The sequence below is a fragment of the Tachysurus vachellii genome, chromosome 16 (assembly GCF_030014155.1).
Source record: "Tachysurus vachellii isolate PV-2020 chromosome 16, HZAU_Pvac_v1, whole genome shotgun sequence".
In the NCBI taxonomy this organism is placed as follows: domain Eukaryota; kingdom Metazoa; phylum Chordata; class Actinopteri; order Siluriformes; family Bagridae; genus Tachysurus; species Tachysurus vachellii.
Window position 1 is genome coordinate 2,196,913 of NC_083475.1, and position 72,089 is coordinate 2,269,001.

The 72,089-nt window shown below is 39.4% G+C and overlaps 1 protein-coding gene and 1 pseudogene across 2 annotated transcripts; both read left to right on the forward strand.

The window, feature by feature from the left end:
• The first annotated feature begins 5,074 nt into the window (after positions 1-5,074).
• LOC132858836 (NACHT, LRR and PYD domains-containing protein 3-like) lies at positions 5,075-31,959 on the forward strand (annotated as a pseudogene).
• A 32,404-nt stretch (positions 31,960-64,363) lies between these two features.
• On the forward strand, positions 64,364-70,205 carry LOC132858889 (uncharacterized). Of its 2 annotated transcripts, XR_009649660.1 has the most exons (6): positions 64,364-64,737; positions 65,752-65,851; positions 66,439-67,007; positions 67,236-67,416; positions 68,477-68,636; positions 69,908-70,205. XR_009649660.1 is itself a non-coding variant. In XM_060889433.1 (5 exons), exons 1-5 carry the CDS (start codon positions 64,554-64,556, stop codon positions 70,063-70,065), a joined length of 783 nt encoding a protein of 260 aa, XP_060745416.1. In that variant the 5' UTR covers positions 64,364-64,553; the 3' UTR covers positions 70,066-70,205. The 2 variants fall into 2 exon arrangements, 1 of the variants encoding a protein (XP_060745416.1); XM_060889433.1 differs by lacking the exon at positions 66,439-67,007.
• Positions 70,206-72,089: the final 1,884 nt, after the last annotated feature.

A 72,089-nucleotide genomic window follows, 5' to 3' on the forward strand; every position in this document is an offset into this window, starting at 1 on the left:
GCTGTATACCTACCTCTTACTATTAGAGAAGTTGGGACCAATTCCGCAGTGCTGGTAGATCTGAGGGACCGTGGTGCAATGTGAGGAGTAACAAAAGCTTTGAGGTAAATAGAGCTGGTCCATTTTTGGCTTTGTAGGCAAGCATCAGAGTTTTGAATCTGATGTACATAAGCAGCTACCGAAAGCCAGTAGAGGGAGTGCAGCAATGAGATGGAGGGTGGAGAAGTTTCCACAGTCTGTGATGATTTGGCGTGCAATGTCATTTGCTGGTGTTAATTGGTTTTTTTGAAACCCAAAGTCACTGCACCCGTTTACCAATATATTTTAGAGCTCTTCATGCTTCCTTCTGCTGACCAGCTTTTTAAAGATGCTGATTTCATTTTCCAGCAGGATTTGGTACCTGCCCACACTGCCAAAAGCACCAAAAGTTGGTTAAATGACCATGGTATTGGTGTGCTTGACTGGCCAGCAAACTCACCAGATTGTCAAGAGGAAAATGAGAAATAAGAGACCAAAAAATGCAGATGAGCTGAAGACCACTGCCAAGAAACCTCGGCATCCATACAACCTCAGCAGTGCCACAGATTGATCACCTCCACCTCTGTCTTATGGTATTTTGTGTAAACATTTAAACAAGTGATCCACAAGAACATGAAACTTTATTGAGGTTTGTAATTGAACTCTAGCTTTTTGTTTGAGTGTGCTGTTCTGTTTCTAAATATGGCGCTTACTTTAACTCTTATTTTTGTATTTTTGTGTCTAGTCTTGTTTAGTTTTGTTTCTTTTTAAGTTTGTATTAGAATTGTTTTTCCTTTGAGGTTTTATATTATTTACATTGTGGGTTTATCCTGTAACAGTTTTGTTTGGTTAACTGAGACTGTTAAGATCAGTCAAAATGTATCCCATTGTTCTATTCCCTGATGTGTATCTTTGTTGTCTTGGCAGGGCCTGAGCACCGGGGGAGAAAGTCTGTTTCTTCCTGGGTGGTGATGTCTTCCTCACAGTGTGTTGTGCTCTTCACCTTCACAAGTGTGTGTGTGTGTGTGTTTGTAAGGAAGGTATGCTAGGAGACAGTTTAGCCTGACCCTTTGGCTCTGTTTCTAGGTTACTTTTAAATACATTTTTATAATATGTGTCAAATAACCGATTGGAAACATTAATATTTCTAGATAATTGCCCTCTCTAGAAGGGTACTCCCAAACTCTCACCACCACAATGACAGTTGGGCTATATCATGGGAAATGGTATGGGATCAGGAGTAACACAGGCCAGGGATCAAAATCAACATGGTTAAAGTCCTGGAACATTCAACTCTCTATAACATTACATAATGGCTACATAATATTAGACACAATGTCAAAAACAGCATAAGATTTTGGTATGTATTCCATTTGTAGTTCACTCACAGAAAAAGGAAGCCTTTGTGTTTATTACACAAATGACTGTGGATCATCTAAACGCTGGATTTTCCAAATGATGTGAAATTCATAGTATAGACTTTTGTAACAACTTTTTTCTCCTATTCTCTTTATTATGAACTTTTTATAATTGAAAAAAAAATTCAAAAAAATCAACAATAATATACATGTAAACAGGTAAAGGAAGAAAGATAAAATCATACCTCTTATTTCCATTTCAAACAAATATATGATGCAGTACATAGTGAAAAGAAACATTTTTCCAGAACCAAGCAACCTTGTGCAAACAGTGCAGAACAGACAGTACAATATTAGTATTACAGGACAGAAACATAAATTATAGCACCGACACACAGATTGTAAATGAAAAACATAAAAACAATTTATGAGATGTGTTATGACATTAATTGGCTATATTTCAAAGCTGTGGTGAATGAGGTTTGAAGCAAAACATATCCACATTTAAGCAACAAAGCTAAATATTATGCAATTTCAGAAACACTTCAGAAACTTTTGCTCCTAATCATCAGGATGGAGCTCACACTTTGAACTGTTCCTAGTGCTTTCCCAGCTATGATTTCATCTTTGGACAAGGATGACAAATTGCTTGACAAACTAAAGACATCATTTTAAGACTTTCACTTAGATCAGTGTAAGTGATATATAAGTGACTAATAATATCAGCTTCTTGAGACAACATACAGGTCAGGGTGTATTCTGCCTTTAAAAACAGCTGCAATTTGTGGAAGATTATGTGTATAATCTGTGACAGAGCATGTGCACTTATGTTACTGACAGTTTTAAGGGTAAAATATTTGATGAAGACCTTTTTCCTTAATGTCAGCAAAACAAAAGATTTTGACATAGCAAAGCTGCCTGGTGACTTTGACTCCCAAACACAAAATTTGTTTTAAATATTTTTTAAATATATGGAATGAATTATGAATTATTTTGTTGAGGTGAGCAGAACACTGTTATAGGACACTGCATGAACTATAGATATGTGTGTTACGGTTACATATTTAACATTTGAACATATTTTTAAGTTAATAATAAATATATTTGTTTGTAATTAAACCTGCTGGTATGTTGGATGTTTTTTTATAAAAAAATATGTTTTATAATGTATGATGAATGAGTGCTTGTTTAACAAGTTTAATATGTATAATGTACTTGTCTAACAGTTTTATTGTCAGCGTACTGTAATTTCAAAATAGTTGAGAGAAAATATATAATTAAAATTAATTGTATTATATTTATAATTAATTAATTCCACGTTATATATCTGGAATTGAATGATTCTTTGTGGGGTTTTTTCATAATAAAATTGTACAAAATGTATACTAATAAATAATCTCTATATTAAAATTTAAACAGTTATACCCCATTGTTGGACATATCTAAAAAAAACAAATAACGATAATAAATTTAGTAATCAGTAGATATTTTGTATTGAATTCATATGAGCATTTTTGTGAAAGAACTATTTTACTCATCGCTAGTTTTTCAGTTCCCTCCGAATCACCAAAAGAGCCGACTCAAAGAGTCGACTCATCCCGAAACGACACATGACTCAATATATATTTATTTCGAAAGTAAAAGTGTCTCTCTCTGTCTTGACTCCATTTTAAGAAGCCTTCAGACATCTTTAATGCGGCAGAAACGGTGACATTAGCGTCTCAGAACAAGGACTTTACTAAAGGTGAGTTATAATATCGTGTAAAATCATCTTTATTTGTGTCTGGTTTCAAATTCCAGGAAGGAGAAACAACAACAAATATCATAAGGAATCATAAATAATACATACATACATACATACATACATACATACATAAACAAATAAATAAATAAAACCATTTTTGTAAAGAAAATTAAAGCATAAATGAAGTAAAACTACAACAGTCATTGTTTTTTCTGAAACCTGTTGCTGATACAATGAGTGTTATAAATAAAAGAACTGAACAAAGCAACTGAACACAGGCACATGCAGCTTCCTTCACTTGTTAGTTTTTGGGGGTTTTCTCCTTCAGTCTCCTCTTTACCAGGTGAAATCAGCTGGCTTAAGGCCTCTAAAGAGATTAACTAAGAGCTAATTTGCTCTAGCTAACATTTAATAGAGTTATTGAGCTTTGCTTAGTTAATTAGATTGTTTGTTCTTAGATTAGTTTATAAATAACTGTTTGGACACAAATTGAAGTCAGTATGACATGCAATGACATGCTTTTTAAGACTGACTGCATTATAAAATAGTGTCAGATAAAAAAGTCCAAAATGCAAAAAAATAAATAAATGAATAAAATAAAAATGACTATAGTATTGCACTGTTAATGCTGAATTCCTGTATAAAAAATACTAATAGTTAAAAAATCTAAATATAACCACTAGATATCATTATGTGTAGTGTCTCTTTAGGTTGTTACTCCCTTCTGGGAGTTTTTTTTTGGTTATAAAATAAAACAAAAATATTTAGAAGAAAAATCTTAACACCTAAATGGTGATATTAGGGTAAACGTACCTATTAAGCTCACCAAATCTCCTTCAAGATATTCTGTTGAGTTCAAGTCACATATTTCATTAGGAAATGTTATGGTAAAATAAAACATTAATCTCTCAGACAATAATATGTAACTTTATTTCAAAAGAATAAAGTATCTCAAGTAAGATGCAATTCATTGAATTAAAAAAAGACTGAATATGCTTAATGGGTACATTTCTGTTCCCTTTAAGCACACACCTACTGTATTAAAATTAAGATCACAACACAATTTAATAAAAAAAAAATCTTGCTTATTTTAAACCTTTTGAGGTTTGTTAAAGTTTTATTTGGCGGTGCAAAGAGTCAATAGTAAAAACTAAATCACTGCAGTCAAGCCACACGCTGATAAAATTGATCAATTATTCAGTCAATCAATTATGCAGTCATAGTGAAGTGCCAAACATATTGCAACACAAATTAATAATAAACTAACCCTATTAAAGTAATAAAACATTTCATTTATTTGGTTTGCCCAATAACCATAAAAAAAAGCTTAATTATAAAGGCCTATAAGTAACCTATTATGTACATTTATTTATATTCTATTAGTAACTTTTTGTAGAGATTCTCAATCACTTGGTAGTTCTTCATGTAGAAGGATCCTGCACCTTCTAGTTCTGCCTCACACAGGCAGGGTATCTTCAGTTTTCTCTCTCACAGGCAGGGTTGCTGCCCTCTGAAGCCCATGCCTGCATGGGAATTATGTCTTTTATGTTGAGAAAATTGTATCCACGGATTGTTTACACATTCAACACAATCTGGGACATAGAAGCTAAATGTAAAATACACAGTCACTGTGAGTATGTGCGTGTGTGTGGGAGTCTCACTCTTTACCTCATGTGAGACTTCACATGAACGTGTTCACATGATCCACTGGTTATACAACAGAATTAATGTTATCATCAACTCCTGTTTACAACACTTATTCACTGGATAATACAAGGTGCACATTGAGTTCAACCATTTTAACTCTGCGACATTTCTAGTGCAATAACCAACCACTCACTGTGCTACATAAACAAAGAATTTCTTTTAATTAAGGATAAGCATTTTTAAGGATAAAGATATAAAAAATCATGTAATAATTTAATTGCACATTTGTTTGTGTGTCTCTAGGAGTGTGATCCATTCCATCAGAAGAGATCAGACTCTTCAGGACTCAGCTGTGTGTTTGTGTAAACTTTACTAATATTTAAAGATGGAGACTCCTGATCTGGACACAGATAATGTTTCTACACCTTGAAACATCTGGTAATCTACAACATCCTTGTGTTCTAGTCATTAAATATGTCCATCCATCAATTTTCAAACCGTCCCAGTGCACGCTGAAGGTCCTGATTTGATGAAGCCAACAGGACAACATCATCTGCAAAAAGCAGAGACTCCCTCCGGCCCCTGACTGCGCCTAGAAATCCTGTCCATATAGATTACGAACAGGACCGGTGACAACGGGCAGCCCTGCCGGAGTCCAACATGCACCGGGAACAAGTCTGACTTACTGCCAGCAATGCGAACCAAACTCCTGCTCCGATCATATAGGGACCTGACAGCCCTTAGCAGAGGGCCCTGGACCCCATACTCCCAGAGCACCCCCCACAGGTCACCACGAGGGACACAGTCGAATGCCTTCTCCAGATCCACAAAGCACATGTGGACTGGTTGGGCAAACTCCCATGAACCCTCCAGCAACCTGGCGAGGGTATAGAGATGGTCCAGTGTTCCATGACCGGGACGAAACCCGCATTGTTCCTCCTGAATCCGAGGTTCGACTATCGGCCGAATTCTCCTCTCCAGTACCTGGCATAGACTCTTCCGGGGAGGCTGAGGAGTGTGATCCCCCTGTAGTTGAAACATACCCTCCAGTCCCCCTTCTTAAACAGAGGGACCACCACCCCCGTCTGCCAGTCCAGAGGCACTGTCCCCAGCCGCCACGCGACGTTGCAGAGGCGTGTCAACCAAGAGATCCCCACAACATCCAGAGACTTGAGGTACTCAGGGTGGATCTCATCCACCCCCGGTGCCTTGCCACTGAGGAGCTTCTCAACTACCTCAGGACCTCAGCTTGGGCGTTCGACGAGTCCACAACTGAGCCCTCGGCCTCTGCTTCCTCAATGGAAGACGTTGGTGGGGTTGAGGAGAACCTCGAAAGTTGCGCAGGGCACTGCTTCCCCCTCCTGAGGCGCCAGACAGTTTGCCAGAATTTCTTAGAGGCCAACCTTCTCCATGGCCTCACCGAACTCCTCCCAGCCCAGAGTTTTTGCCTCGCAACCACCTGGGCTGAAGCTCGCTTGGCCCTCCAGTACCTATCAGCTGCCTCCGGAGTCCCCCGAGCCAACCAGGCTCGATAGGACTCCTTCTTCAGCTTGACGGCATCCCTTACTTCCGGGGTCCACCACCGGGTTCGGGGATTGCCGCCATGACAGGCACCGGAGACCTTACGGCCACAGCTCCGAGCGGCCGCATCGACAATGGAGGTGGAGAACATGGTCCACTCAGACTCAATGTCTCCAACCTCCCTCGGGATCTGGTTGAAGCTCTGCCGGAGTTGGGAGTTGAAGATCTCTCTGACCGGAGGCTCTGTCAAACGTTCCCAGCAGACCCTCACAGTACGTTTGGGTCTGCCAAGTCTGTCCAACTTCCTCCCCGGCCATCGGATCCAACTCACCACCAGGTGGTGATCAGTTGACAGCTCCGCCCCTCTCTTTACCCGAGTGTCCAAGACATACGGCTGGAGGTCAGATGAAACAACCACAAAGTCGATCATCGACCTCCGACCTAGGGTGTCCTGGTGCCATGTGTACTGATGGACACCCTTATGCTTGAACATGGTGTTTGTTATGGACAAACTGTGACTAGCACAGAAGTCCAATAACAGAACACCACTCGGGTTCAGGTCGGGGGGGCGTTCCTCCCAATTACGCCCCTCCAGGTGTCACTGTTGCTGCCCACGTGAGCGTTGAAGTCCCCCACTAGAACGATAGAGTCCCCGGTAGGAGCACTTTCTAGCACCCCTTCCAGAGACGCCAAGAAGGTCGGGTACTCTATACTGCCATTTGGCCCGTAAGCACAAATAGCAGTGAGAGACCTATCCCCGACCCGAAGGTGCAGGGAAACCACCCTCTCGTTCACCAGGATGAACTCCAACACATGGTTGCTGAGCTGGGGGGCTATGAGCAAGCCCACACCAGCCTGCCGCCTCTCACCGCGGGCAACTCCAGAGTAGTAGAGAGTCCAGCCTCTCTCAAGGAGTTGGGTTCCAGAGCCCAAGCTGTGCGTGGAGGCAAGCCCAACTATCTCTAGTCGGTATCTCTCAACCTCCCGCACCAGCTCAGGCTCCTTACCCACCAGCGAGGTGACATTCCATGTCCCTAGAGCCAGATTCCGTGTCCAGGGATTGGGTCGCCGAGGCCCCCGCCTTCGACTGCCACCCAATCCACATTGCACCAGCCCCTTACGGTTCCTCCTGCAGGTGGTGGGCCCACAGGAGATCAGCCCCACGTCGCTCCTTCGAGCTGAGCCCGGCCGGGCCCCATGGGGTAAGACCCGGCCACCAGGCGGTCGCATGCGAGCCCCAACCCCGGGCCTGGCTCCAGGGTGGGGCCCTGGTTGCGCCATACCGGGCGACGTCACGGACCTTGCTATTAAATTCCTCATAAGGGGTATTTGAACCGCTCTTTGTCTGGCCCGTCACCCAGGACCTGTTTGCCTTGGGAGACCCTACCAGGGGCAGAAAGCCCCAGACAACATAGCTCCTAGGATCATTCAGGCACGCAAACCCCTCCACCACAATAAGGTGGCGGTTCGAGGAGGGGGTCATTAAATATTCACATCTAAATTATTATTAGTAAATATGAAATGATTTAACCAAATGTTTTACTATTACAGTATATAACTATACCAGTGTTGTATAAAGTACTAGAAAGCAATACTTGAGTAAGTATCATACTAGAAAAAGACTTTGGTAGAAGTGAAAGTTACCTTTTAGAATATTACACAAGTAAAAGTCTTAAAGTATCTGATATATACTGTACTTCAGTATCAAAAGTAATTTTCTGATATTTAATATACTTAAGTATTTGAAGTAAAAGTAAAAAGTAAAATTCTAGTGATTTTCGGTAGGCATAAGAGCAGGGGCGGTTCTAGGGTGTCATCTTTAGAGGGTTTTAGCCCTCAGTGAGAATTTAAAACAAGAAGAGTTGTATATTATATATTATATGACTATATAGTAAGCCAAAGCCAGTTATGGTATTATTTAAAATAGCAAAAGTGGACACCAAAATTTTATGCATGATGTAATGATTCCAGTCTTGAATCAGATCAGTTCATGTATGTGTGCATTCTCTACAAACAGTGTGTCCAATGAATGCAGTCATTAATAAACTAATATTCACAAAGACCAAATCAATAAATGTTATTTTTATTTAGTATTAATTGGATTGTTTGCATTAATATTTTGTTTGTGCTACAACACTGGTAATAAGAATAGTGTCATTTCACTGCTTTTGGTTGCCGTCTTTGCGGCTTTCCGGCGATTAACGTTATAGATAAACGCCTCCAGCTCTGACTGCGCATGCACGCTGCGCGTCCCTGTCCATCTCCGTAGAGCGTGCGGAGCGTAATGCAATCTAGGAGCAGTGATTCGCCAAACCTCCCTTATTGCAGTCACACACATTTATTCTGAATATAGGGGGGCACGGTGGCTTAGTGGTTAGCACGTTCGCCTCACACCTCCAGGGTTGGGGGTTCGATTCCCGCCTCCACCTTGTGTGTGTGGAGCTTGCATGTTTTCCCCGTGCCTCGGGGGTTTCCTCCGGGTACTCCGGTTTCCTCCCCCGGTCCAAAGACATGCATGGTAGGTTGATTGGCATCTCTGGAAAATTGTCCTTAGTGTATGATTGCGTGAGTGAATGAGAGTGTGTGTGCCCTGCGATGGGTTGGCACTCCATCCAGGGTGTATCCTGCCTTGATGCCCGATGACGCCTGAGAGAGGCACAGGCTCCCCGTGACCCAAGGTAGTTCGGATAAGCGGTAGAATATGAGTGAGAGAATGAGAGAGTAACGAATATGCTTAGTGGAAATATAGCGGAGTAAAAGTATACATTTTATCTAGGAAATATAGTGGAGTAAAAGTGAAAGTTGACATAAATTTAAATAGCAAAGTACAGTACAGATACGTGAAATTTCTACTTAAGTACAGTAACGAAGTATTTGTACTCCGTTACATTACAACACTGAACTATACACATCTAACAGTCACTAATTCACAGTAAAAATGTATTGTGTAATTTAAGTAAAATAAAGTGTGTACATAAATGACTAAAGGACTGTGTATAATGTTGTACAGTAAACTCCAGAGAAAGAGATCAGAATCACCAACACTCAGCTGTATCTCCATGAAGAGTGATGGGTCTATGGCGGTTCCTCTGAAGTTTAAAGATGGAAATTCATCACTTCTACACAAGTAACGTCTCCTCAATGTTAATCTCACTGCTAAAGTCACAATTAAAGGGAAATTTAACTAGATAAACAGGACGACAAACTAAATACTAAAACACTGATTATGACCTATAATGAAGCCTGTGTCTAAATTCAGTAATTAAATTCTTAATATTGTAGTCTATTTTTTGGGAAACTATTCATTTTTTTCTTGAAATGCGAGCTAGTGGTACCTTTTAAAATAAATGACACTTAGTTTGATGTGCTGTGTTTTAATGCAGTGAAATTCATGTTTGTAAGTATACCTTAAATGTCCAAATACTTTTTTTGGTCCACTGTATGTTTGGTCATTGCAGACTAGACCACCACTTAGCATCATTTATTCAGTGCCATTATACCCAGCCATAAGAATCTTCTAGAGTTACACCAGAATTCAATCAGGAAATTTACAGAGCCATTGTGTGATTACTGTAATTCAGTTTTATTTACACAGTCATTAGCTGCAGTTTTGATAGTTATGATATATTATATTATAAAGTTTTAGTGATAATACAATACTTTCAGTTACACACAGAAATGCATGTAGTGTTAATTTAAGTATGGTTGTAAATCTGGCTGTAAATGTAGTGTAAATATTCAACACTGATTTTAAAATTTATATCAAGGATAAATTAAGGATATGTTTTTGTTTTATACTCTAGGGAAATAGATCACCACTATTGGTTGGTGATTGAGTGTTGTGTTTATGGTGATTACATATACCAATATATGGACACAGACATTGACTGTTTTTTTCTTAAATCATGTACTGGGCATTAAAGCACAGACTTAATCCTTTAAACTGAGACTTAATTCTGAGACAGAGCAAAGCACTGAATTAAGTTATACAGAAAGATCATGAAAGTATCTGCAGATTGACAGAAATGTTTACAGTATATTTATGCCTGTATCCAGAGTGTCTAACATTTAGATCTCATTTTATACAGCTCCCTGCCTTGCTCAGTAGCCCTGCAGTGGCAGACCTGGGATTCAAACTCACAACTTTCTGATCAATAGTCCAGGACCTAGACCACTAGGCTACAAATGTGTTTTTATTATTGAATAAATCATGTTTTGATGAAACACAAGTTGCTGCCTCACAGTTCCAGGGTCCCCAGTGTCTTTCTGTGTGGAGTTTCACATGTTCTCTCCTTCTGCATGTAGGTTTCCTTCAGGTTCTCTAGTTTCCTCCCACCTCCCAAACACATACCAGTAGGTGGACTATTGAAGATTAATTGCCCCTACAGTATGTGTGATGGACTGGTGTCACATCCAAGCTGTGGTGTTATACTGGTTATAGTTAGGGATTTTATACATGTGAACCTTTCTGACATGATTTCTTATGAACTGTATCAGTATTTGTATCTGTTTAGAACACATTACCTGTTCATTCAGAGTTATGGATTCAGTCACATCCCTAACAGACACACAGAAAAACCCTAGAATAACTACAGTTAAAATGGGAACAGAGATTTTTCTGCAGTTCCATAATGTTCCATAGTCATGTGGTATTAAGTACAGAGAAAACTACCACTACTGTAGTGTGAACTGATGAAATGATCAGCTACAATTTTCATTCACAGTGATCTACAGAAGACAGGAAACAGAACAGAAAAGAAGATCACAGATACAGGGTAAGATCAAAACCAACATGACTGTAACACTGACACACTGATATTATAAACCTCTCTGCTGTTATTAACTACATAGTGATTAGATTATAGAAAATATACAGTAGATGAAGGAAAACACATAGTGAGAGCATCAAAAAGATCTATCTGTGGTGACCAGTCAGAAAATAGTGATCTTAAAGTCTAATCATTGAAGTCTTTGTCTCAACTCATCTTCCTGCTTCTTCATATCACAGGCACGACCCAGAATCTCCTGCTGTAAAAGAATTCCAGAAAAAGTTGAAATTAAATCTGATGAAGAAGTTTCAGTGTTTGAATGGAGTGATAATAAACCTGGGAACTCAAACACTCCTGAATGAGATCTACACAGAGCTCTACATCACAGAGGGGAACAGTGGAGAAGTCAATAATGAACATGAGGTGAGACAGATCGAGGCAGCATCCAGGAGAAGAACAACAGAGGAAACACCAATCAAATGCAATGACATCTTTAAGCTTTTATGTGAACAAGACAAACCCATCAGAACTGTGCTGACAAAGGGAGTCACTGGCATCGGAAAAACAGTCTCTGTGCAGAAGTTCATTCTGGACTGGGCTGAAGGGAAAGTAAATCAGGACGTCCACCTCATATTTCCACTTCCTTTCAGAGTGCAGAACTTGATGAAGGACCAGAAACTGAGCCTGATGGAGCTCCTTCATGTCTTTTTTAAGGAAACAAAAGAAACAGAAATGTCCAGTTTGGAAAAGGTTCTGTTCATTTTTGACGGATTGGATGAGTGTCGTTTTCCTGTAGATTTCCAGAACACAGTGAGAGTGTGTGATATAACTGAATCAGCATCAGTGCCTGTGCTGCTGATAAACCTGATCAAAGGGAATCTGCTTCCCTCTGCTCTCATCTGGATCACCTCCAGACCTGCAGCAGCTGATCAAATCCCCTCTGAGTGTGTGGATCGAGTCACAGAGATATGAGGGTTCAATGACCAACAGAAGGAGGAGTACTTCAGGAAGAGGATCAGTGATCAGAGCCTGGCCAATAATATCATCACACACCTGAATTCATTAAGAAGCCTCTACATCATGTGTCACATCCCAGGCTTCTGCTGGATTTCAGCCACTGTTCTAGAGAGAATGTTGGGTGAAGCAGAGAGTGGAGAGATCCCCAAGACTCTGACTCAAATGTACACACACTTCCTCATCATTCAGACAAACATCATAAGAGAAAAATAATCAAAGATGCAGGAGAGTTATGAAGAAATGCTTCTTAAACTGGGACAACTGGCTTTTCAGCAGCTGAAGAAAGGGAACCTGATCTTCTATGAGGAAGACCTGAGAGAGTGTGGTATTGATGTGAGAGAAGCAGCAGTGTACTCAGGTGTGTGTACTCAGATCTTCAGAGAGGAGTTTGGGCTTCACCAGAGTAAAGTGTACTGCTTTGTTCATCAGAGCATTCAGGAGCATCTCGCAGCTCTGTATGTGCACCAGACCTTCATGAATGAGAAGATAAATGTTCTGATACAGAATCAAAATTCTAAATGTTGGATAAAAGAAAATACAATCTCAGATGTACACAAGAGTGCTGTACTTCAGGCTTTAAAAAGTCAGACTGGACATCTGGATCTTTTCCTGCGCTTTCTTCTGGGTCTCTCACTGGACTCCAATCAGAAACTCTTACATGTTTTACTAACACAGACAGGAAGTAGCTCCCAAAGCATACAGGAAACAGTTAAGTACATCAAAAGGAGGATCCGTGAATATCTTCCTACAGAGAAATCCATCAATCTTTTCCACTGTCTGAATGAACTGGGTGATAATTCTCTAGTGGAGGAAATCCAACACTAGCTGATATCTGGAAAACAAAGTGAACTTTCTTCTTCACAGTGGTCTGCTCTGGTGTTTGTGTTACTGACATCAGCACAGGAGCTGGATGAGTTTGACCTGAGTAAATATTTCAGTACAGATAAGATAACAGAAGATGTTGTTCTGAAGATGATGCCTGTGATTACAGCATCCAGTAAAGCAATGTAAGTAAATCTGAATATAACTGTTCTACTGTTACAGTGTTAGAGAGAAACTGAACACACTCTAATATGGACTTTGGGATGTTCTAACCTGAAGGTGATACAGAGTGGAGTTAATGTAAATAGATAAATTAAATCACTAGTTCACTAGTTTTCATTACATACAACATACACCTTTGGTCATTTGGTCATTTTCCTCTTCTATGATGTTGAATTATTGTTTGAATGTCAGTGTTACATTCTGTAATGTTTAATGTGAGATCTTTGACTTTTTCAATACAAGACAATCCCATATTATACAGGACAGGGGAAACTCTACTCTAGATACTAGTTAGTTAGCTGTAGTTAAACACTAACTTTACCCATTTTAATGACCTCAACATGTAGATGTCGACTGCAGTGTCACTTTAACCATATTGTCTAACTGGTGTTTGTACTTTCAGTATTTATAAAAATGAGAAGGTTCAGTGAAAGCTTTGAGGATGTGTTTGATCATTTACACTAGTGTGAGTTCATTATGTTTTATTTTATTTCCTTTAGTATCAGCTGTGATTCACTTGGATTAAAAAGTTGGTCATCTCTGGTCTCAGCGCTCAGATCAGAAACCTCCAATCAGAGAGAGCTTCATCTGACTGTGAAAACACTGCATCTGTCATCATAATAATCTAGGAGACTCAGGAGTGAAGATTCTCTCTGCTGGACTGGAGAATCCTCACTGTAAAGTGGAGACACTGAGGTAAGATCATCTCTCTGAGACTCACAATAACTCACTAAAAGCAGCAGTTATATATGGTGTTGTTTTTCACCTGAAATGTTCTGTAACACTACTAACACTAACATTCAGAACAAATAGATTAGTCATTAAGTTATAATGATTTCTCTTCAGAATCACTTATAGAGTAAAGATATAAATAAATGAGTAAATAGAAAAATTCTAAAAATCCTGAGTCATTATTTTTAACGCCAGCAAAACTTTTGCAGCTCAAGAAAAACTTTAATATCAATAATTGTAAATAATATAATAAAATAATATCACAGGTGAAGCTCCAGGGTCCTGGTCCCACCCATTTGGAGTCCTGGCCCACCTACATAAACTCTGTTATAATGGTAGAATTATTAATAAACCCCAGTTGTCACTCACTAGGAGCTGCTACTTTAAGAAGCTTCATTGAGTGACGTTGCTCAGTAACATTTCTGTGTGGTGTGTAGTCGTGTAACAGACTAGTTTAATAAAGAGTTTATCTTCTCTGAAACAGACACCACATTGTGTCTTTACCCCTGAAACTCCTACACTGTAATCAGAGGATATAATAAGATGAAATGTGTTTCAGTTTGTGTTTACACTGGAGAACAGTGTCAGAGTGGAGATTGGACTCATCTGAGAGCTGAAGAACAGAACTGCACTTGGTTTAGGAGGACAGAAATGTTTTGTTTAGTGTTAATTATACTTTATATAATAAAAATCTATTGATGAAGAGTGTGTCTCTCTACAGGTTGTATAATTGTGGTGTCTCAGATGAAGGCTGTGCTGCTCTGACTTCAGCTCTGAGATCAAACCCCTCACACCTGAGACTCCTGGATCTGTCCTGGAATAATCTAGGAGACTCAGGAGTGAAGATTCTCTCTGCTGTACTGGAGAATTCTCACTGTAAACTGGAAACACTGATGTAAGATCATCTCTCTGATAGTCAATACAAGACACACGTTTTCAATACAACACAATCCCATATTATACAAGACTGGGGAAACCCTACACTAGATACTAGTTAGTTAGCTGTAGTTAAACACTAACTTTACCCATTTTAATGACCTCAACATGTAGATGTCGACTGCAGTGTCACTTTAACCATATTGTCTAACTGGTGTTTGTACTTTCAGTATTTATAAAAATGAGAAGGTTCAGTGAAAGATTTGAGGACGTGTTTGATCATTTGCACTAGTGTGAGTTCATTATGTTGTATTTTATTTCCTTTATTATTGTCTTGTACTGAAAAGAGTGTGTCATTGTGTCTCTCTACAGCTTGTATACATGTGGTGTCTTAGATGAAGGCTGTGCTGCCCTGACTTCAGCTCTGAGATCAAACCCCTCACACCTGAGATACCTGAATCTGTCTGATAATAAACTAGGAGACTCAGGAGTGAAGAGTCTCTCTGCTGTACTGGAGAATCCTCACTGTAAACTGGAGACACTGAGGTAAGATCATCTCTCTGAGAGTCACATGACCTGCTCCTCAGTAAGACACATTCTCTAATAGTGAGACACCTGACCTAAATGATATTAAAAACTGGAGACTGCTGAGTTTGTTATTCAGAGATTATAAATTACTCTCCAAGGTTTTGGCCAATAGACTGAGTGAAGTCTTAGAACAACATTGGATACATTAATGCTGGCTCACTAAGTTACATACTTAAGATACCATGAGTTTAAAACATTTGTTCAAAGTTACAATGAAAAAGTGTCAAAGGGTTTTTTTTTTTTTTTTTTTTTTTTTAAAATGCAAAATATAAGGAAAGAAGTGCTAGTTGAAGTGTTTCCTGAAGAAGTAGGTCTTCAACCGCCGCTTGAAAATAGCCTGTGACTCAGCTGTCCGGACCTCTAGGGGAAGTTCATTCCACCACCTTGGTGCCAGTACAGAGAAGAGTCTTGTAGTATGCTTGCCTCTTACCCTGAGAGATGGTGGAACCAGTCGAGCAGTGCTGGTATGTTGAAAGTATACTGAAAGTTAATGGTGACTCACGTGGTTCCTTATAAAGTTTATAGAGGTGTTAGACAAGGTTGTGTCTTGTCTGGTGTGTTGTATACTTTAGTAATAGAAACACTTTTAAACAAGTTAAGAACAGATTTGTACTGATTATATATTCTGAAGTTCACAAACCTGTTTATCAGCTGATGATGATGATGATGATGATGTTTTAATTAAATCAGAGGTAAGTTTGATGTTGGAAATATTAAAACAATTTAAAAACATCTCTGTTACAAAAGTAAACTGATATAAATGTAAATCCATGGATGTCCATATTGTTTACCGAGTTAAACTGTTTCATGCCTTTCTGCAGTGTAATAGATGAACATTTATTGTGTTATAGTCTATTTGATGTGAGGAAACATTCTCACTAGTAATCTTTATTTGTAGTTTCTGTAAAAATGATTTATTGAAAATATCTGACAAGTTTTAGTAATTGTAATAAAGAGTTTTAAAATCTGTTGATGAAGAGTGTGTCATTGTCTCTCTACAGGTTGTGTAATTGTGGTGTCTCAGATGAAGGCTGTGCTGCTCTGACTTCAGCTCTGAGATCAAACCTGAGACACCTGAGAGAACTGCATCTGTCCTATAATAAACTAGGAGGCTCAGGAGTGAAGAGTCTCTCTGCTGTACTGGAGAATCCTCACTGTAAACTGGAGAAACTGAGGTAAGATCATATAGTAAAACATTAATAATAAATCATGGTCTAATCTTCATCCAGGTCATAATAATAGATAAACACATTGTGTATAAATAAAACACAGTCACAGTTGTTCTTGTCAATACTGAATAAACCATTTACACGTTCACAGTCTGGGTTTAAAAAATACACCAATGAACTAACAACTTCTCCAAAAACTAATTAGAGTCTGACCCTGTTTTAGGTCTGATTACTGACAGCCTGATCTTCTCAAGATCTGTTATGTGAACTTGGATTAAAACAGAGATTTTGTTGAGATGTGAAGCAGAGAAAAGTTACAGAAAACATTTACATTAATATTTTATTTCTCACATACACAACCATACACAGTACGACATGTAGTGAAATGTTTTTAAACTGTCTGTGATTTAAACATAAAATAAAATAGAATAATAAAAAAGAAAATAGAATAAAAATAGAATAGATGTAACAAATAGAAATGTAAGAATCAGTTTATTGGAGTGGAAAAATAAATGTGAATATGGATCAGTGGCAGAACAATGTGACTGTTTTAATAAAGTTCAGATGTGTTAAATACTGCAATATATGAAATATGTTATGTGTAAAATAAAATCTGGCTGATGTATCAGTGTTGTGTATGAAAGTCCAGAAAAAGTCCAAGTTCTAGTTCAAGTTCTGATGTGTTGTCCTGGCCTCTAAAGTTTGTGTTACTCAGTCCACAATAATACACACTGTCTACAGTCAGGGTCGACACTCGAGCCCCAGTAAAATGTTCCTGATAAATCAGTGTCTGATGATGTAGATTACAGTAGATATGTCTGAAAATAGGCTTCGTCTTCATCATACATTAATATTTACATCATGATTTAAAACATGAAGACTGATTGTGATGTTAGCTGAAGTGAAAATATCCTGCACCCTTTAGTCACAAGCCCTGCCCATCATAAGCCCATCATAAGCTACGCCCATCACTGTTCCCTGCCCCCTCAGTGTGCCCTGCCCCTCACTTTAACACCCCCACCCCTACCCCCCCAGCCCCTGTCGGAACTCAGAGCTGCCCTCTGAGGCGACACATATGCTGGGTGGATCCGGAGGTCCAACAATTACCACTGTTTATTAAGTTTTTGCTACTAGCTAAGTAAGAATCAAAGTAAAGAAAATAGGCATCTCAAGCTTGAGTAAGATCAATGAAGTCCCAATTTTATTGCAGCAAGAAAACAGCAAAGTTGTCTAAGTCTCCTTTTCAGCATCAAAATCAGCAAAATAATCCAACATCCAAGCGTGGTGCAGTCGAGTGCGCAAAGTCTCGGTCAGGCTTCCCCTATTTATGTTCAGGTGCTATTATGCACCTTCTTTTTCTTAATTTACATAACTTAGCCAATTTCCCATTATTTCCAACTTTTACGTTTTTACTCCTCCTACCTATTTTGCATAACTCCTCCCCATTTTCCATTATCTTCAATTTTTATCCTACCCCTCCCTTTTTATCTTTCTTTTTATGGAGTTCCTGTGTTTTAATTTCCCATTATTTCCCACCTGAAGCATATTTAAATATAAAAAATTGGTTCATTTAAGCCTGCTACTTCCTAAAACCTGCACATTTCGCTGTTGTGAAAAATCCTGGAGCCTTAAGAGAATATATTTATATTATTATATTATATTATTATTATATTATATATTATTAACCAGAAGTCAGAGGGTGAATAAAAGAGGGACTCTTTATTATAGTAACTCAGCAGACAGGAGAAGAAAGAGTGTAAACAGGGGACTCAGGGCCATAGAATAGAACTAATAGACACGTAATGAGCTCATGGGTGATATGAAGTAGCTGGAAGCGGCGATAGCTCTCCATGACATCAGCGGGCACTGGCCTTGGGTAGGGAGACGGAGGAGGATGGTGAGGTGAGGACATGATGGGGCGACCAGGATGAGCTGGCGGACGCAAAGGATCTGAGGGGAGATAAGGGGAGTTAGAGGAGATAGAGGAACGGGAGCTTGAGATAAGTGTAAACAAGCCCAGCCTGAGCAAGGACAGGCTGAGATCATAGCATGAGATTATAACATGAGATCATATCAAAATTCAAGCAGTTAGCAGATTAGAGGACTCATCAAAGAACTCCTTTGTTTTTTGTACAGAAGTAACATTATAGCAGCAATAGCTTAACAATAATGACAACAGTATAACAGCAATAGTTTAGCAAGAGTTTAGCAAGAGTTTTAGCAATAGTGACAATATAAGATGACAAATAGATAAGAGCTTTCTTTTAACATAATAACTTTTGACATAAATCAGACTCATAGAGTGACTTATAATTATTAAAAATCATGTATAGAAGAAAATAGCAAAGGAGAAACTTACCCATTGTAATTGAATGAAGGATTAATCTTCAGGACGTCTGGTATGGAAAAACCGAGAGGCAAATGTAACTTTGACCTGGGAGTGAAGCTCTTTTTGAGCACACTTTTCAATACCAAAAAATTGTTGTTTAGACATAATTGTTATGTCGAACGAAAAAGACCCAGGGTCACAGGCCTGGGCTCCCGGACCTGGGCCCCGGGGAACTAAGGGGAGGAAATCCATAAATGGGCATATGGGCAAAAGGTGAAGGAAAAACAAGGGGATTGTAAGGAACAGGACGTTACAAAAACATATGAGATGATTCCAGTAAATAAGGTGATATGAAAACGGGTCTGTGAGGAGAGGAACCAATAAGGAGGCGCTTGGAAGCGTATATATAGAGGAGAATTTTTGGGGCCAAATGTGTATGTGTAAAAAAAACCGTTACTTTGCAGGACCGTCCTGAGGGTTTTTTTGTTTTTGCATGCCAATGCTCTTCATGAAGATGCTCTTTTTTGGTTTTTTGGGATTTCTTTTGTTACTTTCAAATTGGCAATTTCTCTTAGAGAATTGTTGGCTGATTGACCACAATAAAGAAGTTTGCTCATTCTCATCCAGGTCTGAGGAGCTTTCCCATTGTTTTAATTCGTATTAATGTTAGTGCTATCAGTAAATTAAGTTTAAGTAACAATTATATAGTATAAAAGTATTATAAAGTATATCAGTATAATTCACCCTGATATGTGCCGACTTGGAGACGGGCTCTAAGTTCCCACATCGCTCTCAAAACTTGTGTGTGTGTGAGTCTACGTGGACCATGTTTTTCACCTGTGTTTTCTTGTGGATCATTTTTCTTCATTTTCTCCTCTCAGTTCTATAAGGTAAGAAATCATTTTTACTAATGTTCAGTGCCTGTTCTTTTACTTGATTAGATTATACATGCATGCAGATAATAAGGTCTTAGTTGATTTAAATTATAATGATTCTATTACATACTACTATTACTACTACATCTTAATGCTTGCAACTTATATAGATATGTATCATACTTTTCTTTTGATCTAGTCACACTCTAGACTAGTCCAAGCCTTGCTTAATGTCTCTATATTTTCTTATCTAACAGACATCATGGCTTCCACAAACACTAGGCCTCATCAGCCCTCGCCACCCAGGCCTTATCCTTACTTGAGTGGGATGACGACTCTGGCGACACCTCACGGCCGTCTGCGCAATTACAGGCATTCTCAATTATCTGCTCTGGCTGTGGAGTTATCCTACTATTTGGATCATCTTTACACTACTGACACCGTCAACTTCACCATTTCTCCTGTCACCATCTCACATCAGGTGCTCTACTGTGATGCTACTACTCAAACTGATCCAATCCTCTCCCCTCTTGTCATTGCACGCAGCACCCAGACCCCCCTTCGCTCATGGAATTACCGCTATGCCTGCTGGGCATATGATGGCCTACGATTCAACCCTGTATCTCCCTATACTTTTTCATCCTCTGGCCCCTTTACATCTCCCAGTCCAGACCCATCATCCTCTAATTCTTCTTCCCGGGGTTCAACAGGAGGTTCCTTCCCCTCTCTCCCTCAATCTCACTTCCCCAACTGTTGCGAGATCCCCATCTCCTGGTTGTTCTTACATATATGTTGATTAAACCATCTTCAATAAACCTGTGTTTTCTCATACCCCACCATGTCTGTCTGTGTGCTCATTGTTTATACTTACTGTACTAGTCTACAACCTATAATCAGGCACCTTTTTTTAATGTGTTTTAGCCATTATCATCAATATTACAAAAATTATTATATGTTTTAAATAGGTTTTGTCTTATCATCTTCTTCTTCCACTTTCAGCTTTTCCCTTTCCCTTCGGCTTTTCCCTTTTTGCTACAGCGAATCCTCTCTCTCCAACTATCCCTATCTTCTGCATCCTCAACACTTGCACCCTTCCTCCATGTCCAACATTCTCCTGCCAATATACTCACTCTCCCTCCTCTGAACATGTCCAAACCATCTTAATCTGGCCTCCCTAACTTTGTCTCCCAAATGTCCAACATGAGCTGTCCCTCTGATGTACTCGTTCCTAATCCTGTCCAATCTTGTCTCTCCCAAAGAGAACCTCAACATCAGTTCAGCTACCTCTAGCTCTGACTCCTGTCTCTTCTTCAGTGACACTGTCTCTAAACCATACAGCATGGCCGGTCTCACCACTGTCCTGTACACCTTCCCCTTGATTCTTGCTGACATTTTCCTTTCACACAGAACTCCTGACACCTTTCTCCACCCACTCCAACCTGCCTGCACTCGCTTCTTTACTTCTTTCCCACTCTCTCCATTACTCTGGACTGTTGACTCCAAGTACTTAAACTCCTGTACCTTCTTCACCTCTTCACCCTGCAACCTTACTGTTCCACTTCCCTCCCTTTCATTCACACACATGTACTCAGTCTTACTATGACTGACTTTCATTCCTCTTCTCTCCAGCGCAAACCTCCACCTCTCCAGGTTTTCCTCTACCTGCTCCCTGCTCTTACTACAGATCACAATGTCATCTACAAACATCATCATCCAAGGAGACTCCTGTCTGACCTCGTCTGACAACTGGTCCATCACTAGAGCAAACAGGAAGGGGCTCAGAGCCGATCGTTGATGCAGTCCCACCTCCACTTTGAACTCCTTTGTCTGACCTACAGCACACCTCACCACTGTCCTGCTCCTCTTATACATGTCCTGCACCACTCTGACATACTTCTCTGCTACTCCTGACTTCCTCATACAGTACTACATCTCTTCTCTTGGCTCCATGTAATACACTTTCTCCAAGTCTAGAAACACAGAGTGCAACTCCCTCTGACCATACCCATACTTCTCCATCAACATTCTCAGTGCAAAAATTGCATCTGTTGTGCTCTTTCTGGGCATGAAGCCATACTGCTGCTCACAAATTTCCACCACCTTCCTCAACCTAGCTTCCACTACTCTTTCCCACAGCTTCATTGTATGGCTCATCAACTTTATCCCCCTGCAATTACTGCAACTCTGCATGTCACCCTTATTCTTAAAGATCGGCCCTAACACACTCCTTCTCCATTCCTCAGGCATCCTCTCACTCTCTAAAACCCTGTTGAACAAACTAGTTAAAAATTCCACTGCTGCCTCTCCTAGACACTTCCAGACCTCTACCGGGATGTCGTCAGGACCAACTGCCTTTCCACTTTTCATCCTCTTCAAAGCCTTCCTGACTTCATCCTTTCTAATCTTATCTACTTCCTGTTCCACAGAGTTCACCCCTTCTACTCTTTTTTCCCCTCTAATTTTCCTCATTCATCAGCTTCTCAAAGTATTCCTTCCATCCCCTCTGTACACTCTCCTCACGTGTGAGCACCCTTCCCTCTCTATCCTTAATAATTCTAACTTGCACATCCTTCCCATCTTAATCCCTCTGCCTAGCTAACCTGTACAAGTCCTTCTCTCCTTCTCTAGTGTCTAACCTAGTGTACAACTCATCATATGCCTTCTGTTTAGCCTTAACACTAGATTTACTGACTTTTTTATTCTCTGGTGCGGGTCCCGAGGTGTGATTCCCCCCTGTTGAGATTTTCACAGTTCTTCAGCCCTGCTTTTGTTGTGCAAACACACCCATCACCTGTGAGGCCTGGCTCATTTGCATTTGTTCACTCAGAGTAGCTCAGATCCAAGGCAGGCCAAACCTCTGTGTCTGACATGGAAACCTTCAGAAAGGCCTGCCCTATCTATACAAAATAGTCTGTTTTATTTATAAAAAAATGTGTGCTAAGGTTTGGCATTGCCATAGTACATATGATATTTATATAACCCTTGTGCAGAACTGGGGTCTATTTGACTCATCTGGAAAGTTTACTGTGTCATAACTTGGGTTTCCTTCCACATATTTGCCTGAAATTTACCAGGATTGTTCCAAATTATGAACTTTGCAAGTAAAATTAATTTTGTCTATTTTCGTTGAACGCACCCAAATCACGCACCCAAATCACACACTCACACACCACACACACACACACACATGCGCACACACACACACACAAATTGGGCATTGCATTTCATTAGGCCTCCAGAAAAAAAAAGGCCACAAATTTGTAAATATTTCACACTTTTGATATGCCTTTGCCTAGCAGAGGGCAAAATATGATCTACGGAAATGATGCTACACACACACACACACACAGTCAAACACTGTTCAAAGCATTGGGCATTGCATTTCAGTTGTCCTCCAGACAGTACAAAAGCTATACATTTGTAAACATTTCACACACACGTGCACGCACGCACACACACACAAATTGGGCATTGCATTTCATTAGGCCTCCAGAAAAAAAAAAAGCTACACATTTGTAAATATTTCACACTTTTGATATGTCTTTGATATTATCTACCAAAATGATGCTACACACAGACACACACACACACGCACATACACACACACACACACGTGTTTTCATATTCAAATCATATTTGCTTTCAAAGAGACAATGCCACGAGATAGATTTATTTCAATTATGCAACACCTTCTAACACACAAATTTGCTGCGGCCTCTGACATCTGGACACGCTTCAACAAGAACTGTGCTGAGAGTTTCACTCCAGGAGAACACATGACCAAAAATGAACAGCTGTTCCCTACCAAGGTCCGTTGTCCATTCACACAGTATACTGCAACCAAGCCAGACAAATTTGGGATCAAGTTCTGGATGGCCACGGATTTAGAGACCAAATATGTCTGCAATGCATCTCCTTACTTGGGAAAGGTCCCCAGTCGTCAGAAAGGAGAGAGGCTTGCAGAGAGCGTGGCCATGAATCTGATGGAGCCATTTTTGGATGATGGCAGAAATGTCACGTCGGTCAATTTCTTTACTTTACTGTAACTGTTGCACAGACTTCTGTAGCGCAAAAAAACGCTACTGGGCACGGTGAATAAAGTCTGCCGTGAACTTCCTCACCTTGCAAAAGACACTGCACAGCGAGAGGTATTCTCCACTTCAGTGCTTACAAGTGGCAGTGTCTCCTTGACAATTTATGCACCTAAAAAAAACAAGACTGTGTGTGTTCTAAGTTCCATGCACCAAGACGTGACGATCGGTGACGGCAGAAAGAGGAAACCTGGCGGTATGACGCTGGCGGGGGTCTATACTATGCCATGGCCATGAGGGGTATCAGAAGCAGCTTTATAATACCTAATCATTAATAGCCGTATCAATATTACCGTTGTTATTATTATTATTATTATTATTATTATTATTATTATTATTATTATTATTATTATTATTATTATCGTTGCTATTATAAGTACTACTATTATCATTACTATTAATGGCTGTATCAGCATTATTATTGCTATTTGTCTTTTTGCATTATTAAATGCTATTTGCATTATTATTTCTATTTGTCCTCTTCCTGATCCTTTAACCTCCCCTTCACTCTGGAGGAAATGAGTATATTTGTAAATATGTTTATTATTACTACTACTGCTAATACTATATTACTATTTCTTATTAATTGGGTTTTTCATTATAATTATTATTATTATTATTACTGTTGATACTGTCACTGTTTTTATTTTTTTTATTTATTTTTTTTTTTGTGTGATACTATTACTATCTTTATCATTATTATTGTCATTATAATTATTATTATTTAAATTAATATATATATTCCTCTTTGATTTTTATATATATATATATATATAAATATATATATAAATATATATATATATATATATATATATATATATATATATATATATATATATATACGTATACAGTTTATATTTGTTGTACTTCCCTACATGCTCCTTCATTCATATATCTCCACTCCCACACCCAGTTACACTTACAGTTTTACACAAACACACACACACACGCACGTTTTGTTTCGTTGGTCTTAGTATTTGTATTTTGCATCTAATTTCTCTTCTGTAAATATTGTAATTGTCTGTTTGCATAATTATAAAAAAAAAAAAAAAAAAAAAAAAAAAAAAAAAAAAAAAAGAAAGAGGAAACCCAACACGATAACAGACTATAACCACATGAAGGTAAGTGAATGTGTGTATAATTGTACACCAGTGCTACAATGTTTTCTGATGTGTACTATACATATACAGGCCTATAGAAAAAAGCACATATACTCATGACTCTCTCTCTCTCTCTCTCTCTCTGCTTTTACAGTGTGGTGTAGACATGTTGGACCAAATGGCGCGGATGTATTCCGTAAGAGCAGCAACACGCAGGTGGCCAGTAGCGTTTTTTTACAATATGCTTGACCTGGCAGTGGTGAATGCCTACATTTTGTACAAGGCATGTTCAGGGTGGACAGGCAAAAGAAGATTATTTCTGAGTCTTCTAGCTAAGGAACTTTGTTGCCGATTCATGCAGCAGGAAATATTGGCACAGGCTGGCTGCTGAAGTTGCTGCAGCTGCTGTGCCAGGGACTGCACAGACAACGCAGTGCCAGGTGCAAGAGAGCTGCAACAGGAATCGCAGCAGGTTTACCTGTGCAACATGTCAGAAATTCACCTGTGCCAAATGCAGGAACGATGGACACTGGGTCTGCAAACGCTGTAAAGTTTGAAACACTTTAAAATAAACCAGACTTGTGTTTCCATATATTGTGAATGTGTGTGTGTATGTATGTGTGCGTGTGCGCATGTGTTTGTGGTGTGTGATTTGGGTGCATGTGTTAGTGGACATTTTATGTGTGCATTTTTGTGTCTGTATGTATGTTCATTGCGCTGAAAAGGGCAAAAGTGTGACCTAATGCCCCACTAAATGTGGCCGGGTCAAATTGACCCGGGAGGACTTCAATTCAATTCAATTCAAGTTTATTTGTATAGCGCTTTTTACAATGGACATTGTCACAAAGCAGCTTTACAGAACATAAACATAAAACAAAAGATAAACATAAGGAGAAGTATAAAGAATTAATATAATAAAAATTCAAGATATATACAGTTCACAGTGTGTATGTATGTATGTATGTGTGTATGTGTATTTGTCCCCAATGAGCAAGTCTGAGGGCTCAGGCAACAGTGGCAAGGAAAAACTCCCTTAGATTGGTAAAGGAAGAAACCTTGAGAGGAACCAGACTCAAGGGGAACCCATCCTCATATGGGTGACACTAGATGGTGTGGTTACAAATATACAAGTATCACAGAGTCCAACTGGAGCCGGTAGATCTGTAGATGTCTCAGGGTTCTCACAGAGTCAGCCTTGTCTCAGTGGAGGTCCAAAAATTTCAACGTAAGAGCAGCTTCCTCCTTCAACTTGAGGAGGAAAGTATTTATTTTACGAACACATAGTTCAACGAAAATAGACAAAATTAATTTTACTTGCAAAATTCATAATTTGGAACAATCCTGGTAAATTTCAGGCAAATATGTGGAAGGAAACCCAAGTTATGACACATTAAACTTTCCAGATGAGTCAAATAGACCCCAGGTCTGCACAAGGGTTATGTAAATATCATATATATTATGGCAATGACAAACCTTAGCACACAATTTTTTATAAATAAAACAGACTATTTTGTATAGATACAGCAGGCCTTTCTGAAGGTTTCCATGTCAGACACAGAGGTTTGGCCTGCCTTGGATCTGAGCTACTCTGAGTGAACAAATGCAAATGTGCCAGGCTTCAGAGGTAATGGGGTGTTTGCACAACAAAAGCAGGAGAACAATGGAGCTGTAGGGGTCCTAGGAGGTGTGAGGTCCAGGGATTTTATGCAAATTTGCGCAGCCTTAGTAATTCTAGTGTTAAACACCTCCCTCTTCACTCTGTGCTGTAACTCTTTGTATTCCTGTCTATTCTCTTCAGTCCTGTCCATATCCCACTTCTTCTTGGCTAATCTCTTCCTTTGGATACTATCCTGAACTTCCTCATTCCACCACCAAGTCTCCTTATCTCCTTTCCTCCTTCCAGATGACACACCCAGCACCTTTCTCCCTGTCTCCCTGATCACTTCTGCTGTAGTTTCCCAGTCATCTGGCAGCACTACCTGACCACCCAGAGCCTGCCTCAACTTCTGTTTAAATTCCTCACAACATTCCTCCTTTTTCAGCTTCCACCACTTAGTTTTCTTCTCCATCTTTGACCTCTTCCTCTTACAGACCATACTATGCTGTCTGGCTACACTCTCTCCCACTACCACTTTACAGTCACTAATCTCTTTCAGATTGCCTCTTCTACAAAGGATGTAGTTTACCTGTGTTAACCACAGCCATGTCCATCCTCTTAGCAAAGTCCACTACCATCTGTCCTTCAAGGTTCCTTTCCTTAACTCCAAACTTGCCCATCACCTCCTCATCACCTGTGTTCCCCTCACCAACATGTCTGTTACAATCCGCTCCTATCACCGCTCTCTCACCTGTGGGAATACTCTCCATCATCTCATCTAATTCACACCAGAATCTCTCTTTCTCCTCTAACTCACAACCTACCTGTTGGGCATAACCACTAACAACATTCAACATCACCCCTTCAATCTCTAACTTCAGACTCATCACCCTGTCTGACACTCTCTTCACCTCCAGAACATTACTTACAAACTCCTCCTTCAGGACCACACCTACCCCATTTCTCTTACTATCCACACCATAATAAAACAGCGTGAATCCTGCTCCTATACTACGAGCCTTGCTACCTTTCCACTTGGTCTCCTGTACACACAGTATATCCACCTTCCTTCTCTCCATCGTATCATTCAGCTCTCTACCTTTCCCTGTCATAGTACCAACATTCAGAGTTCCTATTCTCAGTCCTACACTCTTACCTTTCCTCTTCTCTCTCTGTCTGTGCACTCTCCTCCATCCTCTACTTCTTCGACCAACAGTAGCCCAATTTCCACCGCGCTCTGTAGGTCAACGGCACCGATGGCGGTTGTTGTTAACCCGGGCCTCGAACGATCTGGTATGAAATTCGTACTGACGATTCGCATGTTAGATTTGGCAATGTTTTACGCCGAATGCCCTTCCTGACGCAACCCTCTCTATTTATCCGGGCTTGGGACCAGCACAGAAGTCACTGGACTGTGACCCCCATGGCTAGATTAGGTTTTGTCTCATCAATATTCGTAAAGGTGATTAGTAAAAGTGATTATGTATAGATTAAATCATAAAAGTGAGTACATATTTTAAATCAGGTTGGCATCAGACATACTCTGCATTGTACCTGCTTCCTGTACCTCTTGGGATTTTTCCCAACACCCCCTAACCCCACCCCGATCCCCGCCCATCACTGTGCCCCGCCCCCTCACTGTGCTCCTTTTTTCACTTTTCTCTGTAGAAATGACGACTTGCAGTCAGATGATAATTAATAATCCCACATTGTATCTGAGGACTGAGGAGATGTACCAGAATAACACTTATCACTGTGTTAATGAGTAGTATGTGAATGTGGATTTAGATAAATGAGGACTTCCTGTTTTACAGATCTGGGTTCTCATTTATAAAGCGTGCGTACGCACAAAACGGGGCTGGAAACGTGCGTACGCCAGTTTTTGCGCAAAGGTTGTGATCTATAAAAAAACAACTTGACGGGAAAATGTGCGCACCTTTAAGCAAACTTTGAGACGTGCATACGCACATTCTGGAGACAAAGGGAATTGGTGACACAGATGGTGAGGTCGTGAACTGAAGTTAGGTTGTAGAAAATACATGTGAGAAGAACGATTATAAGAATTAATGACATTTAATTTTCACCCCATTTCATACGTTATATCCACATTATCATGAAGATTAAATCCAACAGTGTTATTTGTGCCGATTGTTTTAGGCTATATACATCTAGTAAAATACAAATGTAATTCAAAATGTATTAAAAATAAAATAATAATAATAATAATAATCAGCGCTACTCCGTCCAGGGTGTATCCTGCCTTGATGCCCAATGACGCCTGAGGATAGGCACAGGCTCCCCGTGACCCGGGTAGTTCGGATAAGCGGTAGAAGATGAATGAATGAATGAATAATCAGCGCTGCCTTACAGTCTCATTGTCCACAACGGGAGCGCAGGAGGAGACGGCGCGACTACATGTGATACAGAATAGCATGAAATACCCTTTTATGTAAAAACGAAATATTTTCCTTAATGTACGTATATCATAAAATGTCAACGTCTGCAAATACAGTCATGAAGCACAATCGCTACTCATCATCGGTCCTAACTAATACGGTGTTCATTACAAAACCGTCATGAAGAAGCATGTGTTCACTATAACATTTTTGTCTTAAATTTTCGCCCACAAATTAATTCTGTGATTTTGTCAAGGTGTTAACGATCAGTCTAATTGTTAGAAACATATCAATGCTCCGGTGACCCGGGTATGTAATGCTTCATGGTGGCACTGCTGGCACTGTTGGAGGATTACGCCAATGGCAGAATAAGGAGAGAACGAGTTTTCAGGGACCATGATGATATCCTGGCCCATTATGATGACTGGCTAATAAGCCGATTTAGATTCCCTATAGCTGTGCTCTTAGATCTATGTGCTGAATTGGGTCCAGTATTAGAGAGGGCAACACGCCGGAACCATGCCATCCCAGTCCAAATACAAGTCATCACCACTCTGGGGTTCTTGGCAACCGGCTGTTTCCAGTGGGAATTGGCAGACAGGTAAATTATTTATATAAAAAACTATAAGTAATCCTCAACTTTGTCTCTAAGACCTTTTTGTATATGAAATAATTCTATTGGAATCTATCATCTCACCCTATAGGTCTGGTATATCACAGCCGTCCCTGAGTGCCATAATATCTGTCGTTTTGAATGGTATACTTAATATGGGTAGTCGATACGTCAGGTTCCCCTATACTGTGCGAGAACAGACCGAAATTAAAATGCAATTTGCAGCAATGTCTGGTTTCCCAAATGTAATCGGCGCAATTGACTGCGCTCATGTTACTATAAGTTCACAAAAAATTAAAAAATAAATAAAACTGTTTTCAGGTTTCTATAAAATTCTTGTGAGAATGTGATCAAAGTGATAAAACACTAGAAATGTCCCTGTGTACAACCAGTGAAGAGTGTGTCATTGTGTCTCTATACAGGTTGTATAAGTGTGGTGTCTCAGATGAAGGCTGTGCTGCTCTGACTTCAGCACTGAGATCAAACCCCTCACACCTGAGAGAGCTGGATCTGTCCTTAAATAATGTAGGAGACTCAGGAAAGAAGCTGCTCTCTGATCTTAAGGATGATAAGCATTACAAACTACAGTCACTGTGGTGAGTAATGACCTTTTAATAAAAGTTTAACCTCATTATCATTACACATTGATACACATTACATTTCTCTTCAATAACTTTAAGATTATCAGGTTAGAAAATGTCACTATATTCTGTTTAATCAGAATTTTTCTAACAATTCTCTTTAATGCTGTTTTGTGTTCAGTAAAGTGTGTTGATGTAAAATTCATGTGAAGGCAGAAAACAGGGATTCAGACAGTCTACAAAAAGTCACAAATGAGTTCATGAGAGTGATTGTTAATGAACATTGTGTCTTCTGTCATTCCTGTAAAATTCACCTGAGTTTGTTCTTAAAGTCTGCACTTAAATATAAATGTAGAACAAGATCTAAATGACACAGTAGTGTTTGCTATTTAAAAAAGCTCCTGTGATTGGATAAGAGCAGTGATGTGATGGGTAAAGATCTGCTCATTATCCTGTTAGAACATGTGGAAGTTCTCATTTGTTCTAGTTAAATGTTAGAACACAGATACAGTGATATGAGATACGAGTTTAATTCGTTCCGTGACCTTGCTTGTATCTCAAATTGCTCGTATCTCAAAACAATTTTCCCCATTTAAATTAATTGAAATCCCATTAATCTGTTCCAGCTCACAAAATTCCACTCCAGTTGTTTTGTTTATGTGTTTTGAAAATGAAAAATGTACAGGACCTTTATTTATAAATGACAAATATTGTATAAAAACATACAGTAATAAAAGAGAATGTTAAAAAAATAAACTGGTTTTACTTTATGGAAGATGCGCACGGAGGTTGAGGGAGGAGTAAACAGGCGGAGGAGTTAGGAGGAATTTCACTTTCACTTTCTTTTACTTACTCGCTACTGTACACTCTTAATGCTACTTTACACTTAAATGGAACTTAACTAAACTTCATTAAAATTAACGAACATAACTGAAATTCTTGTAACTTAACTGAACTTAATTGCTACAATTTCTGTTTTCTTTACATTCATTTTGCTTAATTTTCTTCATCGCTTTTCTCTTCACTTGTTTTTGCCTTTTTTGTCCCTCTTTCCTCACTAACATCTGCCGGTCGTTTTAATAAAAATCTGTTCAGTCGGCATATCGGATGCGGTGTAGTTGCACAAGTTCAAATTTTTTAAAGGATCCAGCGCTTAAAACGGATCCGAAAATTACAGATCCACAGATGGTCGGCACCTCACACAGCCCCTTTGCGACTCTCTATAGGAAATGAATGACCTCTGGTTTATCGACCATCGTTTGTCGTGTGCAGTGGAAAGGCAGCTTTAACCGAGTGAGACGCAGGAAGCTGAGGCGGGGGAAGCTGAGAGCACATGTGGTTGTCTGGGATCTTTGTTTCGGCAGCTCGGATGCTCGTATCTCAAAAATGTGCTCGTATCTCAAGGCAAAAATTTGGTCGAATCACAGCTCGTATCTCAAAAAATTCGGATGTCAAAGCACTCATATCTCGAAGTATCACAGTATTAGTAAGAATGAAGAAATGTTGAATGATTCATTATAAACAGGAGATGATAATGTTTCTGTTGGAGCAGAGATGATTACATGCTGTTGATCATGAAGTACCACAGTCCACTTAGTGCTGATTAATTCACATGTTTTTCTTTCATATTCAGGTTCTAATGAATATCTGTGTGTGATGAAGACTCCAGTGTTCCTGCATTACCATGATGGAGAATAGAGAACATGTTTATTAACACATCACTCATTTAGTTCTAACACATTAAACAGACTCAGAGACGTGAGAAGTGTGTGTTCATCTTGTACAGTGAATCAGACTAAACACAATTCTACACTGAGTTTATAATGACCTCTGATCACTGGATAAAATTCCCTGGACCTCAATCCCATAAAAACCTGAGGGATTATTTGTAACAGCAGATCAAATAAATATTTGTTTATTATTGTAATATAATTTACACTTTTTACACATGTATACTTATAGCTGTATTATTGGATACATAACTAAAACTACATTGTATAAAGGTACTTAAAATGTCTTGTATAAATACATCATACATTTAGAAGGAATAAATTACATAAATACAATGTCATTATTTTTGTTGTGTAAAATTAATAGTCTAATATTCTGTAGAAAAAACACAAAAAGTTTTCAAATATATAATCTATATAAATATAGTTCTTCAAAATAAATGTATGTCTAACACAGTATATAGTTACAGAATGTATTTCTGAAGAGAAACATGTTTATTAATAAAAAAATAAATCACTATAACATGTAGGGTTAACATTATAACACAACGTTGCTGAGTTAAAACAACTCACACTGGATCAGTCCACATTGTACCCAGTGCTGGAGTTCAGAATTGACCCAAACTGGGTTATGTTTAATCTCAGTCATTTTAGACTGCACCTTTATGAGGAGTCTCACCTGGGAATGAGTGAATATGAGCACAAACTCCTTCGTTCTGTTGTGTATCAATCTGTTTTTTACCTGCTTCCTGTAGTGTTGTACTGCCCCTTTAAGAAACAACGTTCCTTAACGTTCCTTAACGTCCCCATTGATTGCTGTTGTGTTTTATGAATGGAGAGCAGGTAGTGTTGCTGAGAAAAGTATGCAGTAAACCTCTTTGTAAAGTACACGTCTCAGGTGTTGTCTCGGTCATTACGATGGCGACGAGTGAGTAAAGGGCAATATAACACGAAAAAACAACCGAAACCACAAAGAGAGGACAAACTAAAAAAAAAAAAAAAAAAAAAAAAAAAAGACGCAGGGAAAGCCTAAGACGCGGCACGAAAAAAGTTACCATCGTTTATCTTGTGAGTAAAACCACACACAAACGATCAAGAAAAAAAAACTAAACCAAAACGCAGAAAAGTATAAAGTGGATTTAACACACACGTGTGTAAATTTCATACAGCTTCACACGCTTTGCCAATGCCTGAATAAACGCTAAAAGCTAAAGCTAAAAACGTGCTCAACAACAAAGCTATCATTATCCGATAAAACATGGATGCTACTGCTGTATTGCCACATTTTCCAAGATTTGACATTGACTCAGATCAAGGCTCACTTGCAGTGAAATGGAAGAAATGGTTATCGAGATTTGGAACATTTCTAACACTTGCTGGTGTAACGAACAAGACCAGGCAAAGAGCGATGTTACTGCACTATGCAGGAGAACAAGTACAGGACATTTTCGACACAATTCCAGAAAATGGCGACAGTGATGATTATTATAAAGCAGCACAAGTTCTGACTGAATATTTCAGCCCAAGCCGTAATAGGGAGTATGAAGTGTGTGTTCAGACAGGCTAAACAAAAAGCAGGAGAGACAATCGATGCGTTTCACACAAGATTAAGACAGCTTGCAACGACTTGTGAATTTACAAATACAGACAGAGAAATAAAATCTCAGATCATACTCACATGCACATCATCTCGATTGCGAAGAAGAGCATTGAGGGATAGTAATCTCACATTAAAACAATTGCTAGACTTTGCCAGAGCATTTGAAACTTCAGAGCAGCAGGCGGCTGGAATTGAAAATGACACACAGGCTAATACTAGAGATGAGCCGGATACTCGGCTGAAACGAGTATCCGGTACGGATAAAGCACTTCTGCTGAGTATGAGTATTATACGAGTAATACAAGTCAATATCTGTGCTCGCATTGAATGAAAATCATCATTGGGTATCTGATTGTGTCAGCATTCTGTGATAGGCTAGTCACAGCGCCCCTCCCCTAGACACATACAGATGTATTGTGTTGCTGTGTCTCGCTCTGCTCACTCACAGTCACACACACAACAGCTCTCTGTCTCTCCCTCAGTCACTTGGGTTCGCGGGTCTTTTCCGTTAACGTTTAGGGTTTCTTCAGCTTTTTACTTCGGGTTGTAACGTTAATAATACTTACTTACTAACCAGTAGAGTTCTGGTAAACGTGGGTTCGTTCAGACGTGGTGCTTGCTTGGTACAATGCGACTCGCATTGCGTCTCTACCTGTCGGAGATTTTTTTTCTTTTTTAAACCTTCAGTTGTCTCTAACCAGTAACCAGACACTGAGTGTCTGACACATTTTTGCTGTATTTCATAAAAACATAAAGGTAGTAAGCTAGTGTTATAAATATTACAAATTAATTATTAAGCTACACACACACACACACACACACCTCGTGTGGAAATAAAAAAATAAAAAAGAACCAAAAAAATTTTAAAAAATCACACTGATCATAAAAAAATTAAAAGTTAAAAAAGAAAGTTATGTTGTTCATTACATTTTACTTCATAATTGCACTGCATTGTTTTGTTTTCATTGTTGCAAAACTTGTTCTGTAATATAGTTCGTTTGCTATCGTGATCAAAACCATTGATCTGAAGCTCAATCCTGATGCTGTCCTGTAAATATTTTTCTAATCAGCAATAAATATAACAATTTCTGATCAACCCATATCAACTGCATGCTTTAAAATAACATACCGGTTAAAGCCCCACCCATTTCAAGACAAGCCCCGCCTACTTCCGGGTTAGGCCCCACTCACTCTGAGTACAGATACAGATACAGATAATTCATATGGTTAACAGATACAGATACAGATAATGCTGTACTCGCTCATCCCTAGCTAATACCTTCGAAAGTGTTGCAGCAGTACCAAAAACAAACCTCAATAAGAGAGCATTTGCAAACCACCAACAGAAAATAACACAGAGAACACCACATATGACATGCAGGAACTGTGGTGGCCCTTTCCCACATCCTGGAGGACAGTTAACATGCCCAGCTAAAGGAGCATCATGCAAATTATGTGGTAAACCAAATCACTTTGCTCATTGTTGTCTCAGCAGACCACGGATGGAGCGGGACAACAAAAGATACACAAAGCCACGACATCTCGCAAAAGGTGAGAGCAGTAAAGCTAAATGAAAACAGCCCACCAACAAAAACACTGGAGCCGGATACAACTTCAAGCACAGATGATGAATAGGTCTATGTCACACAAGAACCTGCAAATGTCAAACAACCAATGACAAAAGTCTGGATAGCCCAACAACCTCTAGAGATATTAATAGACACAGGTGCTACAGTCAACCTGCTAGACAAAAACGCACATGACCAAATCAAAACGTCAACAAAACTACAACCAACCAACAAGAAAATACTGCCATATGGTAAACAACAACCACTTCCATTACTAGGAAAGCTAACTACAAACATCTCAGCACATGGAAAAACCACTGAGGCAACATTCTATGTAGTTGAAGGAGATCATGGATCTCTGCTCAGTCACAAAACGGCTACTGAACTTGGACTCATTTACATTGTCCTTTCTACAGACATAATTCAACCTACACCTTCTGTCGCTGACCAGCTCTTGTCAAAGTACCCAAACATCACAAATGGCATAGGAAAGCTGAAAAATGTTCAAGTTAAGCTACACATTGATGAGACAGTTAAACCTGTTGCTCAACCACATCATAGAATTCCTTTCCATGTTCGTAAGAAAGTCGAGAAAGAATTACAACTTCTGGAAGATGAAGGAATCATAGAAAAGGTAGAGGGTCCAACACCTTGGGTTTCACTTATTGTTGCGATGCCAAAACCAAAAAACCCTGAGAAAATACGAATTTGTGTTGACATGAGATTACCAAATCAAGCTGTATTGAGAGAGAGACACATTTCACCAACCGTTGATGACATTATTCATGACCTAAATGGTGCGGTAATGTTCTCCAAACTGGATCTCAATTCAGGATATCACCAACTCGAATTAGCACCTGAATCCAGATACATCACAACATTTTCCACACATGTTGGATTACGAAGATACACAAGACTCATCTTTGGTATCTCATCAGCTGCTGAAGTCTTCCAAAACACCATCCAACAGGTCCTACAAGGCATCCCTGGAGTTCGAAATTTCAGTGACGACATTCTGGTATATGGTACCACAGCTGACACACACAACAGATCCCTCGAAGCAGTCTTCCAACGGCTACATGAAAACAATCTGACAATCAACAAAGGCAAATGTGACTTTCAGAAAACGTCCCTTGAGTTTTTCGGATACCTCTTTTCCAACAAAGGTATCGCACCTGACCCCAAAAAAATTGAGGCGATCACAGACATGCCACCCCCACAAAACCAAAGTGAGATGAGAAGTTTACTAGGTATGGCCAACTACAGTGCGAGATTCATTCCTAACTATTCATCAACAACTCAACCTCTGAGAGAGCTCACAAAGAAAGACTCAAAGTGGATATGGGGAAAAGAACAAAGAGATGCACTGAAAACACTCAAACACAACCTGGTGAATGCTCCTGTAATGAGTTACTTCCATCCTGACAGAGAAACCAACGTAATTGTCGATGCTAGTCCCGTTGGTCTAGGAGGCATACTAGCTCAGAGAGATAGAACCACAGATCACACCTACGTTGTCGCTTATGCTAGTAGAGCATTAACCCTCTGGGGTCTGACCATTTTGTGACACTGGCAGAGGTTCTGACATGCTCTTACATTTGGTCTTTTTTCAGTTACTTCAATACATATTAATGGCTAATATCACATAACACTGTATTCAGCACAAACTGGGCTAAAATATTAGGTAAGTAAAATGTATGTACATGTTTGTATTTTTAAGTAAATGATGTTTATGCGTGGTTAGTAAAAAAAAAGAAAAAGAAAAGTTGCTGAAATAAGGCCAAGAAACACATACTAAACATTTGTTCACAAACAATAAAGTTCTCTACTCTTGTAGAGTTGAGAATTTGCTACAAAAAGATGTAAAAACCATTTTACCCACTCATTCACATGAAACAATACATTGATTTAACTTTTGTAACACAGTTTTTGTTGTGTAAAGGCAATATGCGAGGAATTAATGAATATTGATGATTCACACCTGAGGAGGCCCAACCCCTAATGGCTTAGTCTGGATTGTGTTGACAAAAGAATGAGTGTGGGGAGACTCAAAGAGAAAATCTTTTGCTTGTAGTTTACTAAAATAGTGTACAATAAAGTACAAAAGACTTTTATATCTGTACTTGACAAAATAAGACTTTTATTTTACCAATGGTAAAAAAACATGAACAATACAATAGAGTCAAGAAGCTTTATTGTATGGAATGATTCTTTACAATATAAAAAATAAGATATAAATTTGTAAGACATCACACACTGTGAATCTTTGAGAATGGAGTTTAAATGTCGTCATGCCATTGCTCAAAACAGTTCCTAATTAATTGAACACACATTAGTCTCAGTTGCTTTGAGAACTGAAAGAGACCTACGGTGTGTGTGAGTAGCAGGTGATGGTAAAGGTAAAGGTGATGCAGACACATTCCTAAAAAAAAAAAAACAACATAATTAGTCTCATCGTGTATTTTCCAAAGTACTAAGCAACACATTAGTAATAATAATATATAAGTAATATATACTAATATACAATATAACAGAAAAATGGGTACATGTGGACGTACTCTTTTTTGTTCCCAGTTGCGTTGCTGCATGCCCTCGTGCGAGTATCAGACAAAGGTGAACGTGTTGCAGCCACATTCCTAAAAAAATATCATAATTAGTATCATGTATTTGCAAAGTACAAAGCAACACACCAGTATTACTAATACTGAGAACATAAAAAAGGGTAAAGGGTGTAAGGGTGGCTTACACTGGATGAATGTCGCTCGCGTTGCTGCGTGCCTTCGTGCGAGTATCAGACGAAGGTGAACGTGTTGCAGCCACATTCCTAAAAAAAATCATAATTAGTATCATGTATTTGCAAAGTACAAAGCAACACAATTAATATAATGTATTTTCCACATCAGTAATACAAATATTCTGCACGCATAATAGAAAAAAATGGTTACATGTGGACGTACTCCTTATTGTTCTCGTTGCTGCGTGCCCCCGTGCGAGCATCAAACGAAGGTGAAAGTGTTGCAGCTGGTGCAGGTGAAGACAAGAGTGATGCAACCACATTCCTACAAAAGTTTTTAATAATTAATATAATGTATTCTCCACAGTAACAAACTTATAAAGCAATAACTAAGGCAGTTAAACATAGCTGAGATAAAATAATTGGGTACAGAGATGCGCTGTATATGTTTGTTAACGGACCATTACCGGACATATTTATGGCTAAACATTAACACATGACATATCTCCGGGCACATTTACAGCTCATCGACACCACATCGATACATTTACACCCGAACAGATAGTCACATAAACAAGACTAGTTGAGGCATAAACACTAGTCAAAATATATTCTAAATAGTGATATTGCTATATAACATATTGTATATTCACATTGCATTAATCAGCATACAGCTTAATAAGAACTAACATTTTAAGGTAAATAAAAGTTGCCAATTACGAGACGTTTCTATAAAGTCACTCTTAATATCTGCTTGCAAATAGTCTGTATACAATACAGTATATATAATTTTACATCACACAAGATTTCAACAAATGTAAGTAAAACTTACTCTTCAGAAATTATATCCTCAGCTGGATCAAGTCGCTCTTAAAAATACAAACGTTCGTCGTCGGAGTCCTGCTCTTCATCTGAGGAAACTTCCTCAGCTGTAAAGCGTTTCATCTTCCCAGCGCGTTGATAAGTGAATGAATCTGTTAAAACTTTGTGCTTCATACACTGTTTGGGGCGTTGATCTTATTTGCATAGCCCGCTCAGGTAATTTTCATATGAATGGCACGCACGGTGGTAGGTGGGATCACATTAGTGGTAATGAGGTCGAGCCAGAAAAACTGTACCTCTCTTTACTTACATACAAAAAGACAATATTTGCTTTCGATTTTAATTACCTCATTTAAAAGAGACATTTCAGACATTTCAGGCTTTCATTAGACATATGTATTATGTTCGTGTGATAAGTATTGGCAGAGTTATCAGTTCATGTTTGTAACGTGTTTCAGGAAGAAGGTCAAGTTCACAGAGATGTCCGAATGCACATCCTGGTTATTTTCTTTATTTGCCAAAAGCACAGCGTTTTGTTGTTAATATGAAGGCACTCAAATAAAAGTAGACACTTCACAGTTTCGAATGATGTATTACATGTATGTGTATGACTATGAATGACGGAGTATTTTAAGAGGACTTCACGTTGAAGAGGAAAAAATGCGCCAAAGACGCGCCGGTGCGTTTTTCGACCCCAGAGGATTAACCCCAGTTGAACAAAGATACTCACAGACAGAGAGAGAAGCCCTTGCCATCGTCTGGAACTGTGAACACTTCCATCTATATCTCTACGGTGCGGAATTCAACATGATCACAGATCACAAACCTCTTGAGTTGATCTTCAACAACCCTAAGTCAAAACCCCCAGCAAGAATTGAGAGATGGGCACTAAGATTACAACCCTACAAATACAAGGTTGTTTACAAAGCAGGAAAAACAAATCCGGCAGACTATATGTCCCGCCATCCACAAAAACCACAAATCTACAATCACCGATGACGTTGACACTGAGATACATATCAAATTCATTGCTGACAATGCAGTCCCAAAAGCCATGACATTAGAAGAAGTGAAAGCCGAAACAGCCAAAGACAACCTTTTTCAATGTGTTATCAACACTATGCACAACGGCCAATGGCACACACTGGATGATAATTTCACTTCAGAACGTGATCAGGCAGATCTGAGATCATTTCACAATGTAAAAGAGGAACTTACTGTTCTAGTATTCTTCTAAGAGGAAATCGTATTGTAATGCCAAAAACCTTACAGCAAAGAGCACTTGAACTTGCCCACGAAGGTCATCAAGGCCTAGTGAAAACCAAACAACTACTCATGGAAAAAGTTTGGTTTCTGGGAATCGACAAACAGGCAGAACATTTACTTTCGAACTGAATACCATGCCAAGCATCCTCAACGCAGATCAAACACTCACCACTTCAGATGTCTGAACTACCTGAAGGTCCATGGCAAAATGTTTCTGTGGATTTTTGCAGTCCATTCCCATCAAGTGACTATCTTTTATTTATCTTGGATGAATACTCCAGAGTTCCTTTTGTAGAGATAACACCATCAACATCAGCAAACAAAGTCTTCTCCATCGCAGGAATCCCTAATGTAATGAAATCTGATAATGGCCCTCCTTTCTTCAGCCAAGAACTAGCTAACTTCACTACACACCTAGGTATACACCATCGCAAGATCATTCCGCACTGGCCTCAAGCCAATGGTGAAGTTGAGAGGTTCATGAGAACGGTAAAAAAAGCCACATCGACAGCTTTTGCTGAAGGAAAACCTTGGAAACAAGAATTGTACAAGTTTCTGAGGAACTACAGAGCAACCCCCCATCAGACCACTGGAATATCCCCGGCCGAATTGTTGTTCGAAAGACCTATGCACATCAAATTACCGACAGTGCACAGCTCAGTACACAACGATGCACTTAGGCAAGCTGATTGCCACAAAAAGGAGAAGATGAAGCAATACTCGGACAAGAGAAAAAGAGTTTCAACATCTGAACTCACAACAGGAGATTCTGTACTCATTCATGAAAAAACAAAAGGAAAACTTAAAACACCATATAATCCAAAACCATACAAGGTGATAAAAACAAAATGCACAATGATAACAGCACAAAGAGGACAACACATTACAAGAAACACCTCACACTTTAAACCCCTGAAAAAAGAGTACATGTACCACTCTGTGATCTCTCTGATGATGAAATGGATGAATTCGATTATGGAGACAGACCTCAAGAACAAAGAAGACCTCCAAATGTTCCTGAAAATGCTGCGCAACAAGAAAGACGTTATCCTAGAAGAGAGAATAGGAAAAGACATCAAAAGCTAATGGATTACACTTGATGAACTAAGATTAAAGCACTATGAGGAACAGTTATAGCATTAAAAAGAAAGTTAATATGTTCTGAGTTTTCTAGTCACAGTGCTGAATGTACTATAATTCTATTAAGGATTTAAGCTAACATAATTTCGAGAAAATGCATTCCCAGTTCTCTCAAATCTTATCAATAATGAACATGTGTAGGATAATGTGTTATTGTTGTCATGTTTAGACATTTTTCTTCTAAAACAAAGGGAGGGATGTAGTGTTGTACTGCCCCTTAAGGAATAACGTTCCCTGCATTGATTGCTGTTGTGTTTTATGAACGGAGAGCAGTTAGTGTTGCTGAGAAAAGTATGCAGTAAACCTCTTTGTAAAGTACACGTCTCAGGTGTTGTCTCGGTCATTACACTTCCCTCTATTCTGTTTTAGTCAGTAGTGGAATTATTATTAATAGAATTATTTTCAATTAGTTTTGAACGAATACTCATAATTTAACCAACATTAAAATGTAATTACATTTATTCAACTGTCGTTACAACTTAATGTATTGTGCAATGTATTGTTTTTAAGCCTATAAAGCAATATTAGTGCTGCCTGTGTGTCTGTTGCTAGCACATCAGTTTATCCTCCACAAGCACTGCTTCTTCTCAGTCATGCATCCAGCTACAGTCATGTGCAAAATCATAGGGGAAAACATTGACTGTATGCTGGTGGGTAAAACACAGCTTGATAAAAATAAGCTATTATGTCAATTCAAGTCATCAAGAAGCTATGCACCACTCATCTTTGCAGAATTGTTGTAATTCAGCCACATTGGTGGGTTTTCGAGCATGAACTGCCTTTTTAAGGTCCTGAATCAATAGGATTCAGGTCAGGACTTTGACTCAGCCTTTTTTTTTGACTCAGTTTTTCTTCAGCCATTCAGTGGTGGACTTGCTGGTATGTTTTAGATCATAGTCCTTCTGCAGAACCCAAGTTTGCTTCAGCTTGAGGTCTTGAACAGATGGCCACACATTGTACTTCAGGATTTTTTGGTAGACAGCAGAATTCATGGTTCCATTTATCACAGCAAGTCTTCCAGGTCCTGAAGCAGCAAAACAGCAACAGACCATCACACTACCACCACCATATTTTACTGTTGGTATGATGTTCTGTTTCTGAAATGCAGTGTTACTTTTATGCCAGATGTAATGGAACACACACCTTCCAAAAAATTAAACTTTTGTCTCGATAAGAGCAAAAGATAAGGAAATAAGTGCTAGTTGAAGTGTTTCCTGAATAAGTAGGTCTTCAACCGCCGCTTGAAAATAGCCAGTGACTCGGCTGTCCGGACCTCTAGGGGAAGTTCATTCCACCACCTTGGTGCCAGAACAGAGAAGAGTCTTGTAGTATACTTGCCTCTTACCCTGAGAGATGGTGGAACCAGTCGAGCAGTGCTGGTAGATCGGAGAGTGCGAGGTGCAGTGCGAGGAGTGATGAGGGCTTTGAGGTACAGTAAGAGGGAGCTGGTCCATTTTTGGCTTTGTAGGCCAGCATCAGTGTTTTGAATCTGATGCGTGCAGCTACCGGAAGCCAGTGGAGAGATCGCAGCAGCGGGGTGGTATGCAAGAACTTTAACAGGTTGAAAACAAGCCGGGCAGCTGCATTTTGGATCATTTGCAGAGTATGGATTGCGTTCATAGGTAGACCTGCCAGCAGTGCATTGCAGTAATCCAGTCTAGAGATGACGAGAGACTGAACAAGTACCTGAGCAGCCTGTGTGGACAGAAATGGCCGAATCCTTCTAATGTTGTAGAGAAGAAACCAACATGAGTGAGTCACATTAGCAACATGAGAGGAAAAGGACAGTTGATTGTCCATGGTTACCCCAAGGATGCGAGCTGTGGCTGAAGGGGAGATCAGATCGTTGTGCAAGGATATAGCAAGATCATGACCTGGGGATGAATCACCTGGGATGAACAGCAGTTCAGTTTTGCTAGGATTGAGCATTAACTGATGAGCAGTCATCCATGATGAAATTTCTGCCAGACATGCTGAGATCCGATCAGAAGCTGTGGTATCTGATGGTGGGAAAGAGAAGATAAGTTGAGTATCATCAGCATAGCAGTGGTAAGAGAACCCATGTGAGGAAATAACTTCACCAAGAGTGTGAGTATACAGGGAGAAAAGAAGAGGACCAAGTACAGAGCCCTGTGGGACACCAGTGGAGAGTCTGCATGGAGCAGATGTCACTCCCCTCCATGTTACCTGGTATGAGCGTCCTTCCAGGTAGGAAGCAAACCATTCCCAAGCTGATCCGCAAATCCCAAGATTCCTGAGGGTGGACAAGAGGGTCTTGTGGTTGACCGTATCAAACGCTGCTGAAAGGTCAAGGAGGATAACGACGGATGACAGTTTGGCTGATCTAGCAACATGTAGTTTCTCAGAGACATCCAAAAGGGCCAGTTGATTATAGACAATACGTTCAAGTATTTTTGAATGAAACGAGAGAAGTGATACTGGTCTGTAGTTACTGATGTCTGAAGGATCCAGAGCAGGTTTCTTTAGGATGGGAATAACCCTTGCTCTCTTGAAAATAGTTGGTACCTGACCAGATGCTATGGATCTATTGATGATAGTGGTAATGAAGGGCAGAAGGTCTTGCGAGATGGTCTGGAGCATAGTGGAAGGGAGCGGATCCAATGGGCAGGTGGTAGGATTGCAGGACTGGATGAGTTGTAAAATCCCTTCTGCTGCTACAGTTGAGAAATGCGACAACGAAGGTGTAGGGGAATCCAGACTGTGAGATGTAAGTGCAGTCAGGGCTGAAGTGAAGGTCTGGCAGATTTCCTCAATCTTCTCCTGGTAGAAAGAAGCAAAGTCTTCTGCAGTCAGGGAGTATGAAGGAGGAGGAGCCGGGGGGTTGAGCAGAGAAGAGATGATGTTGTGGAATTTCCGAGGGTCATGTGAGGAAGCTTCAAGCTTTTCCTTGTAGAAGGAAGTCTTGGCAGAAGTCACATCTGAGGAGAACTTGGCAAGGAGTGTTCGGTAAGAGTCAAGATCTGCATCAAGTTGTGATTTCTTCCACTTTCTCTTTGATGGTCTTAGCTCTCTTCAATTGTTGCGCAGCACATCTGAAAGCCAAGGAGAAGAACAAGAAGTTTTCTTGCGTTTAGTGGACATAGGGCAGAGGAAGTCCATAGTTGAGGAAAGAGATAAGAGGAAAGTATCTGTGGCTGAGTCCAAGGTAGTAAAGACTCAGGATCAGGAAAAGAAGAAAGAGTGCCAGAAGCTACAGAAGAAGGAGAGACAGAGTGAAGGTTGTGGCGAGTAAGAGCGAGGGGGTGAGAGGTAGTTTTAGGTAGGATAGGGAGTGTGATGGTGAAGGATACCAGGTGATGATCGGAGACATGTAGTGGGGTAGCAGACACGTCTGTAGCTGGAGAAGGACGGGTGAAAACCAGGTCCAGGACATTGCCTCCTTTGTGTGTGGGGATGTACTGTAGCTGTTGAATGTCAGGGCAAATGAGTCGAGAAGAGTCAGGAGAGAAGAAGATTGAAGCTTGTCAGAGGGGAGGTTGAAGTCTCCAAGCACCATCAGAGGGGAGCTATCAGAAGGGAAAACAATAAGCAGTGTGTCCATTTCTTCCAGGAAGTCTCCTAGGGGACCAGGAGGGCGGTAAACAACAATGATAACAAGTTTGATTGGAGAGGAAACTGAAATGGCATGGAATTCAAAATAGGAGATGGTTAAATGAGACAGGAGTAGAGGTGTAAACCACCATTTCTTTGACAGCAATAAACCTGTACCACCACCCCTGCCCATGTCTCTTGGTGAGTGAGAGAAAGCATAGGCTGATGATAAAGCTTGTTCTGTGGGGATATCCAGGTTTCAATTAGCGCAAGAAAATCAAAGGAGTAATGAGAAGTTAAAGCAGAGATAAAATCAGCTTTATTTACAGCAGACTGGCAATTCCAGAGCCCATCTACCACCACTGTTTGAGACTTACACAACAGAGGAGGGTAGATGAGGTTACTGGGATTGTGACCTCTGCTCTGTAGACGAGATCGTCTGCGACTAGTGATGTTACCAGTGACACCGAAGCTCCGAGGCATGTGTCAAAAAAATTAAACGATTTTCATTGAAGCTTTGTATCGAAGCTTGATTCGTTCTGGCAAAATCACGTGATCAATGACGGCCTAAGCTTCGTTTCACACACACCCACTTGACTGCTTCATTATCTGATTCAAAGGTTTAAAATCGTGCGTGACACACGGCGCACCCTCGTGTGTTGTATTGGAGTATTACATGGAATCTATTACTGTTTAGGAGAGCTAATTGTTGCGAGTTGACAATGGAGCCTGTTACAAAAAGATCGCGTTCTGAAATGTGGAAACACTTTCATTTATTTTCGTGGATATATATGGTTTTGTTGTGAAGCCTATATTTAAAACTTCACTCTTCATTGGGCAATTATACGATTCAGTATAACATTTAATGTCATATTTTGTCATATATATATTTATTGGACAGTAGTAATAAGTTGAAAAATGAAAAGGAATGCAAGAAAAGCCTTTTGTGCACCGCTTAATAGCATGATCTTTTTTTAAATGGTTCACACTTTATACTTTTGAGACAAGGTCTATCCTTAATCTGTTTTTAGGTCTAGTGTTTGATTTGCTCCGAGCAGCTGGCCTATAATAATAATACATCATCCATGTTGAGGCATTTTCGTGCAAAGCATGACAGTGCCAGATCATCTGTCCAAGATGTAGCCAACAGCCAAGGTTAAAGCCTACTTTTAATTTTATTTACTTGTTTCAGTTTTAATTATTAAAATAATTAAGTGGTTTAAAAGGGCTGCTGTTATTTTATTATCATCAAAATAAGAACAAAGTCCCTCTCTCTCTCTCTATTTCAATTTAAGTGTGTTTTATTGGCATGTCAAAAACTGTACATTTGTATTACCAAAGCATTTGCAGCTGTGCTGCATACAAATAGCACAAAAAGTTACATTTAAACAAAGTACATTGTGCATAATTAAAAGGAAAATAGTAAATTATAGAAATACAATAAGAACGTACGTTATTGTATTTAATATATTGATTCATTTATTTATTAATCTATCCTTAATTTGTCAGTCCATTAATTTTTGCTTCTAAAATTAATATGTTGTTTGGTTGTGGAACATTGTGTGATAGCGCTTTCACCAGCAGAGGTCATCATCGAGCTCTGATCTGAAAAGCTTCGAGTAATGAACCTTTTTCCGATACAATTGGGTTGAAAGCTTCACTGCTTCAAGAAAGCTTCAGTTCGCCATCACTATCTGCGACAGTAGGAATTGAGTACAGAGATGGGTTTGAGGCACATATTTGCAGTTAACCAAGAGTTATAATTAAGGTACTGTATTGTAGAATATATCAAACAGTACTAGACACTTATGTTACTATGTGAGATACTTACAAACCGCTACAGATGCTAGCAGAGAACCTTCAATTTAAATGGGTAAGCCCTGCCCACAATTCACACCTTAAGGGAGACTGAAACTACTCCTGATTAATCAGCTGAGAGAACAACAAAGACCAACACTATAAAATCAACAATGGTATAGAATAAAACAAAATTCAAATCACACTACTATAGAACAAAGTGAGTTAAGCAGATAGTATACAAAAGTCAGGAACCTACTTTACCAGAAGACAATATAATCAAATGTAGAGAGTTAAAGCACACTGAATAATAGGCTGATTCACCTTAAATTTAAATATGTAAACTTTTGATCAGCTTTTTTAGGGGATTTCAGTTATCATTAGGTTTTAAAAAATGAGTCAAACAACGTTGTGATAATTAATGACTTCATGTGACCACGATTCTTAAATGTGATAAAATTATTTTGCATTATCAGTCATATTTTGCACATAAATGGCAATGTTTATGTAACACTCTGCACACCCAGGGAACTTAGGTGCATACAAAGAAGATTCACAACAGTAAGCATAGGATAATAGAAAAAACATTAAACTTTATTTAACAAAGCATTAAAATAATTTGGGTCATTCACCCTGACCGGAAACAGCCCACAAGGGCAGCCTCCTTCAAATGGTATAATCAATCAGACAAAAGATAATGGAGCTTCCTGCAGGGAAGAGTAGCTTCACTGCAAACTGTAGGAGCACAGCAATCTCAACCCCATTAACCCACCACAAATCATTAATAATGCACCCTCAAAATCAATACATCACACCATTAAACACACAAAACCTGTTAGGGCTCTACTAATCCCTGTCTCAGATTCCCCAAAGAAGTGGTGGGAAGCTACCCAAGGGGTATAACCAAAGGGTACAGAAAAAACCCATGTTCTTAAAAGAAAAAGAAAAAAAAAGGCAAAAAAGAAATAAACAAAATCCCCTAGCCAACCATGAAACCAAATTACACAGACCTAATAATTAAAAAAGGAACAAAACACCAGCTGGCTAGGGAATTAACATACGTTCACACTAGGGAGCAGTCAGTTTTACAAAAAAGAAAACCCAAAAGAGAACAGCGACTAGTCACCATCATCCGACAACCTATAACAAAATAGATCATTTAACGATTACCAATCAGACTCAAATAAACAAAACTAAATAAAAAATGAAAACATACCTTAACGAGACGAAACCAACCAATCAAACCGCACGGTGGTCCCGAACATCAACCACCCACGTTCTAAATAAATTAAATCAATCATTTTCATACATCAATCATACCCAAACACACAAACAAAACAAATAAAACAAAACATACCTTAACAAGCAAAACGAACAAAATCCACAATAATCCTGAGTTTCAAACTATCACATGCTAAAAACATAATAAAATACTTACACGGGGAAAATACACCGGGACTCCCGGTCCCACACAGCTACAAACCGAGCAACGGGCAATTGCTAACAGGACCCCAGCTGCCCTTTGTTTTCGCCTGTCCTTTAAATAAGTGTGGCTTATTAGCAATCTGTAATAGGGTTAGAGACCCCGCCCCTCTTTGATACCTTGCTACAATCCACCCCCTGGAATTCTTGTCATTGCCCCAATGACAAAAAAAAAATACATCAATAAAAACTGTTATTAATTGACTGCTCTGCAACCACAGAACGTGGCAATCTGTAAGGATTAGAATGACAACCAGCAGAAGTCCTACTAGACCTCCGCAAGGGACCCGGACTTTGTGGCTGCTCTCCCTCTTCTGTGACTACTGAGTCAGGAAATAAAATTGGCTCCTCTAGGTGATCAACATCGTCTACCTGATCTTTCACCACCATCACAAGAGGCCCCATAAATGTCTCCTCGTCATCCGCTGAGGAACTCAAGGCTAAATCTCCAGTACCCGGTTCAATTGGCAAGCCAGATGCATCAATACTTGCTCTTTGTATAGCACTCCTCAATTCTGACCGATGTACTGTCCTAACCGGACCCTCCCCTGATACCGGTCTTACGGAGTACACGGCCCCATGTCCACAAGGACCTCTGACCACCCTGTAAACACATGGGTCCCAAAAATCCTGAATTTTATTCCTTCCCCTAACATGATTCCTCAGATACACAAGCTGTCCCTCTTGTAATCCCTCATCATTTACTTTCTCATTGTGTTGTTTATTCTGCTTCTCTGCTTTAGCTTGCAACTGCTGCCTTACATGACTATGCACTACCCTTAAACTCTCTTGATGACCCTGTACCCAGTCCTCAGTGGCACCAAGACTATCCTCTATAACAACCTTCCCTAACAGGAAATCCACGGAGTCTAGGGTCACATCCAAACATCAGATAATAGGGAGTCATGCCGGTCACATGATGAGCGGTGGTATTATAAGCATAAACAACCTGCGAAAGATGACGGGGCCAGTGCCTCTTTTGCGCTGGTGGCAGTGTCCACAACAGATCATGGAGGGTGCGATTAAATCTTTCGCACTGCCTGTTTCCCTGAGGGTGGTAGGGAGTGGTCCTACTCCTACTAGCTCTCTGATCTCCGGTCGCAATAGCTTGAGTATACTTAGAGAAAACATCTGTAAAAACCAGTATATTTTCTCGACCATCACTTGCTGGCTCCAAAACTGTGAAGTCTATTGCCAAGACCTCATGAGGACAAGAGGCCTGAATGTGGGAATTTTTTAATAAAATAATTCAAAAGTACACCATGGACTAGGGGAAAGGTGAGAAGGAGAGAAGAATACACAGCAAGAGTCAAGGCCATTAGAAACAAGCAGGTCCTAGGCATAGGTCATCAAAAGTAGTAAACGATTAACCACCCCTATAGGCTAAGAATACACAGAAACCAACACACACACACACACACAGAGGCAGAAAGGACACGCGCACACAATATTAAGGCCCAAAACTGAGCAGAAGGGTTTAATAGGAAGATGCAAAATCATAAGGAGTCACTTCTTAATATAAAATGGTTTGACAGCATAGCGAGGAGGATATTGAGTTTTTTTGTTAACACGCCATGGAGCTTGAGTAGCCTGAGTGCGTGTGGATGGAGTTGGAAGAGTCTGAGTAGACTTGGTGACAACTGTAGCAGTCTGTGTTGAGACATCGACCCCCTTAACAGCAGATGTGTCGCAGGGTCGACCACGACTCTCCATATCCTGGATATAATGAGTAATGACCTCAGTGAGAAGATCAGCAGTAGGTGAAGGTGTAGAGAGGTCAGTTTCATCCAAAAGGTGTGCTACCCATGCGGAGATTGAAGCTAGAACACACCACAAATAGAGCCTCAGCAAGCATATACAAATACTCTGGCCACTGGGTTAATAAGTAAACCAATGACTACTGCACACCACATCCAGAGAGACTGAACAGTAGAAGAACCGGTTTTGAATCATATAGAAGAGAAAATGCTGGAGTACAAGAAAATCCATACATACCCATGAACAAGTGTGTTGTGCTGAGTTGTGTTGAAGAAGACCATAGAAAAAGAGAATGAGTCTAAAAGCACATAAAACCAACTTATAAGCTCCATGGCCTGATGACGTAGGCCCAAGGACTATGGGGACGGGGCCCCTTGGTTGGGAAATAATGGGAATTTAGAGGGCCTAATGCGTGGGCAAAATATTGACCCAATGTATGGGCAAAACATTACAATTTGGAAATAATGGTAATTTCCTAAGCGGGTGAAACTGTGTACGTGAGCGGTATTATGATTGGATAACGAAGGGGGTATGGCAAAAAGGGGGGCATGTCAGAACTGTATATAAACTTATTGCAATCAGCAGTGCTTCGGTGCAAGTCTCGTCTACTGGACAAACTTGTATCCCTGGTACCAGCTGGTTAATTGCTGTCTATACGACTGTCAATAAACCTACCTCAACTGAATCCAGTCTTCGTGAGTTTGGCTGATCATTTCTTCTCTGAATTTTTACTTAGAACTGTTGTTTAAACTTATAGTCAGATTGCAGGAGCTAGCCTGGGCCAATGTAGGGTGGAGTCGGTTTTCTCCTACATGAAGCGTACCCTGAAATGACCGAATCTTTGATTGCACTGCCTTACTTAGAATGCATCTTTCACATTGTTGACACCACTGCTCTACTCTTTTTGTCATACCTGGCCAAAAGCACCGACTACGAACCAGCTGGAAAGTACGATCAATGCCTTGATGCCCATGGCCATCATGCACACTTTGAAGTACCTCATCCTGCAAACACTGGGGAAGCACAACCTGGAAGGTCTCTTTACACTCTCCTGGCAGTCGTATTACACTATGCAGGGCCCCTCCTTTCTCTACTAACCGATCCCAGTGCCGCAACAACTCCTTACTCCCTGCTGACATCACATTTCGGTCTTCAGGTCTAGGCTGACACCCAGAACAAAAAAACTTTAACACTGGACCAATCACTGGATCAATTTCCTGAAGCAAGGAAAGGTCCTCAACCGTCCGCCCGGCCAAGGCTTCCCTACACTCCACCTCTCTCCATGCTTCTCCAAACCCCCCGAAAACCGGTGGAATGTCAGTCCCGGATGCAAACCTCTCTAAGTATTGCCTCGACAGGGCATCTGCATTACCATTACTATGACCTGGGCGATATTTTATTGTAAAATTAAATGAAGCCAATTGAGAGGCCCACCTCTGTTCCACCGCACCCAATTTTGCAGTCTGAAGATAACTCAATGGATTGTTGTCCGTAAAAATAATAAAGCTACTCCCTAACAAATATTCTCGAAACTTTTCAGTTACTGCCCATTTCACTGCCAAAAGTTCGAGCTTCGTGGAGCTATAATTATCCATGTTTCTTTCAGTGGGCCTCAGCCCCCGACTAGCATAAGCAATAGGCCGGAGTTTTCCATTATTCTCTTGAGAAAGTACGGCTCCCAGCCCTCCATAGCTGGCATCTACTTCTAACACAAAAGACTTAGTGAAGTCAGCATAGGCCAGGACTGGGGCCATAATCAAACGCAGTTTCAGGGATTCAAAGGCATTCTCACACACTTCATTCTACTCTGACCCTAGTGGAAGCTTTGGGGTTTTACCCTTCCGTTTCGGCCCACTCATCCTGTTCACCAGCTGATGCAATGGAGCAGCTAGAGATGCAAAACCCTTAACAAAACGATGGTAATAACTGGCAAATCTAAGAAACGATCGTAATTCAGCCAATTGCATAGGGCATCTCCACTCCCGTACCACCCTTACCTTATCAGGATCAGTTGCCACTCCCTGAGCAGACACCACGTGTCCTAGGTACTTAACCTGTTTCTGAAAAAAAATACACTTGGACAACTTAATTTTCAACCCTTGTTGTTCAAGTCTGGAAAACACCTCTTCCAACCGTTTCAGATGCTGACTAATAGAAGAGGAAAACACAATCACGTCATCAAGATAGAGCAACACTGAATGGTACCGCTGGTCACCAAACATGCGCTCCATCAAGCGCTGAAATGTGCCCGGCGCATTACAGAGGCCAAATGGCATACGATTAAATTCAAATAGGCCGAAAGGTGTACAAAAGGCTGTTTTGAACTTATCTTTCTCTGCCACTGGTACCTGGTTATAGCCACTGGCCAAATCAAGATTGGAAAACAACTTTGCACCTGACAATGCATCCAGTGACTCCTCAATTCTAGGAAGTGGATAGGCATCCTTACGAGTTTTTGCATTTAGTTGCCTATAGTCAACACACAACCTGATAGTTCCATCTTTCTTAGTCACTACTACAATAGTGGAAGAGTAAGGACTACTACTTTCCCTAACAACTTGACTATCCAACAACTGTTTAATGTGTTTTTTAACTAAATCATACTGTGATGGAGGAAGGCGCCGATAGGGCTGGCGAACAGGAATGTCATCCTGTAACGGAAACTCATGAACAATCAGCTCAGTACACCCTATATCTCCCTCATCTTTAGAAAACAAACGAGAGTACTTAAGAAGAAGAGACTTTGCTTGCATGGCTTGTTCTTCAGTTAACCCTTCAAATGAAGGAAACTCCAAACTTTCTACAGTGTGGTCTATCGAAACCTGTTGAGTGGCTATAAAAGCCACACGCTCTGAGGTGGTCTGGCTAACTGAAAAGGCTAGAGGGGCGGGGGCCTCCACTTCCACTGATGCCACCTGCACTGTACCGACCACTCTCCGTGGAAAAAGCCAAACGTCCAAAGAACTAACATTCGTAATAGGAGCATATAATGTACCATACTCCGCTTGTAGGAGGGCTGGGGAGACAAGTAACCCCTCAGGGAGTGTACCCTCTTCCGGGCCCAAAGGCTCTAACAAAAATTCTGCTAAAGGAAACTGGGGACATGTCACAGGTACCATAGACAGAGTTCCAGCAGCAATACAAACAGGCTGATCTCTTAACACCTTTACCTTAAATGCAGTTCTTGAATTAATAACGGCCTCAGTTTTCTCACACTGCCGAAGTGCACGCCGAAACCCCGGAGTGGCTGATTGTATTAGCGGGGTCTGGAATAACCTAGCCCCATATTGATCAAAAAGACTCTGATAACATTCCCTCAGAACATTCATCCCCAAGATACCTGGGGTGATGGTCTTACGAGTTTGTAATGCTGTATATATAGGATCTTTTACAATCAAAATACCCCGCCTTGGAATGCACTGAATTAAAACATTCACATCTAATTCCACATAACCTATATAAGGGATATCAAGTCCATTAGCAGCTTTTAAGCCAAGCCACTCACAATCCTGCTTTTTTACATGAGAAAAATATTTATTGAAGAAACTCTTGGTCACAGTGTCCACTAAACATGGAACATTCACATTATCCATCTTAACACCTAAAGCAGGACATTGTCCTACTAACCGATCATAAACTGAAGAATCTGCACAGGAGCCCTCTACCGTTCCTCCCAGTGTATGGTTCAATACGCTGGGGGTTACTAGTTTTCCGACAGCCTAGAGGGTTCTCTAACTGATTCCCTGAGTATCAAAAACAGTATCACAGTACCAAGCAATATGCCCAGGTCGGTTACACTTAATACAGATTGGTCTACCATCAGGTGCATGCTTAAATCGATTGTTCTGACCAGAAGGTTTACTAATAGCAGGAGCAAGGTGCTTTACCAACAAGTCCAACTGTGCCTGTTGTTTCAGGACTATATTCTTAAGTTCTGTCAGCTCTGTAGAAGAGTGAACACAAAGAGCCTCACAACTAGGTGTAACATGTGTCTCATAAGTATATGGGGTAGAGTGTACCTGCTTGTCTCTGTTAGGTTGCCCTTCGTCAACCCACTGGATGGCCTCCCGTCGTACTTCTAAGAGTAACATAGTCTCTCTACTTCGTACCAATCTTTTCAGCTCCCTACAAAGCATATGGTCACGCACATTTTCACAAAACTGATCTCTAACAACAGTCTCAGTATTGGCTATAGCACCTGGCTTACACTGCTCTACCCATTCCATTAGAGCCAACAGGGCATGCGAAAACTCGTATAATGATTCCCCATCCCTCTGCTTCCGATCAAAAAACTTTTGCTGCCAATAAACATATGATTTTGAACATCCATACACTTCTTTTAAAACATCAAACATTTGTTCAGAATTTTCCCTCACTCCCTGAGGCCGATATTTAATTTCATTACGGGCCTCCCCTTCTAAATGATCCAAAAGAAAGAGAGCTTTGACCCATTCAGACATGTACCTTGACCTAATACAACTCTGAGCCTCCTCTATCCATTCTTCTACAGACAATGCCCCAGCAGCTGAAGATCCAGAAAACTTAGAGCATTTACGTTCTCTGGGAAGATACACAGCTTGTTCTCTGCGGGATGAAGAAACATCCCCCCCACTAGCTTGTCCTTCCCACAAATGGCCACCTTGACTTGGCCCCGAGAGTCTTTGATTTTCCGACGCAAGCTGCTCCACTTGAGCACGTAATCGTCGCAGCTCCTCTTCCATTTTGAAGGCCTGCCGAGCGACCAGACGGTGATGCAGAAGAGGCTGATCTTTCTAGCCGCTGTTCTCTAGCTTATAAAAAAAAATTAAAGAAAAAAAGACAAACAACTGAACTGCTCCCAAAAACACAAATCTACAAAATAATCACAATCCTGCCGACTACGCCAAAATGTAACACCCTGCACACCCAGGGAACTTAGGTGCATACAAAGAAGATTCACTACAGTAAGCATAGGATAATAGAAAAAACATTAAACTTTATTTAACAAAACATTAAAATAATTTGGGTCATTCACCCTGACCAGAAACAGCCCACAAGGGCAGCCTCCTTCAAATGGTATAATCAATCAGACAAAAGATAATGGAGCTTCCTACAGGGAAGAGTAGCTTCACTGCAAACTGTATCTCAACCCCATAAACCCACCACAATTCATTAATAATGCACCCTCAAAATCAATACATCACACCATTAAACACACAAAACCTGTTGGGGTTCTACTAATCCCTGTCTCAGATTCCCCAAAGAAGTGGTGGGAAGCTACCCAAGGGGTATAACCAAAGGGTATAGAAAAAACCCAGAAGATCAATGTTCTTAAAAGAAAAAGAAAAAAAAGGGAAAAAATAAATAAACAAAATCCTCTAGCCAACCATGAAACCAAATTACACAGACCTAATAATTAAAAAAGGGATGTGGTAGCTCAGTGGTTAAGGTGTTGGGCTACTGATCGGAAGGTCATGAGTTCGAACCCCAGGTCCACCAAGCTGCCACTGCTGGGCCCCTGAGCAAGGCCCTTAACCCTCAGTTGCTCAGTTGTAAGTCACTCTGGATAAGGGTGTCTGCTAAATGCTGTAAATGTAAATGTAAAAGGAACAAAACACCAGCTGGCTAGGGAATTAACATACATTCACACTAGGGAGCAGTCAGTTTTACAAAAAAGAAAACCCAAAAGAGAACAGCGACTAGTCACCATCATCCGACAACCTATAACGAAATAGATCATTTAACGATTACCAATCACACTCAAATAAACAAAACTAAATAAAAAATGAAAACATACCTTAACGAGACGAAACCAACCAATCAAACCGCACGGTGGTTCCGAACATCAACCACCCACGTTCTAAATAAATTAAATCAAAAATTTTCATATATCAATCATACCCAAACACACAAACAAAACAAATAAAACAAAACATACCTTAACAAGCAAAACCAACGAAATCCACAATAATCCTGAGTTTCAAACTATCACATGCTAAAAACATAATAAAATACTTATACGGGGAAAATACACCGGGACTCCCGGTCCCACACAGCTACAAGCCAAGCAACGGGCAATTGCTAACAGGACCCCAGCTGCCCTTCGCCTGTCCTTTAAATAAGTGTGGCTTATTAGCAATCTGTAATAGGGTTAGAGACCCCGCCCCTCTTTGATACCTTGCTACATTTAACAATTTCTTTCAGCGTATGCAAACTTTTGAGCACAACTGTATATTGAATGAGTTTTTGCGTGTGTGTTTGTGTTCAGTACAGTTCAGTACAGTTCAGTTCACACAGATCAGTGTGTGTGTGAGTTCGGTATTCTTCAGTTCTGGATGCTGAGGAGTCTAATGGCTTGAGGGACAAAACAGTTGCACAGTCTGGTCGTGAAGAATCAAATGCTTCTGTACCTTTTTCCAGATGGCAGGAGGGTAAAGTTTGAGTGTGAGTGGTGTGTGGGGTGAAGAGTCTGGTGTGTGTAGACAATGCTGTTGGCTTTGCAGATCCAGTGTGTGAAAGAGGGCAGAGAGACTCCAATGAACTCAGCTGTCCTCACCATACACTGCAGGGTCTTATGTTCCGAGATGGTGCAGTTCCCAAACCAGACAGTGCTGCAGCTGCTCAGGATGATCCCAATGATCCCTCTGTAGAAAAATATTCTGTTGATCTAATTTTGATATCTTGTGTTGTGGAAGTTTGGAGAAAATAGAACACTCACTTTACACAAATAATCTAAATATATATATGACTATAAAAAAGAAGACAAATTTTACTAGATAAAATACTAAAAATTAATACAGTAATCAATAATAATAATAATAATAATTATTATTATTATTATTATTACCATTAGTAACTATTAGTACAACAACAACAACAACAACAACAACAACAATAATAATAATAATAATAATAGCTAGAAAATGAAGCCAGATAATCTAATTTTCAATTCTATTGGTTGTACCTGTTTTCCGATTCAAGTGGCTGGTGAGACTTTCTTTGTGAGATATTCTTTGTGTTGTTAAAATCATCTCTCCAAACAGGAGGTGGCAAAAAAAATCCAGCCTATATATGTAACTGTCACGGACGCAGGATAAAAGAGACCCAGATGCAGGATAGACAAACAGAAACGGGGTTTTAATAACCAAAAGACACGAAACATAACGCAGACTGACAACAGAACAAAACAACAGTAGATTCCGCGCTGCACCAGGCAACGCGGCTTAACTAAATACTACTAACAATCAAGATACGTGAGGGACAGGTGTGCATAAACGGGCAGGAAGAGACAAGGGGCGGGGAAGACATGTGACAGAAAAACATAAACAAAAGGCACCTGGCCAGAGTCCGGGCTGAGCCCTGACAGTAACATACAAAGAGTAAAATATATTAAAAAAGTTGTGTGGTTGTTTTAATTGTTGTGATTATTACACTGCCAACTGAAAAACTGTTGAACTAGTAAGTCCACTGGCTGCCAGAAGTGTCCGTAAAAGTGTCCTCCCTTCCTCACATCATGTGAGTTTAAAAAAAAAAAAAGATTTAATGTAGTTTAACTTTATTCGTGAACATAGTTCAATTAAAGACATTGTCAATTAATATTTTCTAGTGTAGGCTGTTCAACTGGTCATTTAGATCTGTCCTCACCACAGCACTGCCCCTGAGGATGCACAGTGTTATTGTAAACTCTGTCTTGTTCTGGACACTACAGGACCTCATTGTGTATTTACAGTTTTTTATTTCCTTTAGATTTATTTGACCACTAGAGGTTCTCCTTGTGCTGTTTTGTGTTTCCTGCCACTTACCAGTTGTCATTATCCTCTTTCTGGATCTTTGTTGTGTTAGTATTCCTGATGTTAGCCTTTTGATTGTTATTGTGAAGTGGGCACTGGCAGTGCTGAACGCAGTATTTTCCTTTGTGTCAGGGGCCAGAGAGACTTGCCAGTAGCCTTTAGTGAGGTACAGGGTGGAGATAAACCAGGTTTTTACAGTTTCTCCACCAGGTCATCCACTTCAATTAAGAGGTATCTCACAGAGACCGATATCTAGTTGTGCTTCTGGAAGTCATTGCTTGGCTGATATTTCCTTTGACCTATGGCATTATGACACTGAGGCTGGACTCCATTAGTGCATGGACAGGATTCCATCCTGAAGTGTCTGGACAACTTCCTCCTGTATAGCCATGATGACAGGCTTCAGTGAACCAATATGGCTGCTGTCTCATCACTACTACTGAGAGATCTTGATTTTGTTGTGTCCAGGTGCATGAGGCCAATTGTGGAGGAGAACACATCGGTGAACTTGTCCAACAAATCTGTAGATCCTCCTGCTGCGATGGAGTGAGATCAGCCTCTATGAGGCATGCTCAGTGGGATCTGTTGGGATGAATCAAACACCACTGGCATAGACTCACTCCATTATTTTAATAAATTGACAAGGTATATTTGGGTGTCTGCATACTTACCCAGCTGTTGCAGGCGGTAGTTGAAAGGTCCCATTCTCTTGAGGACTGTGTATAGACCCTGTCAGTAAGCCAGGAATTTCAGGTGACATTGGGGACAAGATGCAATACTTGGTAACCTGATCGCCCTGATTGAGCTGGTCTGTAGGTACCTTCTTGTCTATGCTGGGCAGCTTCCATGTGCTCTCTTACAATAGACTTGGTTACTTCGTCAATTTGTACTATTGTCAATTGTACTCCAAGAGATTGCAGTAGGGGGAAGGCTTCTTATCCCATGCTTCATGAACCACGCCCAGCATTCCTCGAGGTCGCTGCCTGAAAAGGAAGCCTGTGGCATCTCTTACATGGCAAAGAGGACTTAGGGAAAGAGGAGGTCCCGATTCTACTTGTCCACCACCAGACAAGTAGCGGAACATCTACTTTAGCGTCTAGTTGAATATTTTGATGAGGCTGTCAGTCTGGGGGTGGCAGACTGACATCCTCAGGTATCTTCCAGGCAACAGATGACACAAATCAGCCATAACTCTAGAAACAAAATTCATACTTTGATTGGTCTAAATGTCTCTTAGTATTCTCATTTGGCCAAACATCAGCGGCTTTGTTAATAGAAGTGACTTTCTAAAGTAGGACCACTGGCTTTTTGGGAGCTATGTTCTAACTGTGTCTTTGAGTTTTTTTCACTGTCTCTGTGAAGGAGAAATACAGTATAGACAGGAATCAACTTCTTACTTGACCAACAGCATACTAACATACCAACAGCACAGCAAGACAACACAAAAGCAAACTAACACACATCAACACCAAGGTAACACATACCAGCAGCACAATGACAGACACCAACACCACGGCAACACACACCAACAGCAAGCTAACACACAGCACACCACAGCATCAACACCCCAGCAAACCACACATCAACAATACAACACCACAGCAACGCACACCAATAGAATATATATAACTAACACACACTGAAACTAACACACAAAAATAGTTCAATAGTATGCACATCAGTGATGTGCATTTGGCCAATCCAAACCTCAGAGCAAACAGATTGAATCAAATTCCACTACATCCTAAAAACAAAACTGCATTGGTGCATCCAAACACAAGTTAAAGTATAAATGGCACTGAATGAAATGTGAATTAACACAAGCTGTAGAAATTAAAGCTTTGGTTGGCCCGAGCCACTCAATATTCAGCTGACTTGGTGTTTTATTACATTTTATTGTTTTCTCCTGCACTGATTTATTCAGCTGATCACAGAGCTTCTTCTGTCTGACATCCAAAACGATTCATACTGATTCAGTGGAGTTTGCAATACAAACAATAGCATGTAGTACAAAAAAAAGCTGGTTTTACAGCATAACACCAGCTCTACAGTAGTCCACATTGTACCTAAACATTTTACTGTTTCTGTTTATGAATTTTTTTTTTAAATGATGATCGTGTCTGTCTTGCACGTTAACAAAACAGTACACTGTAACAGAAAATCGGCAGCTTTCCAGCAGGTTGGTTCAGTTCAGCTTACACACACACACACACAACACACACACCCCAGATAGCAATTACGTTTGGGCCACATGTGGGTATTATCTGGCACATATGGCCTAGATGTGGCGTGGCTATACAGATATGGGCCAAATTGTGGCCATATTTGTTTTGCCATAACTTTAAAATCGGCGGGAAATGCTCTCTTGGTTCACAACTCATTTTGAGGTATGTGGCCCAGATAACAACGAACACATGAGAACCATATGTGGTTGAGCTATGGTACACAGTGAGAAACACGACTTGTGGTAAACATTTGGCTTATACGTGGAAAAACACAGGAATCCTGAAATCAAGTGCGGCAGACATCCGCTGTTCCACACCTCAGGTTGCTATGCATCTTCCCTCCTATTGGTGGAGTGAAACTACGGCGGGAATGTGACTGAGACTCGGGCAGCGGGCGGCATTTCTGCTTTTCTCACGGCTACATTCAGGTAAGTGATTGGCACTTTAAAGTCATATAATTGAAATATTCAGCATTATGTGTCAATATTACATGTTATAAGTGTTTAGTTATTAGTTTAATTGAGGAAGGGGTCAAATTAGCTAATATTTTCCTCAGTTTAACAACAGTTTAATGTACAGGGGTCTGCTGGTTTGCCGTTTTAAATTCCGATGTTTTTGGCTATAAATCAACAGCACTTAAGTAAAGTTGGCCGCATATTCACAGATTGGAGTTTCCCGAGTCAATAACTCCTGAGTTAAACGCTGTTACTACACAAATAACACCTTTTTTTCACCGTAGTAATGTAGAGACGCAGCTACAACCAAATTTTCCTCAAAATCAGCTTTCCTCCGCGGTGGACAAAATACATAAGTCCATGGGCGTAAATCCCTGGGAGGACGGATTGTCCCCTCCAAAAAAAATTATTTAAAAAATATCGCACTCTGTATTGTGAAAAATATATGTATGTATACCTAAATAATTGTGTAAGTAGAAAAAACCCCCGCAAAAAATGCATTTAAAAACAGTTGAGTTCCTCCCCTCCCCTCCCCTCCCGTGCATTGTTTTATTTGGGACGACTTGGCATAATGTTAACTTAACATTAACGGCCACAATTAGCATATTGTTTAGCTGTGCATTTACTAAATGAGCACTGTGCTACGTCCAAACTGACCTCACTGTATTGTTTTGTATAATCAATTTCCATTCTGTTCTTAAGTATCTTAATTCATTTTAAATAAAATTTTAAACCTTTTTAATTACTTGTTTTTTTGTTGTGATTATTTTTTTATGATAGTTTTACTTTCTTTATGTAAAGCACTTTGAATTACCATTGTGTATGAAATGTGCTACAGTATAAATAAACTTGCCTTGCTGTGTCATAGACTAGATAAAATGATGGAGAAAAGGAAAATTTGAACCTGAGAAAAACTTTGAAAATAACCATAATGACGCGTCTCCATGTTACAATAATAATGATAAAAGCAAAGTTTTTCACTGTGGGGACATGTCTTTTATAAGTACAGTTTGACTGTATTATTTGTGTCCCCTTTCAAAAATTGCTCATGAGAAATTTTATATTTATTGTTCCCCCTACTGTTAAGTGAAATTTATACATGATAGAGACATGTATTTTGTTCACCGCGGAGGAAAGCTGATTTTGAGGAAAATTGGGTTGTAACCGAATTCTTATTTCATGATTTGAGTAATTTAATAGTTGTTTTAAATAAAATTGTATGAGAACAATATAGTTTATAGTTTATTTTGTCTTTCTTATTAAAATAAGCAAAGATGCAAATAATAAGCAATATGACAATTATTATAATAAGAAAGATACAAATCAAATAAACAGTGCTTCAAATTTTTCATCTTTTATGTTCCCACAAGTGTTAATTTATACAATTTTAACTAAAATTCTGCACTTGTATTAATATCTGAAATTATGCCTGATATCACTATGTAGCCTGCCTGCTTTTAACCCTGCTTCCTTTTTACAACAGATTTTGTTTTTGTTTTTTTCTTACAGATTTATTCAGTGAGGCTTTTCCCTTCAAATTATCATTGTGGACATTGAAAGTAAATGTAAACCAAATAACCTTAGAAGGAGGGCTGTTAAAAGAGTAAATGACTTATTTGACTCCCTTGGTTGCGTTCAAGATAGTGAGGAGGAATTACACTCAGACCATTTATCTACCAGGCATGTGTCTGATTCTGAAGAGCCATGTGCTGAGTCACCATCAGGGCTGGATTCTGATGATAACCAATCTGATGATGGGAATTTAGTGAGTGGTGATTTGGTTGCTTCACTGGCAGGCTGGGCTGTAAATTTTGGAATCTCTCTGATTGCTTTGTCTGCCCTTTTGACCATACTTAGGGTGCATCTCCCTTTCCTTCCTAAAGATGGTAGAACGCTTCTTAGAACAAAAACCTCTTACAAGACTCAAATGGTAGCTGGTGGAGATTTTCATTACTTTGGTATACTAAATTCACTAAAGACAGCATTTGAAAACATGTGGTCCAAAGTTCCTAAACAACACATTTTTAGACTGCAGTTAAACTTTGATGGCATTCCACTGTTTAATAGCAACTCTGTACAGTTTTGGCCAATACTTGGCATTCTTCAAGACTGTAAAGTAAAGAGGCCCTTCATAATCGGACTGTTCTGTGGTAGCTCTAAACCAAAATCTTTGAACGAATATTTGAAAGATCTTGTAAGTGAATTGAAAACACGGAGCTGTGGGTTTGGGATTAAAGGCAAATGGTTCTTTTTAAAAGTTAGTTCTGTTGTATGTGATGCACCTGCTAGGGCTTTTATAAAAGCCATCAAGAGTCACACTGGCCACTCTGCCTGTGGTAAATGTACTCAAACTGGCCTGTATCTCAAACACTGAATGACCTTTCCTGAAATGAATGCCCCACTTAGGACAGACCTCTCTTTCCGGCAGATGATAGATGAAGACCATCATGTTGCCAAGTCTCCTCTAATAGAAACAAACATTGACATGGTTGGTGGTTTTCCTCATGACTACATGCATCTGGTTTGTCTTGGGATGATGCGTAGACTTTTAGATCTTTGGCTGAGTTCAGGGCCACTCCGTGTTCGTTTATCTTCCCGGCTAAGTCAAGTAATTTCAGATTCTCTTGTAGGGTTGAGATTTTACATACCTTCTGATTTTGCACGTAAACCAAGACCACTAACACATAGACTGAGATGGAAAGCTACAGAACTCAGGCAGTTCTTGTTATACACTGGTCCAGTGGTCCTTTGTAATGTCCTGGCCCCACCAGTGTACAGCCATTTTATGCTTTTGTCAGTTTCTATTTATATTCTTCTCAGTCGGAAATTTTGCTTTCTGTTAAATGACTTTGCTCATACATGTCTAGTGTCTTTTGTTGAACATTTTGGCGTGTTATATGGTCAGGAATTTCTTTGTTACAATGTGCATGGATTAGTGCACCTCTGTGAGGACGTAAAGCAGCATGGTAATTTAGAAGAATTTTCTGCTTTTTCTTTTGAAAACTTCTTGGGCACTCTTAAAAAGCTTGTCAGAAGACCTAGCAATCCTTTGGCCCAAGTCATTCGCAGGCTATCCGAAATAAATGCTCAGAGCAATGCACGTGATGAGACTATCCATAGGACCCTTAGACGTGAACACAACAATGGCCCTGTACCTTTGATATTTTCAAAAGCAGTTAACCAGTTTCAAGAGGCTTTCCTTGGTGGTTTAGTCATTAAAATAACTGAAGGAGACAATTGTGTGAAAATACAGAATAGTATTGCCACTGTTGTGAACATCATTTTGAGCGAAGGAAAAGTATTTATTGTCTACAAAGAGTATAAACATAGAAGCTCTTTCTTTGACTATCCAATGAATTCAAGTGATTTGGGAATTTTTGTTGTGAGGGAACTCTCTGAAGACGTGCACATCTCAGAGTTTGATGGCAGTATTGAGAAGTATGTTAGGTTACCTCTTAGAGAAAATTTTGTTGTTTTACCATTACTACATTCTGCACAAGTTCATGAAACAGAACATTAAATATGGGATGTGTGGCGATAAACCAGTAAAAAAGTCTCAGTTGGTAAGTATTTATCTAATTGTTGTTGTTTTAATTCATAATGTCTGACTCCCTAGTTGATAAAACCCTGATAAAACCCGTTTGTTATTGCAAGATAAGGTGCTATGAAGTTGGGAGAACATTTTAAAGAGATAAAATTAGGTTCAAGCTACAAGGTCTTACTGTTAGGTAGGAGGGTGTGATATGTATTGTCAATAATAATATAGTAATTGTTGTTTTAGCTGACATTGCAAACATTTTTTTTGTGTGTGCATGTTTTCACTGTGTGACATAGCCTAATAGAATGACATCCAAATTTCAATATTATATAACGGAGTAAAAATTAGGAGTTTTTGGATTTTTATTTGATATATTTACGCATTATCAGTCGAGCAAGCAATATGTTATATATATATATATATATATATATATATATATATATATATATATATATATATATATATATATATATAAAAAAGGAGTTTTTAACTCTCCTGACAGGTGGTTGTTGAAAATATGAACGTGTTCTTTAAAGAATACTGTAGTTCCCTTAAAAAAGAAAATTGTTATCACTTACTCACTCTCAAGTTGTTCAAAACCTGCATGAACTTCTTTCTTCTGCTGAACACAGAATAAGATATTTTGAAGAATGTCGGTCACTAAACAGTTGATGGACAGTTGATTTTTCTCTTCTATGGAAGTCAATGGGGTCCATCAACTGTTTAGTGCCCGACATTCTTCAAAATATCTTATTTCTGAGTTCAGCAGAAGAAAGAAGTTCATACAGGTTTGAAACAACTTGAGGGTGAGTAAACGATGACAGAACTTACATTTTTGTGACTTGCCTAGTTAAATAAAGGTTAATAATGTTTTTCCTGAATATAGGCACGATTGCCAGTTTAATAGAATCAATATCAAACAAAGTTATATTTTATTAAGTACCAAATGTGTATGATGTACTTCTGTGGAACTCAAATGAACGTGTTTTAGTATGTGAACAATATTTTCAGTTCTGAGACTCTTGTTTTTCTTTTTTTGTTCAATAATAGGCATGTTCCATATTGTTTCTTTTTTGGAAACAAATGAGGTGGAAGTGGTGCCCAGCGGTTGGGTAGATGGTGACCAATGTGTCTGGCCACACCTAAGAGGGGAGAGCCTCACAAAGGCTGTGAAACTTGCAATGAAACCCAAGAAAGAGTGGAAAATCTGTAAAGTAAAGCTTCTCTACACAACAGGTAGTTCTTTAATGTTTAACCCCAATAAATATATGCGATACATAATATTTAATGTCTCACTATACGTTTTGCGCTTTATCAAAAAAAATTTAGAAAAACAGATTTTTATTGCAAAAGAAAAATATTTTAGTGTTTATAATATCAGTGGATTCTATCAACTTTTCTATTTTTATACAATGTTATCAAATGTATAAATGTTTTATAAATTATGCTTATGTTTATTCTGTTTACAGTATGTCCCTTTCACTCAGTAAGCCCGGTAAATTACTGTAAAATTACAAGTACAACTTTTCCACTAAACACAGAAAGGTGCTGTTCAAACACGCAATGGCGTTCTGTCTTTTTACCAGTAAGATACCATTCACACATCAGTACCAAAGTACTAGTAGCCTCTGATGTCAATCGTTCGAAATGACCTTTAAAGTGATAGTTCACCCAAAAAGTAAAATTATTTCATTGATTCCCTAATTTCGTTCTGAACCCGTAAGACCTTTGTTAATTTTTGTTACACAAATGAGGATATTTTTGATGAAATCCGAGAGGTTTCTGAACCATCCATATGCAGCAACGTCATTGCAACTTTCAATGCCCAGAAAGGTGGTAAATAATTTGTTAAAATAGTCCATCTGACTACAGTGGTTCAACTTTAATATTATAAAGCGACGAGAATACTTTTTGTGTGCAATTTTGGGATTATTGACATAGCAGTCTACAGGTGGTCAGAAACCTCTCAGATTTTTATTAAAAATATCTTCGACAAAGGTCTTACAGGATTGGAATGACATAAGTCAGTAATTAATGGCAGAATTTTAATTTGTGGGTGAACTATCCCTTCAAACACTGAACCGCTTTTTTCATCCACATGGATGAAAAGTGCTTTAGTTTCATCTGTCCAAGTTGACAACATTATTTTAATGTTGCAATAATTTACCAGTAGTTTACCAGTAAAGAATGTATGTGTGAAAGGGACTATTTTGACTATGTGGTTGTTATTTAGTCTTGCATGTGTTTTAGACAACTATGATGATGCCAGGAAAAAGCTCCCTGAAGCAGAACTCTTCTCTGACATTCAATCTGATACAGAGAGTGGGGTTAAAAAACCTAGACGAATTATGTAAGTACACATTTCTGTTTTCCAACATGAGTTTTTTATTCTATTATGAGTTTTATTTTATTAATGGTGCTTGCAAAGCAACATTCTTACTATCCTTACTGTCCTAGACCCATGAATGAGATGTCAAATTGACCGGCTCATTGAGGAGAGGTGTGCTATTACTTTTCTAAGCAATCTGAGTACCGGTACTTCCGGTACCGGGTCTCAAAGTGGCCTTTTTTCCCATAGACTCCCATTATAAATTTGGAGGTTTATAACTCGGTAAGCTTTTGAACTATCTACACCAAACACGGCCAGCTCCTTTAGGGTGATACCCTTATCAAACTTTTAAATTGGTGTACCGACTGGCCTTCCGGTTGTGCCGCAGCCCCGCCCCCAAAATATGCAAAATCAAAAAACTTTTTACAACATGGACATGTGACATATCCAAACACTCAGAACAATGAGGGGGACTTGCCACGTGCAAGCACCATTCACATTTTCTACGTTCTAGTTGTTATTATTATTGAGTTTTTTAAATTTAGCAAATAGCCCTTTCAGTATATAGCAGTAGTAACCTTGTGTTAATTTCTATTTTTCTATGAAAGGAAGAGCTTTAGACTTCAAAACTTTAAACTTTTGAGTGACGATGATGATGATAATGAAGGGCAAAATTTGAAAGGCCTGGAACCACCGCCTCGTATTAAGCCACCAGCATTTCAAACATTTCGTCAGTCAACTCAAAGCCCCGCTACAGCAAGACAGCAGCCTCCTCTCTGCCAGACATCTAGTCAGCCACCAGCAAGTGACCAATCCGCTTTCTACCATCCAGCTATTCAGCCACCAGCATGTGACCTATCACCTCTTTACCAGCCAGCAAGTCAGCGACCAGCAAGTGACCAATCCCCTTTCCACCAGCCAGCTAGTCAGCCACCAGCAAGTGACCAATCCCCTTTCTACCAGCCAGCAAGTCAGCCACCAACAAGTGACCAATCCCCGTTCTACAAGCCAGCTAGTCAGCAGCCAGCATGGAGCCAACCACCTCTCCAACAGCTAGCTAGTCAGCCATTGCCAAATCACCAACCATCTCTCTTCCAGCCAAATAGCCAGTCAACTCTAGATTACTTGCAGCCAGCAGGCTCAGAATCTGGCATAAGGAGAAACCAACCACTACAAAGTATGTTATACAATTGTGCAACTTTAAAGATAACTCGGGTTTATTACTCTTGATTATTAATATCTACGATTGAATGGCTGTAGAGAATAATGTTCTTTGGACATATGGCATTTATAAAATAATGTATTAAATTATCTAAACTGTTCTGGAGAATATATCAAGTCCTAATGCATCACATCGACTTGATTAATGTGTCAGTCAGCTAATATGCATGTTAATTTCTTTCAGTTTTGCTAAGGGAGATATTGACAAAACAAGAAATGATTCTAGACCAGCAAAATACAATTATGAGAATCCTACAGTCAACACATCGCCCAAGTTCAGAGATCGTCTTCCTGTCAAAGATGTAGAGTCTCTCCAGTGCCTGGAGGCTGAGCTGAAGATGAACCCTGATTCTAAATCAGAATTGGTAAGAACATCTAGTTTACACTTAACTGTTTATGTTCACTTGACACACAACCAACTGTTTACATGAATACTACACACGATAGTCATTTGGTCAAAAGAAAGATACCTGAATTGGTTTTCTGTGTGTGCACTTTAGCTGTGTCAGCATGTGCACCACATTAAGTTTTTTTTTTTTTTTTTAACTTATTGTGCTTAAAGGGACAGTTCACCCAAAAATGAAAATTTGCCCATGATTTACTAAACTTCAAGTCATCCTTTACCACCTTTTTAACATCAATGTGTCCTGCACATTATTCTCTCGTACATGCGTTTCATCGCTAAAGTTTCAGTATTGCTGTGCTACGCATATGTTTAACATGATATAGCAAAATGTCTAATTATAATTTAGTCTCAGATCATATACTATTGCTAATCTTATACTACTAGTGCAAATTGCCAGTGCAAAATCAGTTTTTGTGTGTGTTTTTAGTAATTATTGTTGGTTTGGTGTGTTTGAGTGCTTATTGTTACAGTTACACAGCAAAAGTTCAGTGACATTTTTATTTGTGCATGGTAGAAAGCAAGTACTGATAATGACATACAATAAATATGGATTCAGGCAGCAGGCTACACAGTGAACTGTATTGGCAAAAGCCAATGTCTGCTTCTTTTACCAATATATTTAACGATTTGTATTTCCATTCCAAACAACGTCAAACTTGGCACTGCACTTACTTGTGCCCATAGCAAGAAACCTGTCAAGCTTATACTCCATTGGACCTATGGTTCGAGAGATATGCGAATAACAGACACACACACACACACACACACACACAGACAGACAGATGTTCCTGTAATTTATAGATAGATAGATGGTATATATTCTCATACTGCCCAGCCCTAATGTGTGGCATGGGTTGGGCAATGACAAGAATGTCCATATTACAAATCTAGAAAATGTTTTCAGATGGAGTATGTGATAGATTATAGTTCATTTTTGAATATAACAGCATTTTCATTTTAGGGTGGTCTTTTTAAATGCATATTTCAACCACTTACACAATGTTTTTTTTTCCTCTGAGACTACCTATCTGGGTCTGGTTGGTGGCTTTGACCTGAAAGACACCGTGTGGAGAGTGCTGAAAGCCACTTTTACAACTGCTGTGGCACATGGTATGAATTGGAGAGGAGTCAATGGGAAGATTGGTGTCCAACGCCTGGTCATAACAGAAGTTGTCATTGGTAAGAACCTTTTTTAGAAGTCATTTTTATTTGTATAGCACTTTGCACAATACACAAATTTTCAAAACCGCTTTACAGAACATCGTATTATAATTTCTGTTATCACAGTAATAGTAATAGTCATGATAATGTAAAAATGTGCTGCATCACAGTTAATGCGTCTCTGCAAGTTTGAGTTTGAGCCGCTTATAATTTGCATTTGGGAATGCAACGTGCACCAACCATCCATAATAAGAATCGTTTATAAATCTGTTGTCAACAAAGAGAAATGTCTGTGGTTTTCTGCTAAAAAAAGCTCAGTGGTTTAACTTTTGAAAGCAAGACAACATAAATGTTAGTATTGTAATTTTACTGTTGCTCTGTAAAGAGAAATTTTTTTATTATAATTGTTTATTATTATTGTTTATCAGAAGCAATCCACATTATTGTAACTATTATTATTATATTATTATACTTATTACATAAGTACTCTTTTTTACAGTACAATAGTGTATATAATTGCAATAGTAAGATATCTTTTTATTAATTTAATTAAAATAATAATCATTACAGGGGATGGGTTGGCTATTCTTGTTTTCCCTCTTTTTTCTCATTAGCTGATCACATCCCTGGCTCACTTAAGTGACTGCATTTTTTTTTATTATAAGTTCTTTTGTTTTTGCATAAAGTTATTTTTTATATTGTATTGTATTATATATTGTCAATCATACATTTTAAAGCTGTAATCAAAAATTTTTTGCTTGAGATTATCATACTGTCAAAGTATGCATCTGTATTTAAGTTCCTCCTTGTATTCAGTACTTGGCTGTTTGTGCTTGCACGCTGTCTCACATCATTGTGTTTGAGTTTTTGTGTTAGTAAAAACAATTCTATTTGAATTTTCTTCATCGTCTTTGGACTAAAACGTGACATTTATGCTATCTGTGTTGGTGTGTTTTTACATTAAAGTGTGCATGTGTTTTTTAAAGCAGAATACATCCAGAGTTGTAAACTTTAACCGGTTGGTGAAAAAACAAACAAAATCTAAATAATTTGTCATAAGAAATTATAGTATTATTATGGCCCACATATTGGAAAAATACAATTTGCAATTCCTTTCGAAAATATACTGGAAATTTTTTTTTTTGGTCAATCAGAGGTGGTTAATTATTGCAATGAAAATATTAAAGGAAATAATTTATATTTATTGAAATTTTTTTCCCCATTATCCTCCAGCTCTAACTTCCAGGTTGTATTGCTGCTAGCATTATTTAAATTCATCTTTATTGCAGGTGCAGTCAGGCAGAATCCCCTTTCTGCAAAAGCCTCAAATAAAGAGATCGAAACCAACATAATTAAATGGTTGCACCTCGCTGGAGACCGAGAGGGGGGTAGGAGGGAGCGAATGAATAAAAGAGAGGCCCAACAAAACACTGCCGACCCTCATTAGGCACATCATCAAAAGCAAATTCAAGTTCTCTACAAGTTACTCTGATTTTTTGTATTTTCTTCTGTGATTTTTATTTTATTTTATATTTTTATGAGTTTAATACATTCTTAAATGTATTCTTATGTTTATACTCTTAAAGCTGTGATGATTTAAACACTTGTTTTGAAATAAATTGTTTTGAGTACATTTGTTGTTGAGTGTTTCATTTACCTTTAAGTTAACATACTGTCAGCTGCATGTGGGGCACATATGGGCCGTTAGATTTTAACAGAACTCAACCATGCTAAAATTGCATATAAGGCTCACATATGGGCCACATTAAATTGTATTATTTGTCTCATGTTTGGTGGAGTTATGGCACTCCTTTGTTTCAGTTCTTTCAAAGAAGAGGTGAGCCATATTTGGGCCTCATAAAATTACATTTGGCTCATGCTTGGTGGACTTATGGTACTGCTTTGGTTCAGTTTTGGCAAAGAAGAGGTGTGCCATATTTGGGCCACATAAATTACGTTTGGCTCATGCTTGGTGGACTTATGGCACTGCTTTGGTTCAGTTCTGGCAAAGGAGATGTGTGCCATATTTGGGCCACATAAATTATGTTTGGCTCATGCTTGGTGGACTTATGGCACTGCGTTGGTTCAGTTCTGGCAAAAAAGATGTGAGCCATATTTGGGCCACATAAATTACATTTGGCTCATGCTTGGTGGACTTATGGCACTGCTTTGGTTCAGTTTTGGCAAAGGAGATGTGGGCCATTTCTGGGCCGACAAACACAAACTAATCTGGGCCACAGCTCAGCTGTTTATCTGGCCCAAAGGAAATTTGCTGACTGGGTAGCTAGTAAAAGAGTGGAACACTATAAAATAAGCACATGCCATTCAGATTAAACAGGATATCTAATGCTTCCTTAACAAATGCAAATACTGATATAAACAGTAGGTGAAGTATTCAGGGCTTTTTAGGATGCTTAACAGAAACATTTAGACTACTATTCAGCATTAAGACTGGCATCACACAGGTGTGGTGGAAATTTTTACTGAGGAGCTGTTTGTAAGCATTTGATTTTCTATGCGAGTTACTGGTAGTGTGACTAGACATTGTTATTACCAGGGACTGTTTTTGCAGAATTTGAAAGGAACAGTCATGTGGAAGCTTGTGGGAAGGGTTGCCAGGCTTCTGCAAAAGAAAAACCCCAAGTACAACTAAAAAACTGTGAGGCTCATGCTTAATATAACTTGAGGGGTTTCAAAAAGAACTGGTGATTTTCAGCAACCTGAGTGAGAGGGACCATTAGCGACTAGATGTGGGGGTGTCCAGTGAGGCAAACAATCTGAGAAAAGTTTAAATTTATGCTAATTTGAAGGGATTTAATAGACCATTGTGAGCAAAGACAGATCACATTTGATCTGTAGCCTCCTGTCCTGACGCGCAGAAGTAACACTATTGTGACAATAGCTTAGATTATAGTTTAACAGCATTTAAAGCAAAAAATAATCATTGTGAAAATACTCAGTTTTTATTAATAGGGTTTTTAATCCTAGGGTAGCTCCTAGGGTAATCTCCTCTCACTGCACTGGTGAATTTTATATACAATCTACCCCTTCACAATGTTTAATTTTAGCTGCAAGAAAACTGATTTGTTGTCAACAAATCAGATAAACTTATCTTCTCTTTCCCACCCTCAGATAACACAGCTTCTGACCGGATCTCAGCATGTCTGGCAGAAATTTCATCATGGATGACTGCTCATCAGTTAAAGCTCAATCCTAGCAAAACTGAACTGCTGTTCATCCCAGGTGATTCATCCCCAGGTCATGATCTTGCTATATCCTTGCGCAACAATCTGATCTCCCCTTCAGCCACAGCTCGCAACCTTGGGGTAACCATGGACAATCAACTGTCTTTTTCCTCTCATGTTGCTAACGTGACTTGCTCATGTCGGTTTCTGCTGTACAACATTAGAAGGATTCGGCCATTTTTGTCCACACAGGCTGCTCAGGTACTTCTTCAGTCTCTTGTCATTT

Coding starts and splice junctions, on each gene's coding strand:
- LOC132858889 (XM_060889433.1), top strand. CDS start 64,554: ATGTTCCATATTGTTTCTTTTTTGGAAACAAATGAGGTGGAAGTGGTG. Junction 64,738..65,751: donor AAAGCTTCTCTACACAACAG/GTAGTTCTTTAA, acceptor CATGTGTTTTAG/ACAACTATGATGATGCCAGG. Junction 68,637..69,907: donor CATAACAGAAGTTGTCATTG/GTAAGAACCTTT, acceptor TCTTTATTGCAG/GTGCAGTCAGGCAGAATCCC.